Raw genomic sequence first — 67,468 nt, forward strand, 5'->3', positions numbered from 1 at the left:
GTATTAAGCAAAATAGACTCACCCGTAATATCTGACTCTGAAATTAGTAATATTGAAAATCAATTTAAAAATCTAGATCTACAGATAAACAAGATTAGAGGAGATTATGTTAATAATTTTTTGGCTAGAGATTCAAAACAGCATGTCTCTATTACTCGTAATTGGTATCTCAGACCTACTCCACTGAATATGCAATTCGAGGAAAGAGAACATATAGTAAGATCAGTCTTCACACCAGATGTATTATATGAATAGAATATAGACGGATTATCTGAATATGAAATACTAAATCATTTTTAAGAAATGATTATGGTAGCCAACGTCTATAAAAGTAACAGAAAAACTGATCATCAGGTGGCACACATTATTGTTACATGATTTACTGGCCAACTAAAGGGTTGGTGGGATCATTACCTTTCACATGATGAAAGGTCACGAATATTAACAGCTTATAAATATGATGAAAATATGCAAATAATTAAAACAGAAAATGATTTACCCCTAGAAGTTGCTGTCAACACATTAATATATGCATTAACTAAACACTTTGTTGGTGATCCCGTTCAATTTAAAGAAAGAACTAGTGATTTATTGATTAATCTTAAATGCCCTCAATTATCTGATTCCCGTTGGTATAAAGATGTATTTCTAACTAAAGTTATGATCAGAAATGATTGCCAACAGCCATACTGGAAGGAAAAGTTCATAGCCGGACTTCCATATTACTTCGCCCAAAAGGTACGAGAATCATTATTAAGATCAGACGGTACTATTGATTTTCATAATCTTACATATGGTGATATAATAAGTAAGAATAACAGACCTGGATTAACTATGTGCAACGATTTAAGATTAAAAAAGCAAATGGAGAAAGAAAAGAAGTTTGCTAGAAAGGAATTAGGTACTTTTTATGAACAATTTGGTAATACTCCTTTATTAGCCCCCTCAAGAAGACACAAAAAGGGAAAAAGAGTTTATAAGAATTATTATAATAAAAAATGAAAATACAGAAAACCTTATAAAAAGATAAAAGACAAACCAATATATAATAATCTACTAAAAAGTCCTAAAAAGACTAATAAAAAGAAAAAGCAGATTGCTTGTTATAAATGCGAAAAAGTAGGACATTATAAATCAAACTGTAAAGTCAAACAACAAATTAATGAGTTAGATATATTCGAAACATTAAAAGACAAATTAATAGACATTTTTATAATACATTCAAGAGAAGATGAGGTTAGTTCTTCAGAAGAAGAAGAAATTTATCAATTAAAAGAATCAAGTTTTTCAGAACAATCTTCCAATAGTGAATTAGAAGAAGATGAAATACATATTTGTAATTGTCTAGATAAGGATAATTGCATTTGCAACAAAACCATTAATGTACTTTCAAAACAAGAAGACATTATACTAGAATTAATAGACAAAATTAACAACCTTCAAGAAAGAAAAGATTATTTAGAAAAATTAAAAGATACATTTAATAATCAAAATACTACAATAACTTCATCATCAACACCTTACAATTTTTTAGAAATAATAGGAAGATTTAAAACTGACAAACAGAAAATTACGATTCAAGATATACAACAAGAAATCAATGAGATAAAACAAGAAATTAGAAATTTAAAAACATCAAATCTTAAATTAGAAGTTTCAAACGAACAATTATTACAAGAAATTATATTATTAAAAATAGAGAAAAATGGAAAGAATCTTCATGATAAAGAACATAAAATTGAACAGAGAGAATGTTCAACATTAGATGAAACGGACAATTTCATTAATATTCTTGATAAGATAAATTTTCAAAAATAGTATGTTGAAGTAATAGTTTCAATTAATCAAGAATTCTCTTTTACTACAATTGCCCTATTAGATACAGGAGCGGACCTAAATTGTATATAAGAGGGATTAATACCTTCTAAATATTTTGAAAAAACAAAAGAAACATTATCCCAAGCCAATGGAACAAAATTGAATATAAATTATAAATTATCCAATGCACATATCTGTAATAATGGACTTTGCTTTAAAACAACATTCATTTTAGTAAAAAATATTAATACCAAAGTAATATTAGGAAATCTCTTTCTTACACTACTTTACCATTTCTCTGTAACAGAAGAAGGAATTTCTACTAAAATACTTAGACAAGAGATACAATTTAAATTCCTATTTCCCCCGGTACCAAAAGAAATTAACTCTTTAAAGAAAATTTCATTAACCAGAGAGATTAATTTTTTAACAAAAAATAGAATTAGAAGAAAGGAAAACCAAATAAACTTCTTAAAACAAGAATTAAAATATAAAAGAGTTCGAGAACAGTTAAAAGATCCATTATTAACCCAAAAAATTGATAATTTCAAAATTACAATTGAAAATGAAATATGCTCTAACCTGCCCAATGCCTTCTGGAATAGAAAACAACACATAGTTGAATTACCATATGAAAAAGAGTTTTCTGAGAAAAACATTCCAACCAAGGCTAGACCTATCCAAATGAATAATGAATTACTAGAATATTGTAAAAAAGAAATTAATGATTTAAAAACAAAAGGATTAATAAGAAAAAGTAAATCACCATGGAATTGTGCCGCCTTTTATTTAAAGTATAGTAAAGTATAAAGGAATATATAGTATCACATATATTAGTAATATATATGCAGTATTATATATATAGCAACATATACTATCATATATACATATTATCATGTATATTATAGTATAATAAAGTATAAAGGAATATATAGTATCATATATATGTAGTATTATATATATAATAATATAGATACTATATTAACAGATAGTGAATATATATATTTACTATCTGTTAATAAGTATTATATAGTAAATATATTTACTATATATTATCATATATATTATATATATTATCAAAAGCCTCAGTCTCCCGATAACTTATATCTACAGAACTGTTCGAACGCTATTTTAAACGTGCGAATGGTTTTGACTTACCTTTTGAACATATTATTTACCGTTCGAACGATATTTGTTTCAAATTTAATAAATATTTATATTAGTATATATTATAGTATATTATAATTAGTATCTGTTAATTAAAATATATATAGTAAATATATATATTATATATTTACTATATAATACAATTGCGCCGCCGTAATCACCACTCACGTCGAAGCCTCTTTCTCCCAAGTACTGATATGCTCTTCAAGAGTTATTTTACCATTTATTTTTATCATTTTGTTGCTTTATTTGTTTTCTATAGGAAAATTGTATTCTTCCATCAATAGACACCGTAGAACACCATAAATCCACTATAGGATATTTAGAAATGAAGTATAGAATGTGATTTGTTAAAGAAACCTATGGAATCGATGGATTCCATGGGTTTTCACTATGTTGAGTTCGATTCAGTTTGCGTTCGAACGTTACTGGTTTGCGTTCGAATATACGAACCAAAAACCCTAGAAATTGTTCGAATACTATTTATCCATTCGAACAGTTTGAACCAAACACGATGGTTGCCGTTCGAACACGTTCGAACGGTTTGAACCAATTAATTTATATTAACTTATTAATTCATTTTTATCACATTTTATTGTTTTATCAATTCATTTATTAAATTGCTATTAGTATATAATTTTGAAAATATTTATTTATTACATTTTATCACTAATGTTGCATATATATTTTATTTTTTAAATTTTAGGTTGATAATAATGTCTTATAAGGGACGTAAGCATGGCAGATCAGGCAAACCTTCCATCCAAACAGTTCGAGAAATGATTGCTTTACTAGAACGGCAGGTGAAACTTTCTGATTTTATGACTCTTATCTGAGAGGGTCATTCCCTGCAATCAGTCTTCAACAATCGAGACTGGGCATCAATCCTAGATCAGAGAGAAGAAACATAGGAGCTCATGTCTTATATTGACATCGTTGTTGAGTTCTATAAAGAATTCGGTGGTGCCAGCCCAGATGACAGAGGGGCATACATGATCTCTGTCCTAGGAGCTCTAGTTATATTTTCAATGGACTAAGTCGCTGAATATCTCAATATTTCTAGACTGCGTGATACATATATGAACGTGCTACCTATAGAGTCTGATCCTTTGGATGATGCGGAGACGGATCAAGACGAGAGATTAGTTTATACAGATGAGGTCGATGCCCTCACTGATAATGAGGTGAGAGAATTAGTTGTTGGTCTAGATGCTCCTCTGTATGATGAGACTAAGAGTATCAAACAAACAAATCTATCTTCTTTTTTCAAAATCAGGAATTTGATAATCGTCAACAATATTGACTATCGGCAGCACGAGACAGAGGTTGGCATGAATTGGATGAAATTTATGATACATGTAACTCGTGGTGTTCTTATTGACCTAGTGGGGTATATATTTAATATGATTCGATCAGAGGCCCGGTACATTACGACAGATATACCACCATTCAAGATCGTTATGATTTCTGCTATATTCTGGAGTCGTGCTAGATGTTGCCGAGTGTGCATAGGAGCTTATGGGACCGATCAACAGCATTACCCTATCATGAAGTACGGAACACTCGAGACTTCATTTAATGTACCTACTCCAGACCAGGTCGATATTCAGAGAGATGCACAGCCGAGAGATTTTAGAGTATCGACTGGAGAGATATCTACGCAAGTTGAGGCATCATGCACAGCTACTTGTGAGGAGATGGCGGATATAGTGTGTGCAGAGATCAGTGGACACACATAAGCGGTGATGGATGCAATGCGTACCGAGGTCCGAACTACCACGTCTAAGTTGTGTACAGAGATTAATGCTAGCATCTCTGAGTTATGTACAGAGATTCATGTCATTACTGCGACTCAGGTCACGCTCAGTACTCGACTGACATAGGTAGAGACACGCTTAGCTGCAGTTGAGGATGTGTGCAGAAAGTTGGGATCATAGTAGTTTCTATCTTTTATATATATATATTTTTTAATTTTTGGTATGGACAATATTTGGTGTTTTGTAAATTTGATTTAATTATGTATTAATTTTTTTTTCTTTTTTGGATTAATTATTGATTTATATTATGTGGTGTATGGATGATAAATAGAACAACTCAATTAGTTTAATAAGAATAAAATAAAATTAAAAATAAAAAAAATAAAAAATAATTTTAAAATATGTAAAGTATCATTCCTCTAACCACCGTTCAAACACTTTATTTTACGTTCGAATATTGATTAACTTACCATTCGAACGGTATAATAATATGTTCGAACTGTAAGTCAATGTCCCGCCAAAATGTATTGACTTAACCTGCCAATTTACTGTTCGATCATAAATAATATATGTTCGAACATTGTTTAACCTTAGAGTTCGAACGTTTTTGTATGTTGTTCAAACATTAAGTCAATGTCCCGTTAAATGTTTTTACTAAACACGCCAAATTATCGTTCGACCATAAATAATTTCCATTCGAATGTTCATTTTATTCTGTTCGAACGGTTATCTTATTAGGGACAAAATTTTTCGTCTCAAAATATTTCGAGTTCGAACGATAAACACCTTCCGTCATATTTTAGGAATGAAATTTGAAAGTCGTCCCTGCATCTCATTTTTGGAACCATTTTCATTTCGTTCCAAACAAAAATCGTCTCAATAGCTCTTTTTTGTTGTAGTGGATGGACAGTGCATCCACTTCAAATACCACATTGATGAAGCCAATTTCATAACAAAATTTCATGGCTCACTATTGTAATGAATAATTTGTAAATAGTAGTGACGTACTAGTTTGAAAATATCTTAGAAAAGATATGTTACCAAACAAACCCTAAAAGTAGGAGTAGGTAACCATCTGTCACTTTAGATTTTGACTTCATGGTCATTTCCCACTATTCACATTAAACCCTCTTTCAGCAGATCGATAGAACCCCATATGGCATATACTCCTCCATATCAGTGAAGGGACACCTCCTAGTTTAGCCTCTAGCAATTTACGATTCTTGAAGTATTTTTTCTTCATTATCTTAGTTGTCATTGAGTTAGGATTGATCATTAACCTCCAACATGACTGTCTTGCAAGCATAGCCTTATTAAAAATTTCAATGTCCCTAAACCCAATCCTCCACCAGCTTTTGATTCTCCAATTTTGCTCAAACTCTTCCACTGGATCTTTTCATCATTATGCATGTGCTCTCACCAGATCTTGGCCATTGTTGTAGAAACTTCCTAGCATGATTCTTCCAATTGTTTATTTTTTGCCAAATTCTCTCTATGATGGCCTTGAAAGTCTTGTATCTAGACTTACCAACTACTGTGGGCAGCCCCAAGTATTTCTCATAATTTTCACTAACTCGAGCACCTACTTCCTTAACAATCTGATCTTCTGTTTGTTGAGCCACTGACTCGAAGCTTATTCATAGTACTTCTCAAGGAGATGTAAGATATATATCCCTCCACTCTAACAAATTGGTCATGTAGAATAGATCAATTCAATCATATGCAAATATGCAATCTTAAATATTATTATTGATGGTGCATACTGTAGTATTTTGGTAGTCGAGAGGACATATTGTAACTAACCCAAAAAAAAAAAAAATTGGACAATATTATATATGTGGTATTATTATATATTGAGGATCTTCATTAATCAACTTAATTATTACAAGTACCCTGGCCTTCCAATTAAAATATTAACTACTTTCTTGCAAGTTCCTCATTTCTCCTTAATTTGTTTATGAATAAAAGAGAGAAAAGAGGGATCCACACAACTAGTACAGCCTTTCTACTTAAAATGCTACTGAAAAATCGACATAGGCTATATAATACCATGAGGTTCGGCCGGTGACATGATTACTTTCTTTTTCCTTTCCTGTGCATGCTTTCTTTTGTGTTTGGCATGCAGAAGGTGGAGATCTTTAGCATGCATATTGTAGGGGACCGCTCTGTTGTCCCACCCTACTTTTGGGCATAATATGTGATATTAATATCGACATGCAGGAAGCTTTTTATAATGTTTATGTTTGTAATCTGAGCCGAAACCTCAAGGAAAGCAACATGACAGGAACCTCACAGATATTCTAATGACAGACATTGAGAAGAAACATGTCATAATTTAATGAGGACAGATCACATTCGAATGAGGACAGACATTCTAAGTTTTCTCTGACTTCTTGCAGAGAAACTTTGAGTCCTGTTGATCTCTTTGATTGTTTTGTACGTCCGGCTCCCAGCTTGGTTTGGTCTTCCTCAATCTTGATACTTGTCTGGTGTGTATTTATAAGGATTCTAAGCTTTAATTGTCTTTTACAAAGCTGTGAGAAAACCAAGGTAGCTATATATATATATAAGATACACACAACCATCGATATATGAATTAATTCTGTGTTATATTAGATATGCACCAAACTAATTACCTCCATATATATTCTCCTGAATAATTCCATCCATCAGCCATTATACAGTATGAGAAATGAAAGTCACAATCGTGAGTGTGCAAACGCCGTGTAATCATTTTGAAATAAATAAATAAATACGAGACCTGCATGAAAAAAAATATTTTTTTAATAATAGACCTCACTTTTTTTCAAAGCGACTGTACGGTACTTGCGTACTTTACGGTTGTATGTAGTATTACTCTATCTTGACCATATAAGAAATGTTATCAGTAATGTTAGATATAGCTAGTTTTAGACGTACAAGTCTCGCACACTTTTTTTTTTTAAAAAATCATTATTAAAAATGAAATTTTTGATATAGATATCAAATTTATCAATTTTTTTCAAAAATGTTCACGAAACTAACATTATCTATAACTGTGCAAATAATCTCCCTCTCAAAACTCACAAGTCTTTTAAGTTTGGAGAATATTGTTATGGTTCTACCAAACCTGTGAGCTATGGGCTGTATTTGTTGGCTATATGTGTTAGGACGCCCATTTGCTGTTTAAATATGAGTTAGCTTGCATTCAACTATACACGCTTTTGGAAAAAGCTAATTGCGAATCAGTTTATTTCTGATCTCTTTGTTCTTGGCGGCCGATCACCCTCGTAGTCGATCACTATTCTTTCTATCTTCTTTCATTTTTCTTATACTTTACTTTCTTTCCATCCAAACATATATTTCTAGATCCATTACAAAAGATCTATAGATTTATTGATCTTCGTTTATTTTAACTATATTGGGGCAAAAGTTTGACAAATAGTAAGCATTGATAATCGGAATGGGCTGGAGTGCTCTTCAAAAGATTGTGAAAGAAACGGAAAGCAAATATTTCTATGGTATTATAGATCTTATAAAGCCTTATAGTGCAGCGACTTACAGAGAGATATTTCACGGCCATGGATGAAAAAAAAAAACAGACAGAAATAAAAGAAAAAAAAAACACTAGTTTTTTATGTAGAAAAATCATAATCTACGTCGGCACAAAGAACCCAACAACTTGTGAACGACTTGAACAAAATGACAATAGCCTCTCCTACACCTTTGCACAGATTCGCCTTGATCGCCACCTTCCTCTTCCTTTTCAACCACCTCTTCGTTTTCTCCCCCACCGTTTCTTTCCTGCTGAAGGTGTAGCTTCTGAGGTACCTTTGCCTGGAAGCAAAGCTCTCGTGGTAATGGTAAACAGAACTTGATCTTCTCGAGTTCAGTGGAAAACGAATAGCCGTACTCTCTTCCTCCTCCATGTTTACCTTCCTGATCAAGAACTCTGCGTCTGATTCCGGCAGTTTGTAGAGCTTCACAAAGCTGCTTACTTTCACTGGCGGGGCTTCGGCGTTGTCATCTAAACAACCTGCGACGCAACTTGAGTTCTTCATCGGCTTCTTCCTATATATATATGGCTAATCTCTGTGTATAATGCCTCGACGTACGTACGGCCACCTTCTCAGTGCTCAAAATTATTGAAAACTTAGCGATTAATAATATCACAAGGAACCAGGGCATTATACGCCTGTTGGAGATGTACGCATGTGTATATATATAGCTTCTTGTGACTCGAAGACCATATAGTAATTAGTAAGTACTCTTTTCCTTGTAGGACTCGGATTACAGTGACACTTAAATATAATAGTTAGTTCCTATTAGATATATATATATATATATATATATATATAAAATCTTTTATACAAGTTTAATTTAAAATGAGAGTCAGGCCGGCTCAATGGTAAGATCATTTAGGCCATTGCCTAAGGCACCCACTCTATATAAGGCCTTCCAAAAATAAAAATGAGATTTTTTTTTAATTTTTTTTAAAAAATAAAAAATAAAAACTATTTCATTAAATAAAATTTTAAATAATTCTTATAGTTTTCAATGTGTTTAAGGCTCCATAATACTAAATTTAATATTTAATACAATAATTTTTTTTTATAAGTAATACATGAGTGAATTATTTACATTTTAAATAATTTTTTAAGATTTTACTAAATTGGGCACAAAATTTGCATTGAGACCTTATTTTAAGTTATTGTAAATATAAATTCACAAAAACTATATTTAAAGATTTTTAAAAAAAATCTCATTTTATTGAAAATTTTGAGAATATTCCATATAATAATTTATATTTTATTATATTACGAATTACTCACTTAAATTTCACCTTAGGCATCAATTTATATTGAGCAGCCCCTGAATTGAGAGTATATATTTACGTAAAATGATATTCCTTTTATAAATTATTTTACAAAATTATTCCTCTTTTAAAATACATTTTTATAAATAATTGTAAAAAAATTATATTTCTATCATTTTCTTTTATTCAATTGATTTTTATTTTTATTTTTACTTTAAAATCTTCTCAGACTGTCAGAAGAGATAAATTAATATTACTTAGGGGAGAATTAATAATATATAGACAGCTTGCAGAAGAGAAAATATATTACTTAGGGGAGAATTAATATTCTTTGCAGTACGTAGTTGGCCTGAAAAGGTTGGAGTTTGAATTCTTGGACGGATACATCGATAATTGGGGGTACGTAAAAAGAAAACCAACAAACAAACAAAACTTTTACTTGCGTTTGCTTTTTCACATCTTTTGGAAGTTATGCCGCTAATTCCCCACCGCGTAGTGGGGCTTAGGAAGGAACCTTCCTCGGCCTCTACCCATGATCCAAAATCCAAAAATAAAGAAAAAAATAAAATAATAGTACCCTAAAATATCACTATTTTACAATAAAAAATATTTAGTTCACAAAAAAATCTCACCAAAAAAAAAAAAATTATAAACTGATGAGATATTCAGTTGTTGTGTGTTAATACATCTGATGATACATCTGATTAATACATCTCAATTAATATCTAAATGTTAAGATAGATTGAAAAAAAAAAAGTCATATGGCACAATCTTAATTGATATGGTACATGCATATCGTGTTTTATGTGGTCGTATTGATGATGATCTTCATTCAACTTACTACACCCCCGAGATACTAATTTAATTAATTAACTAGCTAGCTAGCTAGCTAGTTTCACAACCTAAATATTCCTCGATCGTATCCCTTTCTACTTAAAAATAATACTGAAAAAATTGACATCGATCGATCTATAGCCGGGACCAGTCATGTTTATTGTGTTTGTTAATGTTTATGTTTGTAATCTGAGAGCCAAAACCCAGAGGAAAGCACCGTGACAAGAACCTAAAAGATATTCGAATGACTTGGGACAGACATTCTGACCAAAATTTTCACTTTTTTAGACAACCAACCCACACGGCCATCGATATATAATTAAGGAATTCTTACCGACTCATCTAAATTGTGTTCAAATTTAAATTTAATTTAACATCTAAATATTTAATTTTTAAATTATTAAATATTATTCAACTTAAAACTTTTTTATACGTAGGACCTACAATCTTTTTCAACTCAACATCTTTCTATAAACGGGACCCACAATATTTTTCAACTTCTTATAAATATATCTAAATTTATCTTAACATCTAAATGCATATAATTTCATCTTAAGTGAACCCCACAAAACTGACTACACCATCTCAACTTACTATCATCTTAGGTGGGCCTAAGGCTACGTTTGGATGTTGAGCTGGGTTAAATTCTTTATTAATATTAATAAATTGAGATGGTAGAGTCAGTTTTGTGAGACTTATCTAAAATGAGTTTATATGCATTTGAATGTTAAGATGAGTTTAAATGTATTTATAGGAAGTTGAAAAAAGTTGTGGGTTCAACGTGTAAAAATGTGTTGAGTTAAAAAATATTGTAACTCTCACGTATAAAGAAATTTTAAATTAAGATGAATTTAATAATTGAAGGATTATTTAAATGTTAAATTCAATTTAGAATTAGATTGATTTCAGTTTAATCCAAATTTCAAACGGGCCGTAATGCACCAACTTTACTTCCAATAATCAAATTAAAAGCTAATCGGTCAAACTTGTCAGGAAATGGGATTGGCAGTATTTTATTTTATTTTTTATGATTTTTATGGATATTATATTTATGTTTTTAGGTTATTATTATTTTTGCCATTATTGTTTAGCCCATCTTGAGGTTTGCCTCATCTTTTTATTTCCCTTTAAATAATAATTTTTTATTTCTCCCCTCCACCTTCCCTTTCCATTGGTGCATGCTAATTGAGGATTGGGACAATGATTCACGCGATCAAAATGACTGAAAATAAGGAGCATGCCAACCCAAATAAAGTACCACACATGTCCACATAAAGTTGAATGGAGTCTTGAGTGATGGGCCTAGAGCACTTCAGCCCATGACTAGCAATTGCTCGTGATCTAAAAGGACCTGCCTTACATGGGCTAATTGGGCTAAACAATTTAACTGGTTTTGTGTTAGTTTATATTGTTAATTGTCTTGATTACGGGGAAAAATGAAACTGATATGAGAAGATGCCAATGTTTTCGCAAAGAGGACAAATTGCCTGTTAGTAGTTTGTGGTGGCTGACGTTTTAGTTCAGATCAAAATCAAAATCAAAATCAAAATCAAAATCAAATTTTAAAAATATATTATTTTATTCAATAGTAATTTAAAAGTAGTTAATTAGTTGGTAGTTTATCATTTCTCATGACTTTTACCCCCTTTTCTTTTCGGGCGGTTTTGTTTTTGAGGGTAGGCTTTTGTAATTGAGAAATTTTATAGAAAAGGCTTATATTCACTGAATTAATATATTTGATTTATTATTTTTATATTTTTATTTTAATGTTTAAATGTGTGTGTTTAAATAAAATGACAAAAATAATAAATTACATAACATTTGTTTTTTTATTATTATTGCATCGATTGAGAAATCAATTTTTCGTCAGTCTTTTTGTAATGATGTTAAATAACATCATATTATATAAATATTTTCATTGTAAAACATGATTGTATAAAGAGTTGTAAAAATGATTGTGTATCGATAGTTGCTTTTTAATTAAATTAAGTAAATCATATAAAATTAGTGTAAACGTAAAAAGAAATTTGAAAAAAAAATACTATTTTATAATTAAGTGAATGGTTGTATATATAGAAGTTATTATAAATAAATAGGTTGTCGTTTTATCATTTCTGTTCCTACAATTACAACTATTTTGCCTTCCCCGCTCAGATCGATATGCATTTTGTCTTGCCACTAAAAAGAAAAAGGAGAAGCAGGCCGAATCTGTACGTTATCATAAAATGGTTAAGAAATATTCAAGGATATTAATGATTTAAGACAAATATATATTTCTGAGATCATTGACTACTTGGAGACAAAATCATACGTTGTCTGAAAATCATGTGCTTTTGAATTTTCGCTCGCACACGTACGTACGTACCTACAAACAAGTTAACATATTTACGTATGTCGACATGCGCGGTCGACCCAACATGCATATGTTTATTTGTCACATGTCAATTATATATTTTGTTCCATGTTTTATTACTTTGGTCGAAGCAATTAATAGTGACGTCATGTAAGAATATATATATATATATATATATATATATAAGCTGTCTGAATTAATTTAACAACCTAAAACAAAATCGTGAGATAATTAAGGATCGATGGACCGAAAATATTTGTGCGATAAGGAAAATGATGAGCGCAATTCTTTCACATGAACCCTTTACAAAAATATATTTATATATTTTCATTTTAAAATATAATTCTGTTTATAAGAGTTGTGAAAAATGGTTGTGTATCAAATTAAACTCTTTTAACATGATTGTGGTTGGGGAATATTGATCATTTGTCACTGTCACTACGAGCTATATATATATATATATATATATATATATATATAATGCTCTTGATGCTTTCGTAAAGGTAAAGGAAGTACCATTGCAAAGGTTTTGTAATTAAAATATATATAAGTAAATCTTCAAGCAGTACTCGATAGATTTCTTCACTTTATTGTAATCGATTTAATTTATATTATCATGTTTATAAGTTTTTTTGACAAAAGTGGATGCATGTGATATATAATAGTGAATATTAAACAAATCTTAGATTTAATATTGAATGAATAAATTAGATGGATCGATCAATTCTAATAAATCGAAACAAGATAGCTAGCTCTGAATAATTTTAAATATCACATGAATTGAGTCGCAAACATGGCTACAAGAAAAATGACTTTTTACGGAATTGAAATTCGTCGCTAAAAGTAGTACTAGCGCTGCAAAAAGTAGTTTTTGTGTCCATTAATTTTCGCCGCTTGGGGAGTATAGTAATAATACGTCTCAAAATAATCTATTGCGTCGATTCATATTTAGTTGCAAATACATTTACTTTTGCAGCGATTCTAGTCGCCTTAGCTAGCAAGATGTTCTGTCGCAAAAAGTCATCACAACAGTTATTATTGTTGTCGCAATACGCGATACTTGATGTAATTTTATTGTCGCAAATAAATATTTACGTACACGTTGCAAATAAGAAGCTTTTTGCGACCAAATTTTCAAAAGATTTGGCAGCAAAAGGCCAAAATGGTTGTAGTGCAGATCATGATGATCCTGATCCTCAATATTTGTTTAGGATCTAATTAAACTTGATTTTATTTAATTTTCAGACTCATCATGATTTCATGAATGTTGAATAACCAAGCAGCCACACTAGCATTAACCCACATGCAGAATGACATTATAATTAATGGAGCTAGCTAGCTACGTAGGGTTATGATATATATCAAGTTAATTAATTTCCTTTATATTGTTATATCGTCCAACTTGTCGGGTCTCACTTTCAAAAATTAAATAAAAAAACTTGTGGGGTCTCATTTTTTTAATTTCTTTCCCGAAAATTAAAGCTTCAAGACAAATAAAGAAACTTATATATTAATAATACATATCAAAGACGAGTGCTAGCTGATATTTATGTACATGACATATACTTTAACAAATCAACGTTTGTAATTCGTCGCGCCAACCACAATAACAGAACGTGAATATCACTATCAGGCTTCATGCAATAATATCTTACACTTTTGTAACCACTTTGAATATTGAAAAGAAAGAGAGTAGAAAGCATGGAGCCGGGGGCCACAATATTAATCTATGATGCCATTAACAAAACAACAAAAACAAAGTGGTCGGCAGATATATTTATATATATATATATATATATATATATATATATATATATATATACATACATATAAAAGATGCTACTGTTTTGAGTTTTGACAGGCTAGGGTTAAATTAGTTACTTAGATATAAGACAAACTTCTAATTATTCCTATCAATATCCATCTCGATCCTTCTGCAATGGTAGAGTATACAGTACTTTCAGATACTCAATTTGATTGAGATTGACTGATTGAGGCTGAATGCATGAGTTATACTATTAGATCTCCTTTTTTCATAATTTTATTTTAAATTTTTAAATTTTAATCTTAATTCATCCCATTTACAAAAATAAATAAGACTTAATGTTATAAAATGCATGGGATTAATTAAATTCAATTTTTTAGTAAAAGAAAATTAACAAACTTTATAAAGGTATCTAATTTGACGGTCCATAATTGTGACTGTAGGAATATGTATGCTTATGTGACAATGTCAAAAGCAGCGGAGAGATATATAATATTTTACTAAAAATTATTAATTTATTTTATTAATCACCTTGCAAAAATATAAATAATTATATTAATCGTAGATATTGTAATGAGATGACGTTCAATTAAAGAAGGACAATTCTATGTCCACCGCTCCCAACTCCTGCTAGTTACGAGTAGCCACTGTTAATTATTTTGGTGTATTTTTTTTACATATATTTTTTAACACTTTTAAATATTTTTTTAAAAAATACAACATTAATAAAAAACACTTCATTAACCATGAAGTAAAAAAAGAAAAAAAAATTGCCAGTAGTACTTGGAGCGGTGGGATTAGCATTATTCATGAAAGAAACTTGGTGGTGCATATGACGTGAAAAGGGAGGTGGTGGGTGTAAGGTTCCGCTTGGATTGAGAAGTGATCTCAACTCATCTCATCATTATAACTTTTCAAATTTTCACACAAAATATTATAAGCAATTCAATTTTTTCGAATCTCAAAACAATAATAATATTCTAACAATATTTTATTCAATTCATCTAAAATCATTTCATCTCATCTCTCAATTCAAACGGGTTAAGTCCTCTCGAGTCTCTTCACAGATCACCAACCTATTACATCCAATTTTAGAAAGCACAATACCTCACCAACCAATTATAAAACATACACATGCTAAATATATATATATATATATACACATACACACACATCCACACACATACACACATACATACTCAGCATACTATTTAAAAACAAAACTGCTAAAAAAACACAATTTGACTAAATCGAATAAAAATTATTTTTTAACCATTTTTCTAAAAATATTCATAAATTTTAAAAACAAATAATTTTATTGATTTAAAAATATATACTTCTTAGAAGGATTCATATTATATATTGTACCCCATGACTGGTTGGTGTAAAGAAGACGGGTGAAAAATACTTGGGTCTTCTAACTATGGTTGGAAGGTCAAAGTATCAATCATTTAGAGCTATCAAAGAGAGGATTTGGGCTAAGATCTCAAGATTGAAGAACAATTTTCTATCACAAGCAGGGAATGAAGTAATGCTGAAAGCTGTTATTCAAGCAATGCTAACTTATGCTATGAGCATTTTTCAGTTACCAAGAATCTGTTTAAGTATATTAACTCAGTGATAGGGAAGTTTTGGTGGGGGTACAGTCAAAATCAGAAGAAGATCTAGCGGTGGAAGAATATGGGAGAGTCAAAAGGAAATAGTGGTTTGGTTTTAGAGACTTGGAATATTTTAATAAAGTTATGTTGGCAAAGCAAATATGGAGGATCCTGAATAACTCAAGTTCTCTTGTAACACAAATAATGAGGCAAAAGTATTATGGAGATAGTAATGTTTTGAATGCAAAAAAGGGTTCTAATTCTTCTATGATATGGAAGAGTTTATGGTCCTCAATAGAATTAATAAAAGAAGGAAGTGTGTGGAGAGTTGGTAATGGTAACAGTATCAGAATTTGACATGATAGATGGGTTTCAAGACTTGTTCCTTTAAAAGCCCAATCCCCTATAACAATTCTAAGTAGTGATGTAGCAGTTTCTAAGTTGATTGATAATGATAAAGAAGAAGGTTGTTGGAAAAAGATTTGATCTCACAACTGCTTCAGGTGGATGAAATGGAGCTAATTTGCAATATTCCAATAAATAGAGAAGATGCTCAGGATAAATTGATATGGGGGTATACTGCAAATGATAGACTCAGTGTGAGAAGTGCTTATTACTTCCAACAAGCTCTCAACAGACAAGCGAAGGGAGAGTGCTGTAGTGAAATTACAGGTTTGATCAACTGGAAATATATGTGGAGCTTAAATATACCAATGAAGATTAAACTGTTTGTGAGGAAGGCTACCCATGACTTGCTACCTGTAGGCGTGAGTCATGCAATTAGCCAGCTATGGATATCATAGATTTAGGAATCCCGTCTCTTAAGGGTCAAACTTGATTCTAGCCATAGATGTTGTACAGACGTAAATAGTTTCTCAAAATAGCTTCCTGTATTTGTTATATCTTGTACTATGTTTTTACGTAATAATATACGAAAGTGTTACGTTTGACATGGTATCAGAGCATGATCTTGAGTTCCCTGTTTCTTGAACAGGCAGGGGTCCAAATTCTTGCTAGGCATCCATGGCTGACTCCACTGAAACTATTCTCGATAATCTGACATAAAAAATGACAGAGGTCTTGACAAGGGCTCAGACCTCCTCATTACCCATGGCTGATTCCCCGATGGTTCCAATCAGCATCAAGTTGGATGGTTCCAACTATGGTTTATGGTCCCAGGTTGTTGAGATGTACATCTCCGGAAAAGACAAACTAGGATACATCAATGGAGACTACCCCCCACCACCAGAAATTGACCCCTCCTTCCGTAAGTGGCGCACTGAGAATGCCATGGTGAAAGGATGGCTAATCAACTCTATGGACTATTCCTTGGTCGTGAATTTTATTCGCTACCCAACGGCTAAGCAGGTATGGGATACTGCTGCTATAACGTACTTTGATGGAACTGACACCTCGCAAGGATATGATCTCAAACGTCGTATATCTCGCATGAAACAAGCAAGTGGTTCTATAGAAAAATACTATAACAATTTACAGGGTGTGTGGCGAGAAATCGACTTTCGTCATCCGAACCCAATGGAATGTGCAAAAGACATTCAAAGCTACAACTCAATTCTACAGGAGGAGCGAGTGTACATTTTTCTCGATGGACTAGATGACCCCTTGGATCATGTTCGGAGTGACGTTCTACACATTAAACCTTTCCCCTCCATTGAGCAGGCATATGCTCACGTACGAAGGGAAGATCTCTGCCAATCAGTGATGGTCTCAGGAGCAGAGGCAGTGACTAGTGGTGTTGTTATGGCCATCAAAGGCGTGAAATCTGGTCAGTCCCAATCGTTGCTAAAGTCTGGGTCATACTCACGATCCAAAAGTCATTCTAATGGAAATAAGTGCACTCATTGTGGGAGTACAAAACATACAAGGGACACTTGTTTCAAACTACATGGCTACCCGGATTGGTGGCATGAATTACAAACCCGAAAGAAACGGGATACTCCTGCGATTGAAGATATCCCAGGTCGAGTAGCAGTGGCTACTGCTGACCCTCACTTATCCCTTCTTCTTGTGGCTGAACATCCGACTCCAAACACGGATCAAGGTAATTGTGGTCAAGTTTTTTGTAGCTCGACTACTCGGAATGATGGTGCCTGGATTATTGACTCCGGGGTGACGGACCATATGACATTTGATCCGAATGAGTTCTCCAAAGCAACTGTGCCAAGGAGGACCTGCATTGCCAATGCCAATGGGGCAACTTACCCAGTCACAGGGGCTGGAACCATGCCCCTATCCCCTTATCTCTCTTTAGCTCACACACTTCTTGTTCCATCTCTCTCTAATAAGTTGATGTCTGTCAATCAAGTTACTGAAGAACTTAATTGTCTAGTACTGATATACTCTACTTTTTGTCTTCTCCAGGATGTTCTCAGCAAGGAGATTATTGGGCGTGGTACTAAGAGGGGGGGGGGGAGATTGTATTACTTGGATGACTTCAGCCCAGGCCGAGCAAATCACACGCACCATCAACTCGGTAGTCAAGAACGTCAAATTTGGCTATGGCATAGGCGCTTGGGGCATCCCTCCTTTGGCTACCTCCGGCATCTACTCCCAGGCTTATTTTCCAGTTTGTAGGCTATAGACTTTAAATGTGATACATGTATCAAGGCTAAAAGCCAACGAGTTTCTTACCCAATTAGCTTAAATAAAACTAATACTCATTTTGCCTTGATACACTCTGATGTGTGGGGACCATCCCCGATAACTACTGCCTTTGGGTACCGTTGGTTTGTAATTTTTGATGACGATTGCACTCGAATGACATGACTTTATCAGCTGAAAACCAAAGCCGAAGTTTTCACCATTTTTCAAGCATTTCATGGCATGATTCAAACTCAATTCTCTTCCAAGATAAAAATTCTTCGTTCCGATAATGGTGGTGAATTCATCAACCAAAAATTCCAGGCCTACTTCCAACAGCATGGTCTCTTCCATGAAACCTCATGCTCCCAAACACCACAACAAAATGGTGTCGCCAAGAGAAAGAATAGGCACATTCTGGAAACTTCCCGTGCTTTACTCCTTGGAGCAATGGTGCCGACTTGCCATTGGGGAGATGCTGTAGCTACAGCCGTTTACTTAATCAACCGTATGCCTTCTAAAATTCTACACTTTAAAACTCCCTTGCAGGTCCTCTCTACTCATATATCCCTAGCTTCCATTTTGATGCTTCCTCCTAGAATTTTCGGTTGTGTTGCCTTTGTCCACCTCCACAAGAATCAACGTTCCAAATTGGACCCATGTGCTGTTAGGTGCTTATTTTTGGGATATGGTTCACATAAAAAAGGCTTTCGGTGCTATGATCCTACTACTAGCCGAACTTATATCACCATGGACGTCACTTTCCTTAAGTCCGAGAATTTCTATTCTTCACTGGTACCCAATTCTTCCCTTCAGGGGGAGACTCATGGAGAAGAGTCGAATTGGTTGATGGCTCCCTCGGGTGAGTATAGAACTGAGAATAGAAGGGTTGAACTGCATGATGCATCATCACCAGAAAATGCACATGCAGAATGTGCAAAATTAAATGAGGAACCCGGACATGAAGAAAATGAAGAGGCCGAAAATGAACATGATGTAGATTTGAGGAATGGAGCACCAAGAAATGAAGAGGCCGAAAATGGAGAACCAGTAAATACAAAGTCCTCTTAGTCCCCTTACTCCTTAGTACCCGAAGACCCTACTCCTCCTGAGAACGTCCCTGAGGTACGTACTACCCCTGCACCTTTACATACTAATACTCTTGGTACTTCTTCTAGTTATGTGTTGCCTTTTAGACACAATCGTGAGAAACCACCGACTAGATACTCTCCAGATGAGGAAGAAAGAAAGTCCAAGTACCAAATTGCAAATTATGTTTCTACTCAGGGTCTGTCCAAGCCTCTCAAGACCTTCACTCAAACACTGTCATCCTGTCATATTCCTAGCAGCGTGGAGGAGGCGTTATCTAATCCAAAGTGGGCACAAGCAATGCAAGAAGAACTAGAAGCCTTAAAGAAAAATAATACTTGGAAGTTGGTCTCATTACCCGAAGGAAAAAAAATTAGTGGGGTGCAAATGGGTGTTCTTTATAAAATACAAGGCTGATGGATTGATTGATCGACACAAGGCGAGACTTGTGGCGAAGGATTTTACTCAAACGTATGGCATAGACTATTTAGAAACCTTCTCACCAGTAGCCAAACTGAATACTATTAGAGTCTTATTGTCTCTTGCAGCAAACTTGGACTGGCCACTACATCAATTCGACGTAAAGAATGCTTTCCTTCACGGCGATATTGAAGAAGAGGTGTACATGGATATTCCACCGGGATACACAAGCTCTACTGAGACCAAAATTGTTTGTAAACTGGAGAGGGCATTGTATGGACTAAAACAGCCACCGCGAGCTTGGTTTGGCCGGTTTAGTTCCGCTATGAGGAAGTATGGCTATCACCAAAGTAACTCTGACCATACTCTCTTCCTGAAACACAGACAAAGCAAGGTGATGGCGTTAATAGTTTATGTGGACGATATGATAATTACAGGGGATGATGCCGAGGAGATCTCGAGACTACAAGAACAGTTATCTACTGAATTTGAAATGAAGAACTTGGGAGGACTTCAATATTTTCTGGGAATAGAGGTGGCGAGGTCAGAAAGGGGCATATTTCTATCTCAATGGAAATATATGCTAGACTTATTGACTGAAGTGGGATTACTAGAGTGTAGACCCGTGGATACGCCGATTGTGCAGAACCATAAGCTTGGGGAATTCTCAGATCAGACACCAGCCGACAAGCTGAGATATCAAAGACTAGTGGGGAAGCTTATCTACTTATCTCACACGCGTCCAGACATTGCTTACGTCGTACGTGTGGTAAGCCAATTTATGCATAACCCGAGTGAAGACCATATGGCTGCCGTAATTCGAATCCTCCGCTATCTAAAGTCATCACCAGGAAAAGGATTAATATTCTCGAAGAATGACCATCTGAATATTGAAGGGTACACGGATGCGGACTGGGCAGGGAATATCTTGGATAGAAAGTCTACCTCAGGCTGCCTTACATTCGTGGGAGGAAACTTAGTTACATGGAGGAGTAAAAAGCAGAAGGTAGTGGCATTGTCCAGTGCTGAAGCTGAGTTCCAAGACATGGCAAGAGGATTGTGTGAACTTCTTTGGCTTAGAAGTCTGCTAACAGAGGTCGGTTTTCCTCCTGGATCTGCAATGAATTTATTCTGTGATAACAAGGTTGCTAACGACATATCTCACAACCCAATTCAACACGATCGCACCAAGCATGTGGAGGTGGATCGGCATTTCATCAAACAGAACCTAGAAGAGAAGGTCATTCAGTTCCCTTTCGTTAAATCTGAAGATCAGTTAGCGGATATTCTTACTAAGGCAGTTTCTAGTAGAAGCTTCTATGAATCACTTGACAAGTTGGGTGTTAGAGATATCTATGCACCAACTTGAGGGGGAGTGTAGGCGTGAGTCATGCAATTAGCCAACTATGGATATCTTAGATTTAGGAATCCCGGAGTTGCCCTACTGCAAGTGATGTTTGGGCCGAGTCTCCAAATCCTGTAAACAAATGGCCAAATTCAACTATAGATTTCTACGTTTTATGGTCAGATTTGATTGCTAAGTTATCGGTGGATGACTTTCAGTTGGTCTGCTTTATTATAAAAAGGATTTGGATAAGGAGGAATTATATAGTTCATGGGAAAGCTTTAGAGAGCCCTCATTAGGTGATGATGGCAGTAAGCTCAGGTAGGGATTTGTTCTTAAATTCCCTAAAAAAAGTGTCTATCATTGCTGATGAAGAAGGTGACAGAAGAGAGACACAATGGAAGAAACCATGCTACAGTTGGCTTAAGACAAATTGAGATGCATCTGTTTATATAAAACAGAATAAAATAGGTTTAGGTATCATCATAAGGAATGATCAAGGAGCTATCATGGCATGTGTAAGTGCAAATGTGAAACCTTGTGTGAAACATGTGGTGGCAGAAGGCATAGCATTGAGAAGGGCAATGGAAGTTTGTGTTGATTTGGGATTTGCAAGGATTGTGTTCGAAGGTGATTTCCAGATTTTTGTCAAGGCTGCAAACTGTGATGAAGATTTAAGTTCAGATTATGGGACTTTAGTTCATGATGCTAGAATAATGCTATTGAAAAGACCTGGCTGGCAGGTTAAACAAAGAAGCAAACTGTGATGCACATCAACTAGCAAAAGTTGCTTTAGTGCATGAAGATGAACAAATTTGGATAGAAGATGGGCCAATGTAGATTATGTCTATTGTTTATTTAGAACAGTCTATGTAATGTTGACAGATTTCTGTCTTTGCATTTCACATCAATGGAAGTTCTATTTTTAAAAAAATAAATAAATAAAGCCCCCAATAAGAATTGTATGGCTAGGGACCCAACAAATGCACATCGCATTCAAGAGATTTTTATTGGAATATGAATTTTTCTTCAAATAAATAATATTACCTTCACGTAAAACATGTAATATATATTTTGGTCCTTGAACTTCTGATTAAATTGATAAGTGAAATAATAAAATTATTTTGTAGTTTATACTAAGTTATAAATGTTATGATAAATTAAAAATGAAATTGAGAGGATCTTTAATCATTTTCACCAAGAGGTGTGTTTTCATCAACATACGCACTTGTAAGATTAAGTTGTCTCATGCTCATATGAAAATTATATTCACTATCCTTACACTACATATAATTTTTTAATTTTTATGTTTTTTCCTTACTAAATATGTGGTGTATAGATAATGAATAGAAGAACTCAATTAGTTTAACATGAATAAAATAAAAGAAGATTAAAAAAATTAAAATAAGTATAGTGTGTGAAATGATAAATAGTAAAACTCGTCGCATAGCCTGCCTACCCTCAATACACGTGGTTAGTGTGATTGTAACAAGGCGGAGCGGAGGAATAACTTGTGTGTTAAAAGAAATGAATTATTTTAAGAGTTCTTCTATTAATTATTTATACACCACATATTTGTTAGAAGAATAAAAAATAAAAAAATAAAAAAAATAAAAATTAAGTGTATGATATAAGAATTATGAGTAAAATTTTTTCTATTCTAAAAGCCGAGTACGAAAGCAAAGCATGATGAATAAGAGGTCCTCCCGACATCTCTCATCAAGGTCTCTCCTAATTTTTATCTTCCGTGACATGGATCCATTTGGTAAAAACATGCCGACAAATATATATATATATATATATATTACATGATGTATGTGCTTGCATGCGTGGGATGGAGCACATCATGCATTGAAACGTGTGAAAAAAGGATGCTTAATTTTAAAATATTTAAGAAATTATAAAATAAAAAAAAATATTTAAAGTTATACAGTGTAGTACGTAAACACAGAGCATTCAGTTAAAAAATAATAAATACTCACATAAAAAAAATTAATTTTTTAATAATAAATTTAACTCTTTCTTCTTTAAAAAAAAAAAAGTGCGTTATATAATCTTATTACTTTATCTCTCGTTACTCCAATTCCTATTCTAGAATTTAAAAAAAAAATTAAAAGTTTATTTGACCACGTGGCAAAAACCGTCGTGGGTTCCAGGCTGGCAGGCCAACCTATAAAACTGAATGGAATATTTGAAGAGTCCCTTTCCTTTTTCCCTTTGCAATGCCTTCGTCAACCTGAAAGAGGGAGTTGATGTTGAAGTATTTGACATTTAGTGAAAGTGTGGTGGAGAAATGAGTAGAGGGCAGAGGACCCCACAACGAAGATGGGAAGAAAGTGTTAGAATCGAAACCACTCCCAACACAGCAACATCGACATTCAATCCATCCTGGTTTTGGTGATTTTTACGGAGGTTGTGGAACAGTAGTTGACCAAGTTCTAAAAAGATTGGACTGTTTTGTTGGATTTTCATTTTTACCTTTTTAGCCCATGCCTGGTTTTTTGCGTAGGATCTAAGTAGACTCCCACTTCCATTTACTCATTGCTGGTACCCTTTTCTTCCTGTCTAATTTCTTTCCTCTTTTTCTCTTACTGAAATGTGTATGTGATTTTGTTAGAAAAGGATCAGTCCTTTGAAGGAACAAAGAGAATTGATGCTGTGAACTGTGAAGGATAACATCTTTTTCCGTCCCTAATTCTTCTTTGGTGACAGTGCATTCGTGGTTGTCGGGAATTTTATCTGATAGGCGATTCGTCAGATTCTATTGTCTCTGGGGTGAGTTTCTGAAACTTAGTGTTTTCTTTGGGTTCATTTCAGTTTAGCCTGCTGTATTATTTACCATCTGAAAATTTTCAAGCTGGGAGATTCTACTTGCTGTATTTATATTTTAATTGGATGGGGTTGGTGGAGGATGTACAGAATCATAGATAGGGTGTTCGATGGTACTGTGCTGAGTGTTCAGCCTTTTCGTTTTGGTCGTTGTTTCAGTATCATTTTCGAGATTTTAGGAATTGAAAGCATTGTTGGAAAAATTTGTATCTGTGGTGGTGGGTGATCATTCGGTGTGTTCTTTCCCCCAAAGAGCGTTCTTTTATTACTTGTTCTGAATTTTTTGATTGGCGAGGGATATTGTCATTTGTCTAGATTGGGATAATATATTCTTTGATTCTATCTGTTTTTACGTGAAGAATTCTAGTCCATAAGGTATATTAGTCTCTTTGATATCTTCTAAATTTTTTGTAGACTTAGATACGGTTTCTCTTTCAGGCCAGTGAACTCTCTGAGAATGACTACTGTAGTGCTTCCCGTCAATGTTTTATATTCCTCTTTGCTTCTAGTTTCTTTAGTTTTCATCTCAACTTTTTTTTTTTTAAGTTCCCCGATTAACTACTCTCTCAAAGTCTGGAAGCTGTGTCCCATACTAAAGCACGAGTAAAATTATGGGACATGGCTTTCATAATTCTCAATGCAAATTTTGTTGCTTGTTCTGAGATTGCCATTACCTTCAACTATATTGCATATTACTCGTGCCTTTATATTGTAGATTCTTGTTCAAGCATATGATTTACTATCTGAAAACTTAATTAATCTTAGAAACCTCTTCCATATATTCCTCATATTAAACTTGACCAAACAGTAACAGTAATTCTAGACTCTCATCCTCGTCATTGATGCCTTTATGAACTTCTCAAACTAGTCATCTGCAGTGGTCAGAGATGTTCTATGCATCTATGAAAATTACTTTCAACAGTTAAAAGTATAGTTCTAATTCAAATGAACATATTGGGTGCAGGGAAAAATAATATTTGGCGTTATGGACTTGCTGGCCATGGTTCTCGAAGGTTCAAAGGTAATCATGGTTTGTGCTTTTCATGGATACACTCTTGTGGGTCCTGCTTTTTTATTTTTTAACAAAGAGGAAAGGTACCCTGTAATCTATTAAAATACACTCAGTTGTGCGTCCTGCTCATCTATAGCATGCGAAAGCCTATTCTCTAATGGTAACTGATTTGTTGGATAAAATTCACATGTGGGTTAATTTGTAAACCAGCATAGCTTCTGAAGTGTAACATTCTTGCTTAAATTATGTGCTACCTTGTTTCTTTTATTGCCCAATGCTAACTGGAAACCTCATATGCAGGCTGAATTGAACGAGCAACAAGCTATTGATTATGCTATTGCACTTTCCCTTTCAGAACAGGACCGGAAAGGGAAAAAATCAATTGGTAAGTTGCACAGTTTGCCTGTGCTGAGATCGACATGATTCAATTGTTATCTGGGCAGGTTTGTTGGATTCTAGTAAATAAGAGTGATGACTCATTATTTTAGTTACCTTACGATGACACATTGAGAGATGTTTACCTTGAAGTGTAATGGTATATCTCAAGTACTTGCATTACACACGTGAATATATGCTTCAATGTTGGATCTTTATTTTCTGTCAGTGTTCTGTCTATTCTTGTTAAATCGTCAAAGGCCAGATTGTTAGTAAAACTTTGTTATTTCTTTAATTTCTTTTTGCTGATTACAGAGGTTATAAAAAATTTTAATCACAAATCTCTATGAATGAAATCTGGGCAGTAACTTTCGTAGGTAAGAGAAATAGCTAAACTCTTTTCTGAACCCTGCCTCGTTCTTCCCTCATTTCAGGCCAGGTTTCACAATTAATTCCTTAACATGTCATACTTGCCAGGTTTCCCTAAACCTGAAAACTCTATTGAAAGTTATCCTATGGGAATAAATGAATTCATAACAGGCTCCTTGAGAGTCATAATGAAAAATTAGAGTCTACTCTAACATTAGTACATAATTTTCAGGTGTTATTTTCTGATGCAGAACTTTCATGTATGGAAATAAGAAATGATGCCTAGAGTCTCATCCTTTACTTTCTTATTTTTCTTAGACAAGCAGCTTGCTAGAGCTCAAACCAAGGAAGATGAACATATCGCTAAAGCTCAATTGGAAGATGATGAGCAGCTTGCCAAAGCTCTTCAAGAAAGCATGTACATGGAGTCTCCTCCTCGATGTGAAACTGAAAATATATTTCAGCCTTATCCATTCAACTTTCCATCTGAATGCAGGTATGTGTGGTAACCATGCTATCGATGGTACATTAATATCTATGGCTAATTGCTCTAATTCTTGGTTTGCTAAAAATTTTAGCCAGTTCAGTTAGCCGCTTTAAAATTAGTGGAAAGCTAGCAAAAGATGTAGCATTCTTTGGATGAATAACTGCCTGGTAAAATATTGACGATAGAAAATTTGGGAGAAAAGGCTCAAAACTGTTGTGGATGGATGTTGCATGCTTATGAATTGTCCCACGACAGATCATCTTGTTTTATATGGAAATATGTACAGAGAATTGTTGTCATTGGACTTAACTTCATCTGGAGTGGAATGGTAGGACTGAGAAAATTGTTTGCGTGCTGTAAAGGGAGAATTAGCCATCATGAGAGGGGTGACATTTGTAGTGCAGCTCCTCTTTTCATCCTGTGGACAATTTTTTTTTTTTTTTTTTTTTTATAAGTAGGTGGGTGAGAAATAATCAAAATTTTGACGACATAGAGCTGTGTGAGAACTATTTTGAAAACGCCTTTTTTACAATTTTTTTGATTGGCTATGTGCTTAAGAAGGATGAGTTGTGATTATTTTTTGAGTTTCCTAGCTTTTCTGTTTTTATTACTAATAAAAAATTAGGGAAAAAATCAGGGGATTTGGAACTGTGCAGGATAGTTTGATATTAAGCATCCAACAAGGATGCTAAATCCAATTCTAAACCCTTGCAGTTGTTTTCTATTAATACTTGGCATAATTGTGGAGGAAAGGGGGAGAAAGAGATTCGAGGTTGGACATTTGTGAATCTCTGTGTTTGCACTGGCAATTGGAGGTTTCTAGATATCTAATTTATTTCTGACTTATGGCATCACATTGTATGACAAAATTCTAAAATGGGATACACTGTGATACGTTTGATCTATGGATTCCAAAAATTTTATTCTTCTCATGTTATCTTACGTTATAACATAGATAATAGGCAAACTGTGATGGGGAGTAATGCAATACTTCATTAATATGGAGTGTTTCTTTGAATTATAATAAGAGGTTTCTGTTGCTGTGCCAAATTATTATTATTATCTTGTTTATGGGTGTGCCAAATTACATCATTGAAAGTAGGCATGAACACCTAGCTGCAAGAGAAACTGTTTAGAGCTGAGAGTTTGTCATCTTATTTTTAAGCTAGTGTTGCTGAAGCTTGAACAACAACAGTAGTTTATTAGAGATGCTACCAGAGCCAGTTGGGTTTGTATGATTAAAATGGCTTGAAAAGAATTTGGTTTTACATTAAATGAACTAGGAGATGTTCAAAGAACGAACAACAAACTGCTGGAGTATCAGACATATTTGAAAAGCATATCCAAGAAACAGAAGCTTGCGGTGATGTAAGTTGATCTTGTAGATTTTAATATGCATCTCTTTAGTAACACGAGATGATATACATAAAAAATAATTTGAAGTTATCTCAGACCCTGAAAAATGGGGTTTGGGACTTACTGTTATATAACTTCCTGAATTTCCATGTGGCTAGGTATGGTTTATCACTTTAGCTAGGAACAAGTAGTTGGATGCAGTGACAGAGCAATTGGTATCCATACTTTGTCATCGATCCAATTCCTACCTCTCTGTCTCTTTCAATCACTTATTTTGAAACTTTCCAACTCTCATTTTATAAATTTTCTGCATTTTATAATATGGTCATTGGGGCCTCCTACAAAGATCTACTAAATTCAACGAGTTGTTCCAAAGGATCGAAACGGCCAGTTATTAATGGAATTCCTGAAACATGACCTGATAGCTGGACAAAATGGCTTGCAGGATCTGTGCTCGCTGCAACACTGAGATTGGCCATGGAGAATTTTTGATCTGCATGGGTGCTGATTGGCATCCAGAATGTTTTCGTTGTCATGCTTGCAGCCGTCCTATTACTGATGGCGAGGTGAAAGTAACGAGTTAATTGAAAATCTAGTTTGGACTTGGATAACAGAATGCTTGGGTCCTTGCCTGATTTCCTTTTCATTTTGGTAGTTCGATGAGTATTTCTGAGTATAATATCTCCTTGGATGACAGTTCTCTATATCTGACAATCGCTCTTATCACAAATTGTGCTATAAGAAGCCGCGTCACCCAAGATGTGAAGTTTGCAAGAATTTTGTAAGTCTCTTTAATGTTCCATTGTTTGATCTAGTCAGTTCTTTTAATTTTAGGAAATAGCTCTGTTTTGTTTGCTCTTTCATTTGGTTTACTTATTATCAAACATTATATAAAATAAATTTCCGATTCTCATAATCTGAATAAAATAAAACCTGAAAATAACCTTCAAGGTTGAGATTAATCATAAATTTACGGTTGGGAAAATACCTGTGCAAATTTGTTAGGCCTCATGTTCAGTTATCTAGAAGACAAGCAGGTTCCTGTAAAACTTAAAATCATAGATAAATAAATAAATAACAAGATGAATTCTCTGAATGGTGCTCATTAATTTAATTAGTGTAAACCTTTGGTAGTAATCGGGATCTTCTCCCCAAGTCTGATCAAGTGTCAGGCGTGTTTAAATACAATTTTCTTTTTTTTTGGTAAGTAATGTTTAAATACAAATTAGTAGACCAAGGGTCCTTTTAAGGAAATCTCCCAGGTTAAGGTCCCGCTAAAAAATAATTCTTTATGTCCTACATCTCACTAAGTATTTGCTGCCCTTATAGACACACACACACACACAAATACACACATACACTCACATACTTAATTATTGTTCCTTCTGTACAGATCCCAGCAAATTCAGAAGGTGTTATTCCGTATAGGGAGCATCGTTTCTGGAAGAACAAGTACTGCCCCTCACATGAACATGATGGTACTCCTCGGTGTTGTAGCTGTGAAAGAATGGAGGTCAGTTCTGCAGGAGAACCACCCCCCCCCCCCCCCTTCTGGAAATAACATAACCTTGAAGAAAGCATCGTGATATAAAAAAAAACTGCCGCTACCTGCAAAATATCCTTCAGAAACACGTGAGAATTGTTTTCATCATGTCACTTATAATGTAAATTTTCTAATTCATGCAGCCGAGGGACACAAGATATCTGTTGCTGGATGATGGTCGGAAGCTATGTCTAGAGTGTCTAGACTCGGCCATTATGGATACTCATGAATGTCAACCACTTTACCTTGAAATACAGGAATTTTACGAAGGCTTAAATATGAAAGTGGAGCAGCAAGTTCCAATGCTCTTGGTTGAGCGACAAGCACTAAATGAGGCAATGGAGGGAGAAAAGAATGTAAAGGCCGACGCATTTACCTTTTCATGCTACATATGTATTTCAATTTCATTTTTATTTATGTTAGTCTTGATTTTTTTTACTAGGGTCATCATCAGTTGTCTGAGATCAGAGGACTTTGCTTGTCAGAAGTACAGACTGTCCCTACGGTAAGAACTTTCCTGGTGTTCAACAGAATCCTTTTTTGTTCCTATAAAGATATGTGTCATCGACCGGCCTCTATAATTTGTTTAATTAAATTACTAGATCTCAAGGAGGCCAAGGATTGGGGCAGATTACCAGTTCATAGGCATGAGAACTGAGCCTTATAGGCTGATCCGAAGATGTGAAGTGACGGCAATTCTCATTTTATATGGCCTTCCTAGGTACTCTTTCTCTCATTCACACCTTAGACCCATCTATTGTTTCAAACGATGATATTGGCTTTAGAATTTGGTAAATGCCCAAGACTTATATACACATACAGGTTATTGACTGGGGTAATCCTGGCACACGAGATGATGCATGCATGGCTGAAGCTTAAAGGTGTTTGTCTGCATTCTTATAATTTTCCCACTGACATTATTTACCTCTTAGATGTGGTTAGCCCTGAACTTACCAATTGAGTGTTTTTGACAGGTTACCGCAATCTGAGTCCAGAGGTTGAAGAAGGTATCTGTCAGGTCTTAGCTTATATGTGGTTGGAGTCTGAGCTGTATACAGCATCTGGAAGTGATGTTGTATCATCAACATCATCCTCGTCTTCATCACTCTATTTCTCCTCATCCTCTTTTACATCATCAAAAAAGGGTAAACGATCTGACTTTGAGAAGAGATGTGGTGAATTTTTTAAACACCATATTGAGTTAGATGCATCCCCAGCTTATGGAGATGGATTCAGGACAGGTAGGCAGGCGGTCGACAAATACGGCCTGAAGAACACTCTTGACCACATTCGACTGACAGGAAGCTTTCCTTAAGTTGTAGGGTAACGTTACTGGAGTTTTTCCCCCCCATGGATGAATGCATTGCCCTCCCTGCCATATTCAGTTCACTTGCACCGAAACATAAGAATTCAGGAGAAAAGAAAATAAACTATAGAAATTAGAAAGGCTCATTCCCAATCATACAACTGATGTGACGTATTTTAAGTGGATATTCATGTTAAACGGTTAACATGAATACTTCACATCAGTAGTGTGACTGGAAATGACAAAATTTAGAATAAAGATAATAATTTCTCTTACTGTAATCTCCTCCCGACCACGTAATGGTGCTATGTTATTATACTTCTATGTATAGAAACAAGGAACATAAAAGAATGCATGTACTTTTCTCATGCTTGTAAACGTTGCTGGACACATTTCTCTCCAAATATAATATTTTGGTTTAAAAATTATATGGAATTATTTAATTAAGCTCTAAAATTTCTTGCATGCTCTAATTAGCCAATATCTTTAAATCCCAACCATAGTTTTCAAATTAAAATGGTTGAGATATTTACACACCAATATTTATTTATTTCTACTAACCAAGCCTTTATCATCTTTGTATTTTTTATATTCATAAGATTCTATCCATTTTATTTGAAAAGGACCATGTCGCCATAACACTTGACAAACACTTTTCTTTTTTCTTTTTCTTTGTACCGAATTTAGTAAAATTTTCTTTTGTTTTCATTTTTTTAAAATCTTAAAATTTTCAGATGAAGGTTTAGTTAAATAAGTAATTTTTTTTTTTCAAAAAATAAAAAATTAGTTTATTTAGCTCAAAGACTCAAATGATTTTCATGTGTAATTCTAAGAAGCATTTTCCATTTGAAAATAATTATTGGGACATAAGAAATCACCCAATAATAAGAGTTTCTGAGGGTTCTGGTAAGATAACAAAAGAGAGGAATTGGGACTCCAAAAGTACATCTGGTTAAGTGGGCTTTTGGGCTATAGGTAGTCTTGGGTTAAGTGGGCTTGTGTACAGAAAGGGCCGTGGTGGCTTTAATAATTAGTAGTTTTCCGTTGGGCTTGATTGATTGGTACTCGGCCCATCAATAATTACAGCCATTTGGTTGTATAAATACATCTGTAACACAATAACACTTGAGCAGTTACTCATTCTCTCCCCTCTCGAGCTTTCGTCCTCTTCTTGGGCGTAACATCATCCCAGCCCATTAACAAAAATTTTGGGATGTTCCTCGGTCTCGATTCGACTTCCTCGTGGGAAATACGACGCGCAGTTTTGGCCAGATGACGTTCCCTGCACACCAGATGTTTGATGTTTTGAGTCTGCTAACCACCAGATGGTAGATATCATAACCTGTATTGAGAGTTACAGACTTGATATAACTTCGCATACCGCGCATATTAAGAATGGGAAGGATATGGTCCTGTAAGTGTTATGTGTCTTCACTCAATGGCAATGCATTTCAAGCTCCTCTTTCGTGGGATATACCGTCTCAACGGCCTAACCCAGCAAACTCGTTGCTATGCCCGCGACCCATTTCCCAATAAAGTTTCCCACTACCTGTTCCGTGCCAAACTCATTGATAAGATTCGACTAGGCCTCCGCTCCAGCACTCCCAGCTCGCTTGCGCCTCTCCTAAATCATCGCCATATCGATTCATTCGTTGTCACTCATGCGCTCCGGTCTGCGCCTTCTGCAGACGCTGCCCTGTCCCTGGTGGACACCCTTGAGTCAATTCCCTATTTCTCGCATACCCAGAACACCGTCCATGCGCTGGCCACAGTCCTGGCCAAGTCCCACCGGACTGCGGAGCTCAAATCCCTTATTGATGCCGTCAATGCTGGCAGGTTTCGCAACGTCCGTGTCACTTTTATGAACCTTATGCAGTGGTATGCTGCGACTGGAGACCTTGACATGGTACTCCGTGTTTGGGAAGAATATAGGTTGTCAAGCGAGCGTGTATGCACCGAGTCTTATAACATTGTCATGCGCCTTTATGCTCAAACGGGTAAGGACGACTCTGAGGCCGTGCAGGTTTTCTATAGGATGATAAATGAAGGAGCAATTCCAAATTCTAGGACTTACAAGGTAATGATTGAGCACCTTGTGAACTCCGGAAAGTTAGAGTCCGCAGTGGAGATTTTTAAAATACTGCCCTTGATGAGAATTAGACGCACTTCAAATCAATATTTTGTTTTGATGGAAGGACTTATTGGTGTTGAGCGGTTTGATGAGGTCAAGGATTTGCTCAAGGAAATGATGGTTGATGGAATATTGCCGGGAAGAGCCATGCGTTTGTCATTGAAACGTATGCAGGAGGCAGGATTTGTCCAAGAGACAGATGAATTTCTTGTAGAAATGTTGCCGGATGAGAGAATCAGAAGCATAGGATGTAGTGATGTCCATAGTGATGACGATCATTATGATGATGATGATGATGTGGATGAGGATGTTTCTCGTGGTAGTGGAGGTGACTATGTTGATGGGGTTCAGTTAAAACCGTGGTTAGACCCAAGGGCCTTGGCAAGTGCCTTACATCAATGGAGCTCTAGCGAGGTATCAGCTCTAGAGGATGCGAAACTGGTGTGGACAACTCGGTTGTTTTGCAAGATTCTTAGGAATTTGAAGTCTCCGGAAACAGCTTGGGGTTTTTTCTGTTGGGTTGCTTATCAGCCAGGATTTACACATGATGTTTACACAGTACAAAGGATGCTGGCACTTTTAGCACGCCACGGGCATGTTGAATTGGTTGATAAACTCCTATCCAAAATAAGAAGGGAGGGAATGAGATTGCCCTTCAGCACCATGAGGTTGATCATTGACTTGTATGGCATCTCGAAGAGAGCTGATGCGGCTCTAAAGGTCTTTCGTGATGATAGAACTCTCTGTGGTCCCATATCAATTTTTAATTTGATGCTTCTGTATTCATCTCTATTACGAACATTGACCAAGTGCGGGAGGAATTCTGACGCCATGGATGTACTTGAAGAGATGGTTTTGTGTGGGATTTGTCCGGATATTCAGACATATTCTGGATTAATGCATCACTTTGCATTGAATGGGGACATCAAAACAGTGCAGAAACTCTTTGCAATGGTTAGGCAAAGTGGTGTGGAGCCTGATGGTTATATGTTTAAAGTACTGATCCAAGCTTATTGCAAATGTGAGAGAGCTGCTCTTGCATGGAGAGTTTTTGAAGACGTGAGGAATTTAAATTTGATGCCTGATCCTGTCACTAAAGAGCTGCTAGTAAAGAGTCTCTGGAAGGAGGGCAAGCGGAGAGAGGCTGCTGCTGTTGAAGAAAATTGTGAGCAAACAAAAGTTCTTCCACTAACATTGCGCGGTCACATATGGACAGTGAGCTCTGCAGATTTCACAAGGGTTTATGATATTTATTCAACAAGCTTTAAATCCACAGCTGGCTAGAGTTGTGAATGTTTCTGCTAAACAAGCAATTATCTGCTTCAAAGCGGTATACCAAGCAACTTTGTTATTTTAGTTATCTATAAAAAAATATATATATAAAAATTGAAGTTAGTTCATGTTTTATTGAAGTTGCTGCCATTCTTTTTCTGGTATTTTTTGGATTTGAAACTGAGTTTCAAGTCTGCAAAGACTCTTTTGATGAAAGAAAAGAATAAAGTGTGAAATTAAGAGATGACTGCTTGTGGTTGTCTTATAACAGTTGGTGTATTGAACCAAAGCCTGTTGTGATACTTGAGTGTTATCAGATCTTGGGAATTGGAAAGAACTACCGCAAAGGGCAAAGTGAAGCTGTTTTGTTGCTGTGGAATTGATTAAATTACATTGACTTAGTCAGCCTTGTGTTTAGGTTGTCATCAAAGAATAAAAGTGACACCAAGAAATGACTTGTTGTGCTTGTGATATAGTTGGTCTACTGAATCAAAAACTAAGATTAAATCTGATTGGGATGTTTCCGCAGTTTTGAGTCTTGCAGACCTATACTAAAATGAATGCCCTTTCTGAAAACGATGTGAGATCAGTAGCACCCAAGCTGATCATTTGAGAAGCAGACGTGTGATTCAGTTTTGTGGATCAAACGTCATTCTAATACCTTGATCTGGTGCCGCCATATGGTAACAATCAGAACTCTACGAGCTGTATGAATCATAGATTATCTTTTCCCTTTTTGGTTTTTGGAGAAGTAAAATTAAATCCAAGGTGAAGCCATCAAACTTTTTGGTTCTCATGCGTTGGGTGGCTTACTTTTTATATAAAATTTGTAGTGAACTAATCTGATGCTTTCCAAAGATTGTCAGCAGAAAGGAAAGCATTATGGATAAATAATGTGATTATGTATTTTTCTTCATGATAATGTACTAAGAACTCTATAAACTACATCAACAAGTACTTTTGGAACAATCAGAACTCTACTTTATTTTGATTCAAAGATCCCTACTATATCCTGTTTTAGTTTCCTTCAACCTATGGCCAGACCCCGAAAACTATCATTTTTCTAGGTTGGGTGCACGCTGGATGAGTCTTTGGCAGGGTAAAGCACGGCGATAGTCAACTTTAGCTTCTCTGTTATCACTCGGACATCGCCTGGGAAGGAAGAAAACCATGGACCTATGCTTATTATAGGAGGTAATCTACTTATCGGTCTCTTTGATAAGATAATCGCTTTTCAATTATGATGTTAATTGTTTTTTTCTCCATGAATGCCAAGAAAATGAACCCTAGGAATTAACATGGTTGAGTCAAAGGGGATACAACCATAACTTAGAACACCTAATGGCTGCAGTTGTGTTAGTGATCTATGTATTTGGGTATTACAAGAGAGGTTCATATGGAAAATATGAAGCATACCCACATAAAACTTTAGGACTTAAGAACTCTTTTAACATTCCCTTCAACTCGAGTTGAAATCTTGAATTTGGAAGGCATCAAGCAGTGCAGAGACATTTGTGGACTGCAGGAAGGCACATATCGTTTGTCCCTTCTATTTGAGCTTTTCTTTTTTCAGTTCAGATCCGATTAGAGAGTATGGCCGGATCTGATTATCCGACAGCCAATCAAAATATGACAGTCATGATGCTCCATTGGGAGTTATCTTTCCCTTAGAATCCGTCCTGCAAGAAAATAGATTCTTATCCCATTCTCAGCTCCTCCAGTTGAGCAGCTTCAAAAGCATATCTTAATCCAAGGTAACACCAAAGTCATATTTTATATCCGCAAATGCAGTGTTAACAACTTTCATTAATTGAAGACGACTAGTGGAATTAAGAAAATAAAGGAATCTTTCAATTCCCATTAGTTTATATTAGGAATGAGTCATAGGGATTAATAAATTAGAGCCTGACTTTTTAAACCACACTTAAAACATTAATAAGTATATGATTTTTTCATGTGAGTCCTAGATTTATCAACTTTTTTTAAAGAGAGTATGCTAGACTTCACACCTTAAGACTGCAAATATAATTTCTCAATATTAAATACAATACCCTCTTCAGAAATGGTATCCTATCGATAAACAAATCTTCATTGACCTAACTCATTCATCAGACATTGGCATTTTTTTTGGTCAATTCTTATTGGTCGATTAAAACAAATGTGGGTTGATGTATCATGTATTTTATATATAATATCTAATTTTGAAAGTTTGGAGACTCCATTAAATGATATAACGAAAAACAAATAATATAAGTAATTAAGAAAATGTTTGGGTATTAGATTTTCTGAGAAAATTTTGAAACTTTCGAAAAAAATTCTTTGCGAAACTTTTTGAAGAAGTTTTTTTAAAGATGTTATTATTAGGGTTTGAAAAGTGGTGGCACCATTTAAAATGCTTGGAAAAAAAATTATCAGGGGATTTTTTATTATGTTTTGTGAAGGCTTTTTCTTATTATTTATTACGAAAATGAAGGTAAGAAGTTATGATCGAAGTTATTTCCTAGATTGTTTTGGATTGAGACTAAGAAAGTTTTCAAAAATCCCTTATTCCCAAACATGAACTGGGTAAAAAAGCCATTAGAAAAAAAATCATATATATAACCAAGATCTAATTTTCATTTGAGTTGGTAGATTAGTTTAGTTTTTCCAAACAGATGAGTTTTACGTGTATAAAACAGTCATTCTTGACCTTGGTTCACTTGCCCCATGCTTCGTGAATGATTTGCCTAAATTTTAGTTCATACAATTTGAGTTTAATGCATAGCATCTGCTGCTCTGTCAAAGGTGGCAATACAGGGTACCCTATTCTCTAAGATGGGAAATAAATTTTGATTCTGCAAAAATATTTGCAAGAATTTAAAGCAAGGGATTGCGACAGAATCTCATATCATTGAATCAAAAATAAGTCCTAACTGAATGGGAGAAAGATTAATCACTAAAACATAAGAAAAGTGAATGAATGATCGTATTTCAACTACTGATACGGATGTTCTGCTGAAACTGTCGTGCTGATATGCTCTTAATTTGTGGATTCCCAGGTCAGGGAAGCATTGCACGTTCTTGAGAGAGATTGCACAATCTCATCCATGGCTGGTCGCCCTGCCGGATTTTTGTTTAAGCAGCTATCAATCAATCTGACCACAAAAACAGCAAGTTCCAAAGGATAATTCCCTCGGAGGGAGGGATCCATGAAGTGCCTCAAACTTTCATTTACATCCTCCTCACGAAGCACCACACTCAAGACATCTGATAACTGCATATTCTCCTCCTCATACAGGGCAGCAACCTCTTTCCCAGTCACTATCTCCAGCATCACAACCCCCAATGCATAGGCATCAAGCTTTGTGGAGACAAAACCATTTTCCAAATACTCAGGAGCCATGTAGCCTCTTGTCCCGACGATGTGCTTTGTCAAGGAAAATTGGCCTTCCTGACCTTGAGCTGACCTTGCCAGACCAAAGTTCGCAATCTTAGCTCTCAAATCACCGTCCAGAAGAATGTTGCTGCTCTTTATATCCTTGTGGACATGGGGAGGAGCAGTGAAGCCATGAAGATAGTTCAGTCCAGTCGCCACATCCAATACAATCTGCATTCTCTGCGTCCAGCTCAAAATTTTCCTATCACTGCTGCTGCTGTTATAGATCCAATCACTCAACGGTCCGTTTGCAGCATATTCGTAAACAAGGTACCAATGACCATTGTTGAAACAGATGCCAGAGAGGCATATAATATTAGAATGGTTGATCTTGTTCAACAAATTTATCTCTCTCGATACATCTCCATTCATTTTCTTAATGGCTGCCAAATCCCCATTAAACTTGCCACGATAAACAGATCCTTGAATCCAGCAACTAGGACTGAAATCATCTGTTGCATCTTGGAGTTCCTTAAAACTATACACTTTGAGGGATTGAGCCATACTAGATATGCTTTCTAAGAAGTCCTCGGATTCTTCCTCCACCTTCTTCTTTTCTGGTTTCGCATGTGCCTCAAAGTGATCCGAGACAATGACAGAATCAGATTTCTTCTTGCTTTTACGGAAAAATACGCAGAATATTACTGTGCCAAAGACCAATACAAGAGCACTTCCTCCAAGAACCCCAACAAGGACATAAACCCATGTTTTGCTTGAGCTTTCACTGGAGGGGGGAGGCGGCGGTGATGCCAATGGTGGGGGAGGAGGGGGTTCTATGGTTTGAGAGCTTGAAGGCGGATCTTGCAGAGGAACCAGAAGTGTGGTGGGGTAGTAAATTGTGGGGTTCTGAGCAGAAAGCTCATTAGCCGCCAAAGTCATCTCAGTGCTGGAGCCAAATCTCTCACTAATGGATGCAACATAATCACCGGCAGCGACCAGGTAAGTCAATAAATAATTGACATTCACATCAATTTGATTCTTAGTAGGACAAGCACATCTAAGAGGAACATTGATTGTTGCACCAGCAGGTAAACTAGTAGCGCCATGACTGCTTTGATTCTGAAGAGCTTGACAGGTGGAAAGGGCTTGGAAGATGTTATTAGCAATCAAGAGATAAGTATCTTCAGTCTTTATAACATAACTCGCGTTTGCTTGGTAGTAATGACCTGAACAGGAGCAGTTGACTGGAACAAGCACCAATTTGTTCGTTTCAAATGTTGCAGTCTCTGAAACAGAGATAATCTGAGAGAGCTGGGATGGATCGGAGGCCAAGAGAGCAGAGATGGCAGAAACAGAGTTGTATGGGGGTTGGGATCTGAAGGTGAGGTAGCCTTGGCAACTTGTGTTTAGGCCATTACAGGAGTAGCCAAGAGCAGAATTTGCGTTATTGCCACAATCCGTTGTTACCTTTCCTTCATAAGGTTGCTGAGCCAGAATCAAAGAACAGCTTGAGAATAACAAGATTGTGAGAACGAAAATGAGAGTGGGGGAATTCATTTCAGGTTGAAGATGAAAGATCAGCGAGAGGTTTATGGGAAATAATAGTACGCTGATAATCGACAACGTTGGTGGAGTTAAAAATACTTTGGATTTTTTTTTTTTTTTTTTCTTTTCTAGGGAGAAAGTTCTAAGAAACACTTCATGTTGAATGTGTCAATAAGTCTTTCTGACGTCTGATTTGGACAAGGTGCACAGAACGTGCTGGACGGAGCCGCGTTGAATGTTGAAAGCAGGCAAGCCTTTGACTCCAAACTCAATAATGTTGGCGTGAAAACTCGATCCTACTGGAAATGAACAATAACTATGACCGAATTGAAGTCTTGATGTTTGGAATTTAATTTAGAACTTACCTATATTTATATGAAAAAGAATCTTCTCAAATTTTCGTTCCAACTTAAAAGATATTAGGTAAGAGAAAAATCGACATATCATGTTTATGGTATATCATTTATTTACTTTACAAGATGTGATTTTTGATCCCTCCATATGAAGAAGTCAAAGTGAGAATTAAGTAGGGGTGACCAAAATGGAATTGATGCATGGTGTAGCATACTCCCCTACATGTTCATACTTTACTTCTCTCTCTTAAATTTTATGAGTTTTTATGAAATTTCTTGCACCATTAAGAGGTTTGTAAAGTGAGATGCGAATTTTTAGTTTTAGATGAAAGTTTAAAATATTATTTTTTTAATATTATTATTGTTTTGAGATTTTAAAAAGTTGAATTGAGATTTAAAAAAATTGAATTATTTATTATATTTTGTGTGGAAATTTAAAAAAATTATAATAATGAGATAAGAATTTTGTGTCTCATCCCCACTTGCTAAACCAGCCTGACATCTAATGACATGTTTGGATACTCAGAATATTTCAAAATTTCATGAATAGTAGTAAATAGACGACGCAATTGCTTCAAATATTATATATGTTATTGATTCCAAAAAGAAAATTAATATCCTCACCCACCATCGATCGTAATATGTTATAATTTTTTAGATTTGAAATTCTAGAAAATTAATTATAGGCCTAATGCTTCCTTTGGTCGCGAAATGTTATAAAATCAAGGTATAGATCTAAAATATTCGTAATTATTTTCAATGAATTACACATACTCTTTTGAGTTTTTGTACCGTGAAAACCTATCAAAATATGAGGTATGTGTCGTCGTATCTTCGTCACTCTTCGTCACTCTCAACTATGATCAAGTTTGGACGCAAGGCCAGGCCATATTGCAAGCCATAATTAATGGCGCAGACTCCAGCCGCCGGCTGACAAATCAAAAAGTTGCCAGTACCAGGGGCTCCGCATCAAGCCTGGGTTGTACAAATTTCTGAAAAAACGGCAAGGGTTTGAAGTCCAATATATCTCAGCTAACAAGAAACTACAAGAGGAAACTAACTAGGAATTAGGCCCCATGTATGTCTTTTAACATACAGAACTAGATCTCCAATAGTGCAGTAGGCCAGGCAATTGCAGATTTTCATCTTCAAGTCTTTGGAGGGCAGAAGATTTTCCTCCCTGTTTTAACTTATTTATGCGTTGTTTTGCTGCATTGAAGTACCACCAACAAAGTGAAACCAAAGAAGACCCTCCAAGTTTGTGGGACCAAGTGTTCCCACATCAGCAAACACTGGTGCCCATTTTTTAGATAAAAACAAGGCCTGAATTCCTCATCTTTGAAATTTATTTATTTCATTTGGAACAGGGATTGAGGTGGAAACAGAAAGAAAAGAAAATAAAATAAAAGAAAAGAAAAGAAAAGAAAACTCACAAGGAGTAGAAGTTTGTAGGGACTTGTCCAGAAAATTCATTACAATCACAGAGCCCGGAGAAAGCTCAAGAAATTATCAAGGTGAAAAAGTAACTCCCCTTCCAAGAGAACAATTCGTCTATTTAGTTAGCCAGCACAGATACTGTATTGTAAAGTAGAACAGAAAAACTATACCAAGATATGAAGCAAAGCAGTGGCAGCTAAATTGACAATTACCTCCTCCAACTGCCCTCAACTCTATTATAACTACTGAAACTCCAATTATGAGACAAAAGATACAACTAAAAAGGTCGTCCCGCAGTCCATCGACCAATCCATCAGGAGTGATTACAAAGAGGAGGAAACGAGCAGCTGAACAGAGAGATAATACATTAGTCTGAGCACGAATTTATCTGCGTTACAGTTTACATGAGGGCATAATGAACAAATTAGCTGTATAATCAAGAAAATATTCAGACCAGGAAAAGTTCGAGGGTCGAAGAGGTTTGCTGCAACAGCTAGAAAGGCAACCCAACAACCAAATTGTCCTCTGCATATTTGGATCAACAAGTTTAGTGAATGAAATAGCAGAACATAGAATCTAAAATATGTAATATAGTATACAGAGAATTGTCAGACACCTTATAATTTTGAACAGAGCAGTTGGGAAACTTGTAAAAAGATACAATACTAGAAGGGTAGTTTTCATAGATGATCTCTGGCCTGTTCGATTCAAGAGCAACAAAAACCTGTTGGGGAAACAAAGATTCAGTACAAAACTTCTAGTCAGAGAAACGGAATGTCAGGGTGTCTAAGGTTCTTCATGAAAACAAAACAACCATACGAAGTCAGCATTTAGATACATCATTTAAGTGTCATGCTGGTTTCAGCAAATATTGAATTTAAGGTACGTATCGAAATGTCGCATGTATCGATTGAGGTATTTGGCATGAGTTTCAATTGAAGCTTGTACAAAACAAAATGAGATGGATTATACATTAATAGCCAACCTCTAGTAGCAATGAGGAACTATTATGAAGCTATAATCTTCATCGAGACAAATGCACAAATATCAGACACCAAGTAATTCTTCAAGTGCAACACATGCAGAAGTCCATGTCAACGAGTTTTCTAGATATATTTTGGGGTCTAACCCTCATTCTGATATGTATACAGAATAGAAAAGAACTTGTATGTGATCATTGATTGGATCACTTGCTGAATACACAGACATACTCAAAAGCTATTAACCTAAAAGCGACAACCTTAAACAAAACTATGAAATTGCTATATCTATAAATTTCTTATCAGAAACATACAAGTAAACAGCATAATGTCTACAAAACGCATTTCTGTATACAGAGAAATGATTTGGCATGATGTATATGTCAAGCACACTCAATATACTCCATCCCAGAAGCTATAGAAGTTCAGTGGTTATCAAATTTCAATCCCATGACCGTTCAAATAAATATATATTAGAAGCCTCGATGCATCAAGGACTATTTACCTAATAATTCAAATATTTGTTTCCCTCTCCGTTTTTTAGTAACAAAATGAAGGACCAAACTGAGAGTTAGCAGCATGAATAAAGAGGGACTTGCCCAGACTTACTAATACAGTCGAAATTTGGCTTCTGAACAAATACAAGATGCAAGACAAATTCAATGATTGCGAAGTACACCACCATATTTAACAATTTTGAAGGGTATTGAAATTGTCATATCGAAGATAATTCAATCGTAAACTGTCCACCCTACTTCTTTTCCACACACCCAAATCATCTCAGCTTTTAAACTTTCATTACTTGGTTAATGATCTATAATGAAGTTTTTTCCAGAGTGGAACTTCGGTGTCTGAACAAATGCAAGACGATATTTTCAAAAAAAAAATCTGAAAAGCTTCCAGTAATCATAAAAAAGGACGTTCTGCTAGAACCATAGTCTGTTACAAGAAGCAAACGACTCAATATCGACTACATCAGATTCTATAGCCAGAGCCTCTTTTGCCAGTCTACTTGCAGCACCATTCGCATCTCTCTTGAAAAACCCAAATCATGGTGCAGCCATTTTCAAATTGAATCTAATCCAATCGCACGCTTCAACAACGCATAGAACTAATTCTCAACACATAATCCAAATCACCCAAAGCCACTGCTATATAACAACACTATAGAAAAAGCCCATGAAATTTACCAAAACAGAAATCACAGATTCACATATAAGAAAGATAAGACTCACAAGGCAAAGAAGGTTCCACCCCATTGAAAGCTGGATCGAGCTGCGCTTGATTTTTCTGGAGAAGCAGATGATTCACCAATTGCTGCATGCCCGATTCTTGCGAACGCTTCAGCAACTCCATTTCCCAGATTTCCCATCTTTGCATTCAGAATGTTTCACATTTGATCACAGTGATCTGACTCTACTTTTTTCTTTTATATCTTTGTCTGGGAATATTCGAGCCACCTGCAGTGATGGAAGTCCGATATCCACCAAGGTCGGGAATTCGACCAGTCCGCGTGGTTTCAAAAAGGTGGAGTAGACGTGGCCATGCCTACAGCCGTCAGATCATCTCTATCTCTCTCCTGAGTTGCGGATTCTCCGAGTCTTGACATATTTTCTCGTACGAGTCGAACAGTCTTCCAGCGAGTTTCTTATTTGGATTCTGCAATTTATACAAGTAGTTAACTTAACTATTTTTTAATCCTATTTAATGCAGCTGACTTTCATATTAATATTAATGATACTTCGTTATATCAATAAACAAATTTATAAACATATATTTTCTTTTTATTTTCATTTACTACTTGTGCGTTACATTTATTTTAATATCAATTTTATAATCTAAATTCTAACGTATTATATTCAAATACGTCAATTTATAAATTTATATTTTTAACATTTTCTTTAACTAAAATATTTTTCTTTGTTATATAACTTAGTTTAATGATATTTTTCTCTTAATTATTTTTATTGATATGATATATTTTCAGTGATTTTTTTATAAATAACTTTTGTAAAAAGACCACTTAGGCTCATTTGGAGAGAAATGATATGAGATGAAAATTTTATGAATAGTAATAAGATAGTTTGTGAATAGTAGTGAGATAATTTGAGTTGAATATTTTTTAGATTTTAAAAAATGAAAAAAAAAATTGAATAAAAAATATTATGAAATTAAAATATTGTATAATATAGTTTTATAATATTATTTTTATTTTGAGATTTGAAAAAATTGAATTATTTTTTTAATTTTTGTTTGAAAGTTTGAAAAATTTGTAATGATTAGTTTGAAAAAATTGTAATAATTAGTTTTAAAATGTTTATTTTTAAATTATATTTAGAAACGAGATGAAATGAAAATTTTAGAATTAGATGTATTTCTAAACAAAACTGGGCACATCCACTAGAGTAACTTACAGTGCGATTGAAATGATAGGATTGACAAGGAAATATGATAGCAATACTCTTATCACTCATTTTTATAAATACATATAGACCATGCATGTTACTAGAAAAGCAATAATTTAAGAATATAATATCTTAAAAGTGGTCATTTGAAATTAGAAATTAAAATGTTTAAATGTTATTCAAAGCTTACAAATATAAAATATATATATATATATAAAATATTAAATAGTGCAGGATATACCTCCAATTCGAATAAAAATAAATTAAATCTATTATAATCTAATTGCTTGTTAACAACTTCGTAAGATTTTTTCTAGAAATTATATTTGAAGTTATAGAGCATGTAAGAGTTGAAAATCAATTTAAAAAAAATGAATAAAAATGAGATTTATGTAAAAAAAATTAATTTTTTAATTATAAATATATTCATTTTTAAAAGAATAATTCTTATATACAATCATAGAGTACGCAAGTATCGTATAATCGTTTTGAAAAATAATGTAGCTCACTATTAAAAAATTAATTTTTTGATATAGATCTATTATACAACACTTGTACTTTCGTAACTATAAATATTATTTTTCCTTTTAAAAAAATATACAACACTTGCACAACCCATTATTTCCATTGACGAAGGGATCGGGTTGGCCGATAATGCGTGGAAGCACGGAACAGAGGACGCAGAGTTGGATGGGCCAACGATAATCAGCAGGCAGCCAACAATAACTTACATGCTGAGGTGTAGTCTTGTTAGTTTCTTCTGAGCCGATGTGTGCATTCTTGTTTGACCTGTACGTACATATAGCCAGCTAAGAAGATGCGCTTCAGATCAACAACTTGCGATACTTTGGGGCCAATTTGAAATTAATGTTGCGTAGCTAGTTTGCAGGAAGTGCAAGCATCTTTACATATGAGACTGACTTGGAACCTCATCCAAGGGAAATCGACCTGGTCTAAGTTTTTTCTTGCTAAATACGTTGGTCAAAAGCATATTACTATGGTTGGTTGTTAGATTGTCCTAAGATCAATTCAATTCAGTCTAATTTTAAACTTAGTCTAACATCTAAATACTCAACTTTCAAATTACTAAATTCATTTCAATTCAAAATCTCTTTACATGTGGAATCTATAATTTTTTTCAATTCAACATCTTTTTACCCGTGAGACTCATATTTTTAAAATTTTCATAAATATATCTAAATTCATTTTAACATCCGAATACATCTAAATTCATCTTAAGTTAGCCCTACAAAACTTACTCAATCATCTCAACTCACTATTATTCATAAAAAATTTAATTCATCTTAACTCAGCTTAACATCCAAATGCAACCTAAGAAGGGATTCAAGTTCTGGAAAATGCTTTTGAGTAACTTACCTACTGTTTCTCAAAATTCAAAGTGGAGGGTGAGGGAAAAAATTGTCATTTTGGCAAAACAAGTGGCTTAGTGATGGTCCAATTAATGAACATGATCCTATTAATGAGTTACCTGATTTATTGTTGTCTGAATGTAAAACAAAAAATGGATGGAATGTTGAGGTATTTGATCGTTTGGTGGGAGTAGAAAATTCTGATCAGATCATGGATGAGTTGGGAAAAATTAAACCAGGAAAAGATATGCTTATATGGTTGTCGAATTTTCAATGGAATTTTTCAACCCGTAGTACATGGGAGTGTATATGGATTCATTCTCCTAAAATTTCATGGATGAATTGGGTGTGGCATTCTTCGTTGCCAGGAAAAATGTCGATAGTTATGTGGAAGGCTTTGCATGGATGTTTACCAGTTGATGATGGCATAATGAGAGCGGGTATTAAACTTGGTATCTAAATATGATTGTTGTACTTCAGGGGTTATGAGGATCAAAATCATATCCTTGCATTGGGGAATTTTGCTGAGCAAGTGTGGCATATTTGTTCAAATCAGTTAGGAATGCCTCTGCTAAAAGGACGAACCTGGAAACAAAAGATTGAATCTTGGTATAGGCAAGCTAAAAACAATTCTCAAAGTGGATAATTGGTTGGAATTCTTCATGCCATAATTACTTGGAGACTTTGGTGGCGTCAGTGTAAGACAAGGATAGAGGGGGAGTAAGAATCGATACAAGCAATTTGGAGTTCTATCAAATACTGGTAAGCGATTGCAGGTGAAAAAATAAAGAAGTCTTCAGGTTTAAGCTGTTGAGATGAGGATATTTTGAAGTTATTAAATTTGCCTATTAAGGTTCAAAAACAAAAACCTGCTCAGATAGTCAAATGGTCTCCTCCTACTATGGATTGGTTTAAACTCAATGTTGATGGAAGCGTTTTAGGAAACCCAAGGTCTTCAAGTGCGGGAGGAGCGATTTGTGATCATAAAGGAGATTTGCTTGCTGGTTTTTCAATATTTACTAGTATTCAGTCAAACAATGTTGCAGAATTTATGGGTTTACTTCAAGCTCTACGTCGTAAGTATCCCAAGATTCACGGAGATAAATCTAGATGGGATACTTATGCTGAAACGACGTTATTAATGGCAGAATCATTATTCGAAAGGAGTATTACCATATTGTGTCCCTAGAACTGAGATCTCAAAATGATTTTACGATACATAACTTCTCAGTCTCTATAAATAGGTTACCATGTATGTTCTGGGCACCGACTCTCTCTCCCTCATATTCTTATTGTTAGAATATATTTTTTAATATTATTTTTATTTTGAAATTTGAAAAAGTTGAATTGTTATTTTATTTTGTATGAGAATTTGAAAAAGTTGTAATGATGAGATGGAAGGTTTTCAAAGTTTTAAATTTTAGTCTTAAAAACAAACCAGGCCTTAACTATCAGAGATATCCCTAATTGGAACCCTCGAGATTTTTATTCTGGTTACAAGTTAGTTGAATGTGTTACTGGCATCACCATAAATTACATCAACAATTTACATAATATATGTTGGACCTACGTGTGAGAATGATTGGAAATTATGAGGTATACCTACCAAGGAAAAGAAGAAGAAAGGGCATGCATGCATGCAAAGATTAAGCACAAATGCATTTTGTATTTGCAATCAGGTGAGTGGAGAGAAATCTCATACAAAGACTACAAATTGAAGTAAAAAAGAAGTAAAGCCTTAGTTAACCAATAATTAAGGTAGGTCAACCGTCAGGAGACGTGGACTCATGGATTGGAACGAAACCAACGCTCGACCGACGTCGTATACACCGACACAACATTAATTAAATTATAAGTCCGTACGTCCAGTACTCTTGTACTGCACAAAAAGACAAGGCTTTGAAAAGGAGTTTTGTATGAATTGTTCCCTTCTTATATGTCCCTGCATGGTGCCTACATGCACGCATACAATTTAATTACCCTTGGACATTACGAAAATCTTTAGTTATTATCTCTACTAATGGATGAAAAAATAACCAATTTTTTATTAAACAAAAAAATTATATCTAACTTAGTATAAATTGAGTCGTTATTTATTGAAGTGTTACATTTAAACATGAGTAAATAGAGAGAGTGTCACATATCAGCGTTTTTTATATCTTAAATTTTGGTTGAGCAATATTTTGATCTTTTATTCCTCATATTATACATGCACTAAATAAAAATTTAAAAAATAAATAAAATTTATGAAATATCCCTTAATTTATTATAAAAATAAAAGAAATAAATTGAGAAAAAAGGCGTACGCATTTGAAAAACTAATAGAATACTAAATTAAATACCACAAAAGGTACTACTAATCCTTTTGGAGTATGACCTAAATATGGCTTAGTACTCATTTGGGGCATTACAACTTAAGTCATGCCACCTATAATGAAATGGCCGACTTGACGAAAATGTCGAGAATTTAATAGGATAGACGAGATTGTGATATTTAATATTAACTGATGAGTATAAGTAATATATGAGATTTCATATTGTTTAAGAGGGTGAACTTCTAGCTACTTATAATAATTTCAATGTGTACGAGGCGTGACTTACCAGGTGAGTGAGAAGTTGCATTGTTGTTGGGAATCATGTGCTCGACAGGTTCGTTCGATCTTATACCTACATATCAATGATTCAATATTACTAGGAAAAGATGTTCCCAAGTTATTGTCCGAGCTTGAAGGCTCCTAGGCAAAAACTTAAGGAAACATTAATCCCTATTAATCTAGATAGCTAGGCTCTACGCCTTCCGTTAACTTGTAAGTTGTACCCATTTTATGGGACTGAGTTTAAATCAGACTAAAAAATAACCATATATATATATATATATATATATATATCTATCGATCATTGGATACCCATAACTTTGCTTTAACTTGATGCGTTTCACAGAAGGCATGATCGGGTGCCTCTTGGAAGATGAGGCGGTACATACTTCTAATTCAATTATTCCATTAGTAAACGAAACATATTCCAACTTGCATAATGATAGGCTTACTTATGAACAAAGCAATTGCTAAATTACAACTTCAAACAGAACACAAATCATAATGCTTTATTCACGTAATATATATAACACTGGCAACTTTACAAAAGCTGCCGTTTAATCAACCAATACACAAATGCGGGTTTTGGGGTGAGACAACATACAAAATACAAAATTCAATCTCATCTCATCATTATACATTTTTCAAATTTACATATAAAATATAATAAACAATTCAACTTTTTCAAATATTAATTCAACTTTTTCAAATCCTAAAATAATAATAATATTAAAATATAATATTTTAAACTTTTAAACAAAACATAAAATTCTCATCTCACTCATCAAACCAACTAACTCTACTAACTAGAGATCGAGAGACGCTGCATGTATCGAATAGTTTCTGACATGCATTAATGGAGTTTTGTTTCGAGATTTTTCTTCTCTTTTTTAACAAATTAGTAATACATGATGTAATTTAACAAGTTAAGCCATGATCACCATTCATCATTTGGTGAAACTCGTTAAAATCAAGCTCTCCGTTGCCATCGGTGTCGTAAGCTCGAATCATGGCGGCGCACTCGTCTTGGGACTTGGTGTCTCCAAGGCGTTGCAACATCCTCTGCAAGCTTCTCGGCGTTATGCGGCCCGACCCTTTCTCCATTTCGAACATCTCAAACGCTTTCTTTAGGTCTTGATCATCATCGCCTCCCCCGCCATCCCTCTTCATCAGCCTCAAGAAGTCTTTAAAATCCAACAGACTGTCCCCGTCGGAGTCAAGATCGTCGATCACTCCCTGAGCCTCTTCGTGCGACATGTACTCTCCGATCGACGCAAAGTATGATCTAAGTTCCAGCGCCGAGATTTTGCCGTCTCCATCTCCGTCGAAATAACGAAAAACTTCTTTCAGCTCGTCTTCCCTAGAGCTGTACTCCGAACTCTTGGTACGTGGTGACATGGGAGATGATCTTGGAGATCTCGGAGAGCTTAAGGAACTTGAGCCAGACTTTGATTTCCGGCGATGGAGGCTTACCCTAAGACTTTTGTTAGAGAACCATTTTGAAGGTTTAGGAACTCTTTCGGACGTTGCCATTGGATGTGACATTTTCCTCCTTCAATTCAAGAAAATACGGTGCTTCTAACCACCTTATATTAGAGATATTAAGAATTTTAAAAGAATAAAGTCTCTAGGGAACTGCAATGAAATTGCCAAGAAGAAGGGCGTGCCTACGTCAACTTTATTGTTGTGGGGATGGAAATTGCATGGCAGTTTCCGAAAGGACATGAATTGACTGAGCAATTTCCTTTTGGAATAAGCTGAGAAATTATTCGTGTGAATTCAAAACCCAATATCATTTCATTTCATTTTATTTTATTATTATAATTTTCTCAAATTTTTACATAAAATATAATAAATAATTTAACTTTTTCAAATTTTAAAATAACTTTTTTAAATTCTCGCACAAAATATAATAAATAATTTAATTTTTATTCTACTATTCACAAACCATCTGATCAACCTATCTCTGAATCTAAACCACAACACATATACACGTTTTAAAACTATATTAACATAAAAAAATATTTAGAACACATAAGAAATTTATTTTCTAACAGACCTCATTTCAAAGAGAGTACTCATTTTAAAACTATATGTAACATTACTTTAACAAATAATACCGACATACCGTATACAATTTAATTTAAAGGAGTGTAATGTTAGATATACAGTTATGAGTTATACAAGCACTGCATATTCTTTTTGAAAAGAGTGAGATCTACTATTACAAAATTAAATTTTTTATATAAATCCTATATTTACTTATTTTTTTTAAAGAGTAATCCTAGATACATGTATGAGTTGTATAAGTGCCGAATATTTTTTTTAAATAAAAATGAGATTCACTATTAAAAAATTAATTTTTTATATAAATTTTATATTTATTTATTTTTTAAATAAGTACAAGGCACTAGTACTCTCCATAATTATAAATATTATTTTTAGTTTTTAAAATAAGTATGTGACATTTACGCATTCTTTAATTATAAATATTATTTTTTTTAAAAAAATGTATCGTAACTGCACATTCTGTTACTGTAAACATAATTTTCAGAGCTTTAAGGGCAGTCAAAAGCGGGACAGAATTTACTACTTTGATAGGATGCCTTTATTAATTGGAGTTGGTACTGTAGTTTCCTCGATGCTAGCTCTATATATGATCCAACGTCTTTATTAATATTGTGCGTGTTTCTCAAACGCCTGGTGTTAAATCAAAGAACTCAAGAAATCTCTACACAAAAAGAAATAAAGGAAAAATACGTACGCGCGTTCATTTAATTCTTACGTGCCTTTTTTCTCCATGCCGTATTATACGTCGAAATAGTCGTTAATTTTTTCTCTATGACTACTTTAATAGTCGACTCTTGAATTTACGAAGAAGTTACATGCAGCTAATATATCTGTCATGGGGGCTCTACGGCCACAGCTAACTGTTGGAATGTAAATTTAAACTGAGAAATTGAAAATCGGTTCGAACCGGATTGAATTGGATTGGTTGGATCGGTTTTGAACCGGTACGGTTCGAAACCGATTCTTGAATTATGCAAACTGGTCAGAATCGATCCGGTTTCGATTCTACAATTTTCGGAATCAGACCGGACCGGTTGGAAAAAAAATATATAAAAATTAATATTTTATATATAAGTTTTATATATAATATATAATTATATGTGAAATTTTCATATATAATATATATAATTATATATCATATATGAAATAATTTCATATTATAATTTATAAATTATAACATAAAATGTTAATCTTAAATATGAACATTTGTAATTTGTTTGATTATATGTTATTAATATAATTATATATAAGATAATGATATTATAATTTATAAAATAAAAGTTTAATTTTGAAGATGAAAATTAAATTGATCATATGCTTTAAACATAAAATATATGTATATTAAATTATATTATATATAGTCTAATATATTATATAGCTATACTAATATATAAGTTTATAACTAATACTAATTTTTTTACTAAAACAGATTTTTTTACTAAAACAAATTTTTTTAGTAGTGCAGATTTTGTAATAGGAACGGCTTTTTAGAACAAATTTTTTGAAGCAGTTTTTTTTAATTAATAGATTTTTATTTTTTAATGATAAACTTACATTTTAAAAAATCGAAAAAACCGGACTAGACCGGACCGGATCGGATCGAAAACCGGTAAAACCGGAAATACCGGTTTAGGAGGGTAACCGGTGCGTAATCGGTTTTGAAAAATACAAAACCGGTACATACCGGTTCGGTCATAAATTTTGTCCAAAACCGGACCGGTTACACCCCTAGCTAGCTGTATGGGAGTTCCCGCTGTGGTTTTTGTTAGTGCATTTTATGTGTTTTATATTTTTTTTACATGTATTTTTTAGCAATTTTAAATATTTTAAAAAAATTATAATATCATTAAAAAATATTTCTTTAATCACTTAGGTAAAAAAAAAAAAAAAAAGATCTCAAGCAAGAAAGACTAGCATTTTCCATTGATGATGAGCTTTGACGTACTTATTACGATGGCGGACATAGTAATGAGTACTAACATTTTTTAAAATAACTAATACTACGAGAAATTAGTATTAAAATAACTAACATTTTTTAATAATTTTTTTGTCATGCATGTGTACATAGTGCTATATATATTATTTAATACAAAAATATTATAAACATAATTTGAGATATAAAATATTTTTAATACTTTTTCATTATAAAGAGAAATTTAATTTAAAGGTGACTTCATGAATAATAGAAATATAGATGCTATGACTACTATTTTAGTATCAAACAAACTATTTTAATTTAAATACGCGTATGGTAACGAAGTTATAATAAAGAGACGGTGCAATTAGTTGGCTGGAAAAGATTGATATATATATATATATATATATATATATATATATATATATCTTCGTTTGGTAAGTAAATTCCTTTTAACTCATCATTATAATTTTTTTAAATCTCAACACAAAATATAATAAATAATTTAAATTTTTTAAATCTTAAAATAATAATAATATTAAAAAATAATATTTTAATAATATTTTATCATCTCAACTCAATTCAAATCAGTTCAAGATATAAAGGCAATAAAAAAAATATGGGTACTGGGTGTAGTTAACCAAATTGTTTGCTCACACAGATATGGATAGTACTGCTATCCACCGACAAAATGTACCGACACTTTGTACACATAGTATTAAATTATTTTTTTTAATTTTTAAACATTTTTTGTGTATTTTTTTAAAAATACAATATTAAAAAATAAACAAATACAAATACTAATTAAAAAAATAGATCAATATAAATGATAGATACACTTTGTTGATGTAACTATCATTTTTCTATATATATATATATATATTTGTAGGTCCGTTAATGTGTGTTGAGATATATATAGTAGAAGAAATTAATAGGAAGGCTGCCTAGCTAACTAAAGCGCGCATGCAGTCTCTTTTAGGGCTGGAGCATGCAACACGACCGTTTGGTCCATGCCCTTTCATTTCTTTTTATGATTTCTTTAGCTTCCCCTTTCTCTTTTTCAAATAAAGTATTCCAAGAAGAAAATGATAAAAAAAAATGTTATATTTTATGCATTAGATATATTTTACATTAAAATTTTTTTGCAATCTAATGCATCAGCGGATGTCATATCAATTTTTGAATTTTATTTTTGTGAAATATCAGCTTTAAAAATCAACTATTTTTGGATAAGAAATTATACATAAAAGCAAAAAAGATCATAAGACATTTGCAGTGATAAGGTGTGCAACTACAAGTCTGGCATATTTCATTTGAAAAATGTAGATATATCTAGGATTCACATGTAAAAATTGATAAATTCTAAATCTAAACATGGAATCTTGAAGCAAAATGAACAGTAAAAAGAGACTAGAGCAAAGTTGTGCATAGCTTTACTTCTGTATTATAAAACTGAGTTGTGTACCGCTTTTTATATTGTAACACCCCGTATTTTAGTGTATTTTTACTGAAAGATTATTTTTGATTGTTCAAAAATTTATCCTCTTATTTTAAAATTGGTTGGATTTTTAGTAAGTTTATTTCTATGATTTTAATTTGGTGAAAATTATTTTTATGTGCTTTCCAAATATTTATTTATTGTTATGCATTTAAATTGCTTTTAATATTTAAATTAATTACTGTGAGATTTAATTATTTCAATTTGACTTTACCATTACGTTTAAATTATTTTATTTAACTTGTAGTTTTAAAATCATCTCCGTTGGATCATTTTTGTGACCCAAGTTATGAGGATTGGATCTCATTTCTTTTCCCTCCATTTTTCTTTCCTTCCTTTTTTTTTCTTTCTTTTCTTTTTTCTTCTTTATGTTTCCTCTCCCCGTGCGCGCGAACCCGCCCTCTCCCTCTCTATTCCGTCCGTCACCTTCACCCAGCCCGCCTCCGTCGCGCCGCCGTGCGCGACACCGCCCGGCCGACCAGCTCCCCCTACCGCCGGCGACCTCACCCCCCAAATCCCAGCCCCTACCTCGCCGCCGGTAGCCTGCACGCACCCCACGAAGCCGCGGGCCACTTTCACGCCAACGCCGCCGTGAGCTAGCGGTGGCCTTCACCGCCCACCCCATTGTGTTCCCCTGCCGCCGGCGACCTCACCCCACCAACCTCACCTCCATTCGCGCCGCCATTAACTACCAGTAGCCCTTCAAGCCGCGGCGTCACTTTCGTTCCAGCGCCGCCGTCGCGCCACCTCCGGCCACCATCTTCACACCACATCATCCTCGACCTCTTGGCAACCCATTGGACCCAACCCCAGCTCCGATCCGCCACCGGTGAAGCTCCACCATCTACATTTCTGATTTGGGTATTTTGGTCTTCTACCGCCCATTCCGCCGCCACCCACGGCAAACCACCACTACCATTGGCTTCACCGACCTCCCTAGGCCCTACCCTATCAATCTTGGGTCTTCGTTTGCCTCCGTTTGAAAGTTGGTATTTGTGACCCACGTCCACAGTGTATTTTACACTGTGGTGTTGCTCAAACGTTGCCTTTTTCAACTTCGTGATCCTTCAGAAATTGTTATATTGCACTGTAAGTATTTTTCTTAAAAAACTTTCGTGATTTAAATATATTTTTACACTAACACATATTATATGTGAATTGGTTTGTTTTGCCGGACTGAGTCCGAGGAGTTTCGGGGGTCAGATGGATTGTGAACGGAGTTGTTGTGTGTTTGTTGGCATTGTGAATTGTGGTTGTTGGTTGTTGGTTGTTGGTTACGGCTTGTTCATGTACATCGCATATTGCACGCATGATCATGTTTGTAAAGAAAACTGGGTTTTCGCATGATTTCATACATGTTCATATGTTTATTGAAAATTAGATTCTCATGTGAGTAAAAGGAAAAGAGACTGTAGGGATGGTGGTAAGCAGGGATGGTGGTAGAGTCCTGCCTGCGATTTCCGCCTACGGTGCACGCGGTAGGGATGGTGGTAAGCAGGGATGGTGGTTGTGTCCCGCCTGCGATTCCCGCCTACGGTGCACGCGGTAGGGATGATGGTAAGCAGAGACGGTGGTAGAGTCCCGCCTGTGATTCCCGCCTGTGATTCCCGCCTACAGTGCTCTGTTAAGTATTCATTGTGTGTAAAGGAACTGTAGGGATGGTGGTAAGCAGGGATGGTGGTAAAGTCCCGCCTGCGATTCCCGCCTACGGTGCACACGATAGGGATGGTGGTAAGCAGGGATGGTGGTTGTGTCCCGCCTGTGATTCCCGCCTACGGTGCACGCGGTAGGGATGGTGGTAAGTAGGGACGGTGGTAGAGTCCCGCCTACGATTCCCGCCTACAGTATCCGATAAATGGGTTGTTTGTGTGAATCGTTTTCTGGGAAAATGACAAACTATATTTTTGGGCCAAAATGGGATTTTTGGCGTGTGTTGAAAATAATCATTTTTCTGGAAAAAATGGTATTTTATGACTAAATGTATTTTGTCGTATTGTTGGTTGCATTAATGTATTTTTATCCCGAGAGTTATTTGGTTTATACTTACCTGTGGTACCAATTTATGGTATCGCAGATTTTGATGCAAATGATGATGGCGAGCCTTAGCTTAGCTCCGTTGGTGGAGTAATCTGGGATTGCTCCTGTTTAGTGAGTTATGTTTTTATCAATTTATATATTGCCTTTGTAATATATTTGGGATAACTGTATAACTTTTAAAGATAAATTATTTTAGACACCTGTATTTAAATTTCTGGTACTTAGTTGACTTATTTATATTATCCGATGCGACTTTTATTGTGCACATTTGCATGTTGCACACACACTTGAGCACATTTCGTTGGGATGCGTGACCGTGTTGTCACCATCCTTACGTCACGATTCCCTTATTTTTGTACGTGGGAGTCGGGGCGTCACATACATCAACCTATTTATACAAGAGAAGTTGAATGTAACTAAGTAACTAACTATTACATCAGCCAATAACATTGAGCCACATCATCATTATCTTAAAATAAAAAATGAATCATATATTCTTAGAGTCCCCCTCAAGATGGAGAATGGATGTCGAAAATTCCCATCTTGGGCAGCAAGCTATGAAATTGGTTACAACCAAGGGGTTTAGTAAAAATGTCACTAAATTGATGAGTAGAAGCAACATGTAGTGGTTTGATGATATTGGCCAGCATTTTCTCCCTTACAATGTGGCAATCTATTTCGATATGTTTTATTCTTTCATGAAACACAGGGTTTGTTGCAATGTGTAAGGCAGCTTTATTATCACAAAATAGCAGAGCAAGTTGGTGATGATCAATCTAAAATCTTTCATTAAGGCAAGCAGCCATGTCAATTCACAAGTGGCAGATGCCATGGCTCTATATTTAGCTTTGGCTGAAGATCTTGACACAATTTGTTGCTTTTTAGATTTTCAAGATATGAGTGAATTACCAAGGAAAACACAAAAGCTTGTTACTGATTTTCTAAAGTACACACACCCTGCGCAATCAGAGTCACAAAAAGACTTAAGATGCAAATCTGTGGTTTATCCATGTATTGGCTAAGAACTTGAACTGCATAAGTCAAGTCTGGCCAAGAAATGGTAAGGTATATCAACCTACCAATTAAACTTCAATAGCTGGAAGCATTTTCAATTAAATCACCTTTAGATGAGGATAATTTGATGTTTTGTTCTATGGGAAACTAGACAGGTTTTGTAGCTAGTAAACTTGAGTCTTATAGGATGTCCAATGAGTATTTTCTTTGGCACAAAGTGATCCATTTGTCAGATCTGACCACTTCTAGACCCAAGAAGTATTTCAATACCCCCAGATCTTTGATTTTGAATCTATCATCTAAGAATGACTAGTGATTGAATCCATGTTATTGCTTGCTAGTATTATGTCATTCGGGTATTTTTATGGCTTGAGAGAATGACTTTGGTTCAGTGTGGAAAGATATTGACAATGTAAAACATTTATGAGAAGGTGAGAGTTTATGATAAGAAACAAAATTAGAGATATGATAACATGTACCTTGAGAACTTTCAGCCGTGAAATCTTATTGAGGAGATTGAAGAAAAGCATGGTTGTTGTCTGCCAAATCAAGTTGACAATGATAGTCTTGCAAATAACTAGGTTCTCTTCTTTGTCTAGTGGACTATCTTGGAGGAATTTGATTGGAAGAAATAAGAGCAGAAGATGGGAATGAAGAAGAATTGTTTGAATTAGAATTAGAAGGAAGAGATGATGAATCTGTAAACAGAAAATTATCTGCAACAGGTGGAATTGATGCTTCAAAAATGATATTAGGTAAGACTAAAAAAGGATCAATATCATGAGATGGATTTGAATTTGTAAATGAAAAAGGGAAAATAGACTCATGAAATATCACATCACGAGATAAAAATGTTGTATGAGGTTCAAGATCATACAATTTGTAGCCTTTCATAGCATAAGGATATCCTATGAAAATAGACTTTTTGGCTCAATGATCAAATTTATATCTGTTTCTGGAAAGAGTAGATGCAAAACACAAACATCCGAATACTCTTACATGAGTAAAAGAAGGAGGAGAGTAATGAAGGATTTCATATGGTGATTTGTTAGCTAATAAAGGTGTAGGAGTTAAGTTGATTAAATGTGTTGTTGTTAAAATGCAATCACCCCAAAAACTTTAATGGTAATGCGGCCTAAAATCTAAGAGATCTAGCAACATTCAGCAAATGTTGATGTTTTATTCCAACCACAACATTTTTTTGTGATTTTTCAACACAACTCCTTAGATGAATTACACCTTTGGCTAGATAATACTTAGGCATATTGAATTCAGCCCCATTGTCAGTCCGAATGCATTTAATCTTGAGATTGAATTGATTTTCATCAAGACAAAAGAAGGATTGCAAGTATTATCTAGTTTGAGATTTGTGTTTCATAAGATACACCCAAGTGCACTTAGAGAAGCCATCCACAATCGTTAGAATGAATTTGGAACCATCTAAAGAATTAACTGAAAAAGATCCTCATATATCACAATACACAAGATGAAATGAAATCAAAGAAGTGTTATTACTGAGTTCAAATGGGAGACATTTTTGTTTTGCTAATGGACAAACAGTACATGGAGAAGTACTGGAGATTTTAATAACTGGTATAGATTCATTTAGAGTTTGTAACCTAGACAAAGAAATGTGGCCTAATATGTAATGCTAAAGGTCGAATTCTTTATTGGTTGAAAGAGCAATAGATGATGAACCAAGCGAGTGTTTTTGCAAGAGATGATATAGACCAGCTTTTTCTTCACCCACTCCAATCGTTTTCCATGTAAATAGGCCATGTACAAAACAGAATTTGAAAATGAAAACAAGACAACAATGAGTATCTTTGGTCAATTTACTTGTTGATATGGGATTAAATGTAAAAGAAGGCACACAAAGAACATTGTGTAATACCAAGTCTTTGGACAGAGTTACAGTTCCTATATGAGTAACTGAAACAAGAGTGTTATTTGACAATTTAACAGATGAAGAAACATAAGAATTAATTGAAGAAAAGAAACTGGTAGAGCAGACCGTGTGGTCTGTGGCGCCAGTGTCAATAATCTAAGGAATGTGTGGAGAATTGACAGAGGCAGAGATAGAAAGAATAAAAGGGATTTTCAGAATATTTGACATTTAGCGTTGGAAGAATACTAGATGAGTTAGGTATTTCTACAGCCAAATTGGAGACTTGGTTTACTGATGAGCTATGACCACTTGATTTGGGAGAGTGATTGATTAAGGCAAGAATTTGCTGACATTGCTCTTGTGTGAATGATAACTGTGGAATCTCGTTACTTTCCTGAACTATAGAAGAGGATACTTGATCTCTGAGTGAACATTGGATTTCTTGGATTTAAATCCTGGTGGAAAGCCATGGATTTTGTAACATTTGTCTGAGGTGTGACCCGTATATCCACAATAACTGCATACAAGTCTATCTTTCTGAGATCCAGATTGTTTGTTGAATGTGTTAACATTCTTTGTGTTCTTAGTTGTCACAGCAACAATGGAGTCAAAGCTCAGTGCAGAATTCATCTTTATTTCTCTTTGTTTTTCCCCTTGTAAAATAAGGGAAAAAATTCTAGTCATGGATGGTAAATAATCCAACAATAGAATCTGTCCTCTTATACTAGTGAATGAATCATTTAATCCCATCAATAATTGTAAAATATACTCTTCTTGCTGAAATTCTAAAAGATTTTTCACTATTCCACATGTGCATTGTGGCAATTGGGGATAATTGGCTAGTTCATCCCAATATGCTTTTAATTAAGTAAAGTAATCACTAATCAATTGTTGCTCTTGAGTTAAGGAACTGATGGCTTTCTTTAATTGGAAAATTTGAGGTCGATTCCCTTGCAAAAATCTTTCTTGTAAATCATTCCAAACATCAGCCACTACATCGATATACAAAATGCTCGAGGCTATATTCTTGGTGACCGAATTGAGTAACCAAGATAAAACCATATCATTACACCTTTCTCATGCTGAAAACTTCGGATCTAAAGTATTTGTAGGTTTCTTTAGGGTTCCATTAACAAACTCTATCTTGTTCTTTGCACTGAGTTCTTTGGACATAGCTCTCACCCATTTAGGATAATTGTCACCATTTAGCTACTGTGATACTAACATCAAACCTGGATTTTCTCCATGATACAAATAGTAAGAATCGTTGATCGGATTTGGTGGAGTTGAATTCTTTGGAATTGAACTACGAGGTGGAGGCGAATCTGTATCCGTCATTTTGAATGAATTGTGAAACTGATTCAATGAATCCACGTAGAATCAGATTAATCAAACAAAATCATCTAATACCATGATAAATTCTGAATCTAAACATGGAATCTTGAAGCAAAATGAACAATGAAAGAGAGTAAAGTAGAGTCGTGCGTAGCTTTACTTTTGTATTATAAAACCGAGTTGTGTACAATTGTTTACATCAACCTATTTATACAAGAGAAGCTGAATGTAACTAAGTAACTAATTATTACATCAGCCAATAACATTGAGCCACATCATCATTATCTTAGAATGAAAAATGAATCATGTATTCTAAGAAAAATCACTTTCTTAATAGTACCGGATCTTACGTTTTTCAAAAATAATGCACGTGACTTGTACTCCCTATAACTATATCTATCATTACTAAATAAAAAATACACCAAACAATTAAAACTCCAAGAAATAGGATTATGTGAATTATGCCTCTCTCTCTCTCTATATATATATGTATATATTAACTAACACTCGATGATCAAAGTTAACTACTATATATAAAGTTACAAACTGCTATATATAAAGCTACAAACTGCCACCACTTTCTATTGTAATATTTAATTAGAAAGATAAAAGAGTATTGCTAGCTATCTGAAACTCACTGTTCAGATGAATTCTTAAAATACGACTTAATGGATCGTATTAATAATTAATGTAGTAGCAAAGCTGTAATTAAAAGGAAAATAAAAATGAAAAAGAAATTCAATTAATTTGAGCATATTATGTTTTCCTTCTTTCTTGCCAATTGGGCTTTCCTAGAATATTAATGTTGCCTTTTCGTAACGGTAAAGCTTACATAGAAGAAGACCCAAGAAGACCTCGTGTAAAGTTCCAGGAAAATGATACTTTCCCTCATGATTGTGTTCCTCAAAGTTGCCGCTCGGGTATTTTAATTTTTTTTTTCGATGGTTAGTTAAAGAAGTGACTATTAATAAAGTGATACTGTATTTTATTTAAAAAAATATTTAAATTAGATGTTTAAAAAATATTTGGCAAAAAAAAAAAGAAAAAAAAAATTCAATTGCATTAATGGCAAGTTTGAGTGGACAAAATCATGAGGTAAGTAAAGCACCCATATATATATATATATATGAGTATTGCTATACAGTACACTCTCATCCTATTTTGATTATACTAAATAATATGTGGCACATTCATCACTATTAGATGATAAGGAAGCATGCAGTAAATGATTATTTAATAGTAATAAATGTGTCACATCTTATTTAGTGGGATGAAAGTATGATGGTAATATGATATATAGAATTTTCCTATATATATATATATATATATATAATGTATTGGCCTTTCACTTTGATTGATACGCACATCCACGACTTTGCTTTTTTGAGAAATGCTAAATTTATTAGGGAAATGAGTTTATAAATTGATGTTTTTTTATTTTATATCATATGTTAAGTTTATTTTATGATCGAGAAAATTATATTTATAATTTCATGCATTATGATTACGTTAACTTAAATCAATTTATAAATAAGGTTTATCATTTTGTTATTTTTAAATTAACATAGTCTTCAATTTGCCAGCAATATCATATAGTCCAATCATATATATGAATATATAAGCTGTATGATAGGAACAATCATTATCATCATCTCGATCATCGCTTAGAACATTTTTCTTGATGAATAGACCTCATGACATATGTATGTTGTGGAAGATGATCATGTACAATATAAAACCACCTACACCTAATTAAATAAAATTATTTACGATTCAACACGGATATGAATGCCTTCAAGATTAATAAGTAAAGCCCCTCTAACCTCCTTATAATTTGGTATTTCATATCAATTTATATGTGATATCTCTCACTTCAAATTTATCCAAAAATTTCAAGCAATCCATTAGTACTAATTAGTTAACTAAATTCTCTAAAAGCATGCATATTTGAGCATTTTTTTTTTCCCGAGGTGGGAGTTCGAATCTAGTTCTTTCATTTGGACATCATGTCTTATGCTATCTGGTGTTGGAAAATAAGGAATTGAAAAGAGAATCTAAGAAATTTGTAGGCTTTAAGGCATATAAAAATACTGTCTTTAAGACGATATTTGCCCCCACTCGGTTAGAGTTTGCTAATAGGTTCCTAGCAAATGGTCTCTAAGATACAACAAAGCCTATAACTTTACAAATAGCAATTTTAGAGAATTCTTGAATTTCTATTGTGAAGTCTGAAACTAGGATGAAGAAGACGAACTGTTTATCATGTTCATCCAAATCTATTTTATAGACTTGAAGAGACGCCTGTGAAAAGTCGTACTTTTTTGTAACTTAACCGTTTGAAGTTATGTTTAAATAATATAACGGTTACACGCACAAATGAAGTGATGCACTAGCCCAGTGGGTGAGACGCGCGTCTCTCCACAACCTATGCATAGGTTCGAATCCCACCAACCCCTAAGTGCCTTTTCATTTTATTTTCAATAACTTGAGAGGCTTGGTTCATACAGATTTTTAAATCTTTTCACAAACTCTATTCCTTCAATAATTAAATATATATTGCAACTTATTCCAACAATCTCCCACTAGGTTGTAATATATATTTTATATTCAGTTTCAGTATTGATATTATCATGCATAAAAGAAAGTATCTTTCGACTTAAACCTTCTTTTAGAGTAATTAATTCAAAGTTCTGGAAAGTAATTGGTAGCCTAGGCTTAAACCAAAACTTTTTAACTCAAAACCGAAAATAACACACACATGAGAATATCTTATTCACAATAGAGGTTCATAATTATTAGCACTATTATGGCGTTGTGCTACACCCTGGTTTAACGAACATTTACAAGTATAAACCCAAATTTCTTATTAGAAGCGGCACCACTTCTATGTTCATATAGGTGAAGTTCCTTTTATGTCCCTGTTACCAAGACACTTATATATTTGAACTTCATTAAGAGTAAAACTCATCCTTCTTAATCATAACAATCTGCATTGATCCATCCTAAATGAGACTTTGTTATTGTAGTGGTCAACTAATGACAAATCAATAACTTGTTATTACCCATTAAACTTTTTTTTAGATTAAATCTGAAAAAAGGTTGGGTTACCATTATTGGTGATTCTTTTGAAATGGTTTTAGTTCCATTCCAATAGATGTAACCCTTACCAATTCTCGCGATAAACCTTTGGTAAAAGGGCCTGCCAAGTTACAACTTGACCTTACATAGACAATCATAATAATTCCATCAATTATTAATTGTCTAATATAATCATGTCTTAGACTTGTGTGTCTAGATTTTCTTTTGTACATTTTATTGTATGTTCTAGACATAGTAGCTTCACTATCACAATGCAAGGAAATAGCTGGCATAGGTTGTGGCCATAACTTTATATCCAACAACATATCCTAAGTCATTCTGCTTCTTTTCCTGCTGCTGCTAATGCTATAAACTCTAATTCTATTGTGGAATGAGAAATACATGTTTGTTTCTTTGATGCCCAAGAAATAGCACCTCCACCAAGGGTAAATATCTAACAAGACGTGGATTTATTGTCACTTGTGCTAATAATCCAACTAGCATCTAAGTATCCTTCTAGTACAGTTATAAATTTTGGATAAAAGAGTCATAAGTAGTATGTTTTCTTTAAATATCCAAGGACTCTGCCAATTGCTTTCTAGTGATCTATACTAGGACAACTAGTGTATCTAGAAAGTTTGCATACTGCAAAGGTAATATCTGGTCTGGTACAGTGCATAACATACATCATGCTACCAATTACACTAGCATACTCAAGTTGCGCTATTGCCCTTCTAGAATTCTTACTTAATTTTATACTAGAGTCATATGGTATATTTGCTTCTTTTATTTCTAGATGTTTGAATTTAAGAAGTACTTTCTCAATATAATAAGATTGACATAATGCATAACCATCACTTGTGTTTTTTCACTTTGATTCCCAAAATGGTATATGTTTCACTAAGATCTTTCATTTTAAACTTTGAAGTCAAATGCTTCTTAGTTTCACATATGTCTTTCATATTAGTTCCAAAAATTAGGATGTCATCAACATAAAGACAAATAATAACACCATAATCTTCAGTGAATTTTGAATATATACATTTATCAGCACTATTGTGTTTGAAACCATCAGATAAAATAACAGAATCAAACATTTCATGACATTGTTTTGGTGCTTGTTTTAAACCATAAAATGACTTAACTAATTTATATACTTTCTTTTCATTTGCAAGCAGAACAAATCCTTTAAGTTGTTCCATGTATACTTCATCATCAAGATCACCATTTAAGAAATCAGTTTTTACATCTATTTGATGTACATATAAGTCATATATAGATGCAAGAGCTATAAGTACACGAATAGATGTGATCCTTGCTACTGGAGCATAGGTATCAAAATAATATATTCCCTCATTTTGACTAAAGCCTTTTGCAACTAACTTTGCTTTAAAAGTCCGGATTGATCCATCAGAATTAAACTTCCTTCTTAATACCCATTTGTTACCAATAGTTTTTGAATTTGGAGGTAAATCCACTAACACCCAAGTATTATTAGATAATATTGAGTCCATGTCATCATTTATAGCTTCTTTCCAAAAAGCTACATCTCTAGAAGACACGGCTTCATCAAAACTTTTTGGATCATCCTCAGTATTTTATTAAGGATTATCTTTATGTCTCCTTCCACAAGGAAGACTATAGCTAGAGAGGAAATAAAGTCAGGACCAAAATTCTTTTCTTCTCTAACTTTCTGACTCTTTCTTTGCTCTATTGGCAAATCTGTAGACTTTCTCTTATTTTTATTAAGAGAGATACTCGAATCAGAGTTAGAAACTTGTGTTTGATTAGGTTCTGAAACAAATTCAGTATCATTATTGAATTTATTTTCAATAAATTCAACATCTCTTGATTCCACTATGACATTAGAGCTTAAGTCTAATAGTCTATATGGCTTGGAATTTTCAGCATAACCAACAAACACACTTTTGATTGCTCTAGGTCCTAATTTAGTCCTCTTTGGATCAGGAACTCTGTAAAAGGCTTGACACCCCCACACTTTAACATAATCTAAATTTGGTTTTCTTCCATTTCATAGTTCATATGGTGACATTTGTAATTTTCTAGATGGTATTCTATTATGCACATGGCAAGCTGTAAGTAATGCCTCTCCCCACAAATTAAAAGGCAATTTTGCACTTAAAATCATAGCATTAACCATGTCGACAAGTGTCCTATTTTTCCGTTCAGCCAAACCATTTTGTTGTGGTGTGTAAGGTGTAGTCATTTGGTGAACAATTCCAAGTTCTTCGCAAAAATTAGAAAATTCACGTGAGAAATATTCTTCACCTCTATCGGTTCTAAGAATTTTTATATTCTTTTCCTTTTGATTTTCTACTTCAAATTTATAGTGAATGAACATGTGAAAAGCCTCATCTTTATTATTCATTAAATACACAACAGTATATCTAGAAAAATCATCTGTAAATGTAATAAAATATCTCCTACCTCCTCTAGTCAAAATGTCATTTAATTCACATATATCAGAATGTATAAGTTCTAAAATTTGTGAATTTCTATTAGCAGTAGGAAATGGTTTCTTAGTCATTTTAGCTTGAATACAAATTTCACACTTTGTATCATCAACATTCTTGTAAGAAATCAAACCATGCTTAGACATATGTTTCATATATTTAAAATTTAAATGCGCTAATCGACCATGTCATAAAGAAAATAACTCAACAATATAAGAAGAATGTGTAACATCTTTATTCATAATACTGAGTTTGAACATCCCATCACAAGAATATCCCTTTCCAACACATACTCCATTCTTTGACAAGATCAACTTATCAGATTCAATGACAGCTTTTATGCCTTTTTACATAACAAATTGGCAGATACTAGATTCTTTTAATATTTGGGACATGAAGTACATTGGTTAACATTAGTTTCTTCCCAGAAGTAAGCAACATCTCTGCATTTCCTCTTCTATGAACTTGAACAGAATTGTGATTTCCCACAAGAACTTCTTGACCATCAGTAGTCATAACATAGTTCCTGAATTGTGCTTTCTCATTGCACACATGCACAGTAGCACCAGAATCAAACCACCAATCAGAGGAATTTGTAGTAGAAGTGAAATGCACCTTAGTTATCATGCCAATTTCCGTTTTTGTTACCATCGCAATGATTTCTTCAATTGCATTTGCCATGTTTGAACTGCTGCCACTTTCTTTCTTCTTATTCTTTAAGAATCTGCATTCACGAATATAATGGCCATTTTTTCCACAGTTAAAACATGGCCTATTTTTCTTGTCTTTGTTGGTTGAATAATTCTTCTTGAAGATATTTCCCTTCTTGGTCTTAAGATAATTCTGTTTTCTATCATCTCTCATTTGAATATTATTAACCTTCACTTTAGAATCAAAATGGTTGTCATCACGAATTCTACTCTCTTCTTCAATTCGTAGATGTTTTCTAATTTGTTCTAAAGTGAGTTCTTCTGCCATATGCAGAAGCTTCTTCCTGTAATTCTTCCAACTTGGTGGAAGTTTTGCAATAATTGCTCCCACTTTGAAAGACTCAGAAATACTAATTGACAAATCATGGAGTTTGTTAATCAAGACTTGAAACTCATGCACTTGGTCTAAGACAGACAGATTATCAACCATTTTGAATTTAAAGTACTTCAAAATTATGAATTTATCAGTACCTAATTTTCTGTCTTATATTTTTCTTCTAGAGCATTCCAGATTTTTTTAGGAGACTTAATAGCAGTAAAAAGATCATATAAACAATCAGAGAGAGTATTGAGAATGTGACCTCTACAGACAAGTTCATCCTCTTCACGTCTCTTCCTCTCTGCAATAATACTTTCAGTATCTTCAGGAGTTGGATCAGAAATTGGCTTTAGACATAGATCCAAAACATAGAAAATCTTCAGTGCAATGAGAAGAAACTTCATCTTGTCTTGCCAACATGTGAAGTTGGTTCCATCAAATCTGTCCAATTTCACAAAATCTTGATTCATGATTTTGAAAGCTGCTGCATCAGACCTTCCTTCCATTGAAATATCGTCTTAAAATTGTTGAGAAATAAAGAATTGAAAAGAGAATCTGAGAAATTCGTAGGCTTTGAGGCATATAAAAATATTGTCTTTAAGACGATATTTGCCCCCACTCAGTTAGAGGTTGCTAATAGGCTCCCAGGAAATCTTCTCCAGGATACAACAAAACCTATAACTCTACATATAGCAGTTTTGGAGAGTTCTTGAGTTTCTATTGTGAAGTCTGAAACTGGGATGAAAAAGACGAAATGGTTCTCGCGTTGGTCCAGATCTATTTTATAGACTTGAAGAGACGCCTGTGAAAAGTCGCACATTTTTGTAACTTAACCTTTTGAAATTATGTTTAAATAATATAACGGTTAC

At 34.2% G+C, this 67,468-nt stretch overlaps 5 protein-coding genes across 10 annotated transcripts; 2 read left to right on the forward strand and 3 right to left on the reverse strand.

Moving 5' to 3' along the window:
- Positions 1 to 23,947: 23,947 nt before the first annotated feature.
- Positions 23,948 to 30,989, forward strand: LOC121234940 (protein DA1-related 1-like). 5 transcript variants are annotated; one of them, XM_041131101.1, is made up of 13 exons: positions 23,948 to 24,089; positions 24,181 to 24,317; positions 25,336 to 25,392; positions 25,684 to 25,768; positions 26,446 to 26,623; positions 28,416 to 28,542; positions 28,668 to 28,751; positions 29,364 to 29,483; positions 29,657 to 29,869; positions 29,956 to 30,018; positions 30,116 to 30,234; positions 30,336 to 30,394; positions 30,488 to 30,989. In XM_041131101.1, the coding sequence occupies exons 3-13, from the start codon at positions 25,357 to 25,359 to the stop codon at positions 30,826 to 30,828; spliced, it is 1,425 nt and encodes a 474-aa protein (XP_040987035.1). In that variant the 5' UTR covers positions 23,948 to 24,089; positions 24,181 to 24,317; positions 25,336 to 25,356; the 3' UTR covers positions 30,829 to 30,989. The 5 variants fall into 5 exon arrangements, with proteins under 5 accessions (XP_040987035.1, XP_040987042.1, XP_040987026.1 ...); XM_041131108.1 differs by having other exon boundaries at positions 23,950 to 24,089; positions 24,171 to 24,317; XM_041131092.1 differs by lacking the exon at positions 23,948 to 24,089 and having other exon boundaries at positions 24,096 to 24,317.
- A 994-nt stretch (positions 30,990 to 31,983) lies between these two features.
- On the forward strand, positions 31,984 to 37,396 carry LOC121255349 (pentatricopeptide repeat-containing protein At5g66631). Of its 2 annotated transcripts, XR_005938770.1 has the most exons (3): positions 31,984 to 34,280; positions 35,311 to 35,416; positions 37,261 to 37,396. XR_005938770.1 is itself a non-coding variant. In XM_041155619.1 (2 exons), the coding sequence occupies exon 1, from the start codon at positions 32,243 to 32,245 to the stop codon at positions 34,232 to 34,234; it is 1,992 nt and encodes a 663-aa protein (XP_041011553.1). In that variant the 5' UTR covers positions 31,984 to 32,242; the 3' UTR covers positions 34,235 to 34,280; positions 35,265 to 35,281. The 2 variants fall into 2 exon arrangements, 1 of the variants encoding a protein (XP_041011553.1); XM_041155619.1 differs by lacking the exons at positions 35,311 to 35,416; positions 37,261 to 37,396 and adding an exon at positions 35,265 to 35,281.
- LOC121255355 (lysM domain receptor-like kinase 4) lies at positions 37,092 to 39,344 on the reverse strand. The gene has a single exon (XM_041155631.1). The coding sequence runs from the start codon at positions 39,132 to 39,134 to the stop codon at positions 37,242 to 37,244; it is 1,893 nt and encodes a 630-aa protein (XP_041011565.1). The 5' UTR covers positions 39,135 to 39,344; the 3' UTR covers positions 37,092 to 37,241.
- A 1,549-nt stretch (positions 39,345 to 40,893) lies between these two features.
- LOC121255362 (cold-regulated 413 plasma membrane protein 4-like) lies at positions 40,894 to 43,513 on the reverse strand. Its single transcript, XM_041155642.1, has 4 exons — positions 43,128 to 43,513; positions 41,529 to 41,636; positions 41,367 to 41,437; positions 40,894 to 41,259 (listed from the first exon to the last, which is right to left on the reverse strand). Exons 1-4 carry the CDS (start codon positions 43,262 to 43,264, stop codon positions 41,027 to 41,029), a joined length of 549 nt encoding a protein of 182 aa, XP_041011576.1. The 5' UTR covers positions 43,265 to 43,513; the 3' UTR covers positions 40,894 to 41,026.
- Positions 43,514 to 49,092: 5,579 nt separating this feature from the next.
- LOC121242074 (probable calcium-binding protein CML41) lies at positions 49,093 to 49,879 on the reverse strand. Its single transcript, XM_041143025.1, has one exon. It carries the CDS (start codon positions 49,804 to 49,806, stop codon positions 49,180 to 49,182), a length of 627 nt encoding a protein of 208 aa, XP_040998959.1. The 5' UTR covers positions 49,807 to 49,879; the 3' UTR covers positions 49,093 to 49,179.
- Between the last annotated feature and the right edge of the window lie 17,589 nt (positions 49,880 to 67,468).

This window comes from Juglans microcarpa x Juglans regia, chromosome 1D, assembly GCF_004785595.1.
Source record: "Juglans microcarpa x Juglans regia isolate MS1-56 chromosome 1D, Jm3101_v1.0, whole genome shotgun sequence".
NCBI classification, from domain to species: domain Eukaryota; kingdom Viridiplantae; phylum Streptophyta; class Magnoliopsida; order Fagales; family Juglandaceae; genus Juglans; species Juglans microcarpa x Juglans regia.

Coding starts and splice junctions, on each gene's coding strand:
- LOC121234940 (XM_041131101.1), top strand. CDS start 25,357: ATGGACTTGCTGGCCATGGTTCTCGAAGGTTCAAAG. Junction 25,769..26,445: donor GAAAGGGAAAAAATCAATTG/GTAAGTTGCACA, acceptor TATTTTTCTTAG/ACAAGCAGCTTGCTAGAGCT. Junction 30,235..30,335: donor ATTTTATATGGCCTTCCTAG/GTACTCTTTCTC, acceptor ATACACATACAG/GTTATTGACTGGGGTAATCC.
- LOC121255349 (XM_041155619.1), top strand. CDS start 32,243: ATGTGTCTTCACTCAATGGCAATGCATTTCAAGCTCCTCTTTCGTGGG.
- LOC121255355 (XM_041155631.1), bottom strand. CDS start 39,134: ATGAATTCCCCCACTCTCATTTTCGTTCTCACAATCTTGTTATTCTCA.
- LOC121255362 (XM_041155642.1), bottom strand. CDS start 43,264: ATGGGAAATCTGGGAAATGGAGTTGCTGAAGCGTTCGCAAGAATCGGG. Junction 41,438..41,528: donor GCTCTGTTCAAAATTATAAG/GTGTCTGACAAT, acceptor CCAAATATGCAG/AGGACAATTTGGTTGTTGGG. Junction 41,260..41,366: donor CGACCCTCGAACTTTTCCTG/GTCTGAATATTT, acceptor CTCTCTGTTCAG/CTGCTCGTTTCCTCCTCTTT.
- LOC121242074 (XM_041143025.1), bottom strand. CDS start 49,806: ATGTCACATCCAATGGCAACGTCCGAAAGAGTTCCTAAACCTTCAAAA.